We start from the raw sequence: 72089 nt of genomic DNA, 5'->3' as shown, positions 1-72089 counted from the left end.
GGCATTGGCGTCAGCACTTCAGTTGGAATGTGACCCTGTCAGCATGTCAAAGCATGCCTACATGATGCACGCTCACTTTTACAACAGAGCCTAGTTTGAGGTGGCCAGGACAGTGAATCCAAACTGTGGTTCTCACTCCAGCTTGCGATTCTGGGGGGACTGTAAAATAAACCAATGTCATGGTACAATTTAACCTAAATGTCTTGAGATTGGAGATTAGACAGGGATACTTTCCAAAAATGACCAATCAAGGTTTTTCTAACATCTGGCCAGAGTTGAGATCCACATGTGTAAAGATCCTTTCAGACCTGCTGTACATGGTTGAGCAGGTTGTTCACTGCACAAGGACACCTAACTGAAGGGTGTAGTGAGCACTGAAATTCAGCCTAAGAATTGCATGCCCTGATTTGGGGTTAGCACTGGTTCTCAAAAAGAGTTATCTTTGAAATGCAAATCAAAACCACCCTAAGATTCCATCTCACCCCAATTAGAATGGCGATTATCGAGAATACAAGCAACAACAGGTGTTGGCGAGGATGTGGGGAGAAAGGTACACTCATACGTTGCTGGTGGGGCTGCAAATTAGTGCAGCCACTCTGGAAAGCAGTGTGGAGATTCCTCAGAAAACTTGGAATGGAACCACCATTTGACCCAGCTATCCCACTCCTTGGCCTATACCCAAAGGACTTGAAATCAGAATACTACAGAGATACAGCCACATCAATGTTCATAGCTGCTCAATTCACCATAGCCAGATTGTGGAACCAACCTAGATGTCCTTCAATTGATGAATGGATAAAGAAACTGTGATATATATATATATATATATATATATATATATATGTACATATATACATATATGTACATTGTGTGTATATATATGTACATTGTGTATATATATATATATACAATGGAATATTACTCAGCCATAAAGAATGATAAAATTATGGCATTTGCAGGCAAATGGATGAAATTGGAGAATATCATGCTAAGTGAGATAAGCCAATCTCAAAAAACCAAAGGACGAATGATCTTGCTGATAAGTGGATGATGACACATAATGGGGGGTGGGAGGGGTTAGTGTTTGGGTTAGAGTTAGGGTTAAAGAGGGTGGTAAGAATGGAGGAAGGAAGGACTGTATAGAGGGGAAAGAGGGGTGGGAAGGGTGGGGGGAAGGGAAAAAATAACAGAATGAATCAAACAACATTGCCGTATGTAAATTTATGATTACACAAATGGTATGCCTTGACTCCATGTACAAACAGAGAAACAACATGTATCCCATTTGTTTACAATTAAAAAAAAAAAAGAGTTATCTTTTGTCTGATTTCTACAAAACAGGACCTGGGTCATATTCTTGGATATGCATTGCTGCATAGCAACATATTTTGTTTTCAGCTTATTTTTATGTTTTCATTAAAATTTACATTTAGCATCTATTACGTGCTAGGCACTTGGCACGCACTGAGCATGCAACTATAGAATAATTGCTGCTCCTGTCTTGTTGGATCCCCTGCCTCTTGGGGAAGACAAATGATTGCACAGGAGCTATACAACAATCTGTGAAGTGCTCCAATCAGGGGGAGTGGAGGAATTTGGTGTGGAGGCCTGGTAGGGTCACCCAGACCCAGGGCTCAGAAGACCTCATGGTAGAAGTGATATAAAAGGTGAGACTGGAGCACCCATTGGCAAGGTACAAGGAGGAGGTGGCATTCAAGGTGAATGACAGAATGCAGAGATCTGGAATCAAGCTAGATCATGGGTTATTGGGGAACTGACGTGGCTCCGCCTGTCTGTCTGGAGCATGAAGGTAGAGGGGGCAGAGAATGAGGCAGGTTCTGCCCGTCTCCCAATGTGAGGGTTGGCCCCTTGCAAGTTTGGTACTGTGCTCCACTCCCCAGTCCCACCCCTGCTTCTGTATGACCGTCGTCTCCCTCCATCCCCTCTTCTGTCCAGATATTCTCCTTTACCAGAGCAGAAAACACCTAGGCCACTTGCACCTGACTTCCTGGCAGATAGAATTCTGAGCACTGGAAAGAAACAGAAAACTTGGAAGCAGACAAAGGGACCAACAAGAATGGGGACACAGATGCCACCACTTCTCTTGGGGCCACTGGGCACAGCCTCATGATTGGCATGGCTTCCCCCCTGCTCAATACCCTCCTTTCTTGATGTGCCTGGTTCTGATTCCATATTCAGAATCACCCGCTCCAACCCTGGGCTAGTGGGGGCCGTGAGCCCCGGGATCCCGGAGCCTGGGAGATGAGCACATGAGCAGGCTTCACGCCAGTCCCTCTATTCCTTATTATGCTGGGAGTTTTCCACTATGAAAGGAGAAAACAAAATCAAGCTTAAGAGCCTTTACTAGTTCTCATCTTTCATTTTGCTTATCATTGCTTCCATGATATTCTGGGCCTTTTTAAAAAAATGTCTGGTTTGATTTGACTCAGGTTCTATTTTTCACTTCAGAATAGCATGCGCTTTGGTTGGATTCATTGGGTATTTTAATGAACTAAATTTCCTGATCCATTAGAATTTGGATTAGACCGATCAGAATTCGTTTCATCCCCCTAAAGTCTAGGAGTGTGCTGTACAATACGCCCATCCCTTCCTTTCCAATCTGCTCCCTCACTCTTCTGATCACGGGCTTTCCTCCCTCCTGCTGGGGCCATGGCAATTCCCAGCATCCAGTCGGGCCAAAGCTCTATTTGTGCATCTCCTGTAAAACCCAGGAATGTTTCTTCACTCCGAGTTGGGAGACTTGCAACAGGAATGGGGGGAAATGGATACCCAGTTTTTGAGCAACTTGGGCTCCTGAGCCTGGAAGCCTCCACCATCCTATTTCTACACGTCAGCCTGAAGAACTACAGAGCCCCTGAGTCTCTACCTACCCCAGCCTGAGACTTCACACTTGCAAACTGGAGTGGAATTGTACACAGCCTCCAAGCCAAGAGGCCATTCAGAGTTTCATGACCTCTACTCAAAGTCACTTCCTAGAGGAGTTTATATGTTTGCCAAGAACCATGACCTAGTCAGGGCAGCCACAGTGCCTCATACATATGTCTACCATCCCTGGGTCACTTTGTGTTCTATGTGCTTATTTATACATGTTCCTTCCCATAAATGGAGCTCCCTGAGAAGAGGGCAAGAAACCTTCCCCTAGCCGAGTACCTGGTGTTCTGTTTGATCCAAGGCAGGTGATCCACATGTGCTTGTTAAATGAATGAATGGCCTGATTTTGAAACTTGCACCTATTCCCTCTAAAGTAGAAGAATTTTATTTGGAAATATTGTATTTAAAAATAAAGAATAAGTGCATTCCATATCCAAGCCCTTCAGTCAGGAACAAAGTTACATTATGGTCCTTTCTTGTCCACCTCTGCTACCCACACATGAGCCAGGACCTGCCTACCGGAGGCTGAGCCTATCGAGAACAGCATTTCTGCCCCAACTTCCACTGTCTCCCGATGGGTCCTTTAAGGAAAAGCAGAAAAAGAGAAAAATCAAACTGTTTGTTTGTGCATTTGACAAGATTGAACAAGCAGCTTACTGGTGATATATTCCTATTATTTCAACCAGTTTCAATAGTTCTGTATGGCCATAACAAAAGTCTTTATGGCTAACAAAAGTCTTTATGGCTTTTATCTTTTTGAAAAGGCTCGCTAATATTCCTTCTTTGATGTGGTCTCCAAGAGGCACAAGGGTGGAAAGAGGCTTCTCTTCAACAAGACAATGGGTAGGGTGCTTGCTTCACCCTTTGTGTGGGTTCTGTCCCTGGGAAACTCGGAGAATGGGTGAATGCTTTGCAGTCCATTAAAGAGGAGGACTCCTAAACAGCACAACTGTGCCCAACAGGGGCACAAAGACCAGAGTCATCAGGCTCTGTCCTCTATGCTCCTGAGAAGTTGCTAGATTACACAGGCAACCAGCTATAAACTTGCTTCCACTGGTATAAACCTCACAGATACGACAGAACTGAACATGTGCTGACACCAAATGTGCACATTGTGATTCTTATCTGATCTCCTTAAGCCAAATCCTAAAACAAGAATTTCATAGCTTTTCCCTTTCTTTGAAACCTTACATTTGCTTAATGGGCCTGGAATAGGGAGGGGTCTCCACGAGCGGGAGCTGAGGTCCCTTCTCCCAGCTGTCCTCCCCTGTGAGGTGTTTGGAGCTCACTGACCTCCAGAATGGTAGAATGAACCTCTCCGACACAGCTTTGCCACTCCCTGGCTGCTTGTTGGAGTTCATTTCACAGCTAAGAAAACAGGTTAGGAGAGGATAAGACTACTCCCTCCCCAAGGAGCTTGCTGACAAAAAGTCCGTTTTCCTGGGCCGCATGCATGCAGGAGGTGCCAGGCAAACGGAAGGTACCCCATCCTCTGCTGTCCTTCCTGAGGAGCCAATCTTCTGGAATTCATAGACGTGTCTTTCCTAGGTCTCCGTACTACCCTGGCTGCCCATCATGGCCTCTGGTCTCTCAGTACCTTCCCTCACCACTCAGAAAATGTTGTTGATAGACTGACTGACTGATGGCATCATTCCACCCAGGGTGAGCGTCCTCACTGCCTTTATTTATCACTTAATGTCAAGTGGTGCCATCAGCATGATATCGGTTTCCTGAAATGCACCCCAGGACTAATGAAAAGGTTAAAGAATTCAAAAATTACTGGAGAGTATTAGCAATAATTGGTATCCTATCACCAGTAACAGTGTTTGAGTAATATCTTATGGATGTAGAAATTTTGGAGCTAAGCATGTCAGTCCTACCCTGATTTTTAATCTAAACATCCCCAATACTTATGACATCATGTATATGCATGTTAAGGAATTTCCAACTGTGGTATCTTCTAGTACTTTAACCTCAGGAGACAAAGGTTAAGCATAAGAACCACATTTTATGCTGTTTCACAAATGGAAAGAAAAAAACAACAAAACACTCCCTTTTTCATGTAAAGATCTCCCCTCTTTTCAGCAAATTGTCAACAGTCCTTGGGATCAAAATGAACCCATTCCCCTCCCAAGCTACCTTCCTCATGATTCTTGCCTTATGTGATTTGCAAGAAGATGGGGGAAAGTATATTTAAATTCTATCAGGTCCTGGTACAACTTTTTCCTTGGTAAACATTAAATAAGCACACACCCAGAGACAGATACACGCACACACAGCAAGAATAGAGCAAATTCAGTTTTAAGGACTTATGAAAGGGTTCTGAACTGTAAAGCAGCCCATCCGTTTGTCAGTTGCCATTGTCTGCCATCCTTTTAAAATTTCCATCACCATTTCTTTCACAAACACTCCCCCACTGCTGTCAGATCAGTTGTCGTTGCCTTGCACTTTTGTTCTTTTGTTAATTTTGGATAAAGTCCTAGAGTGTAGCAATATTATAGAACTCATTTCTGCTTAGGTCTCAAGTTTCCATAGCTCCTCTATTACCAAGTGGCAGTGCACCCTATAGGCACAATAAATAAATAATACAACACTGAAGCTATAACAAATCACGAAATACATTATTAAAAAATTAAGAAATAAATATCCCCCCTTACTTAAATAGAGATTGATTTTATAATGTGGAATGCTGAGGAGAGCTGCCCCGAGATATATTAAGGCCTGGGGACAGGCAGAATACACTGGAATGGGCGTTTTGCTCTCTGAGCTGGAGGGAAACAGTCCTCGGAGTGAATGGATGTATTTGTGAAGTGGAAGCTGCTATTCTGTGTTTGTTCACAAGCCAGGTATGATGCACTGCCTGCTTCCTGGTGTGAGGGGAGAAAGACCTTCAGGACACATCTGTCTTTCCTAAGCACAAACTGTTAGTCTGGATGAAGGTGATGAAGACAGATGCTTTCCTGGAACTAAAGTTGGAGAAGCACTGTTTCTTTCCTTTAACTTTAAATCACAATTCTGGCTTCCAAAAAAATGTTCTCAGACCAGGATTTTGCCAAGCATCCTCTAGGGTGTTTCATTTAATGAGAGGAGATGGCGCAGATCCTTGCACAAGGTGTATATGTCCAGAGGGAAAATTAAATAAGATCCCTTCTCTAGAGGTTAGAAGATTTTCTATGGAAAAGACAAAGCCCAAAGGGTCCGTAGGCTCTCAGGTCAGTGTTTGTCTGCTACCTTGAGGTTTGTATGGGGACCCATTGCCTGACGAGGACCAGCACTGACGCAGCTGCTGGGGTCCACGCTTACTCTGTTCTGGAATAGTGTGGCACTTCTCTATCCCGTCTAATGTTTTGGGACTGAACAAATCTTGCTGATTTCCCTGTCCTCTGCAAAGACTTCCAACACCTAGTGTAAGGGAAAAAGACAATGGCTAACAAATGACTCCAACTATTCTTCATTTTGAAGTTATACAATGTTATGGTTTGGGATGTGAGGTGTCCCCCAAAAGCTCACGTGTGAGACAATGCAGGAAGGTTCAAAGGAGAAATAATTGGATTGTAAGAGTCTTAACTCAATCAGTGAATTAATCCCTGATGGGATTAATTGAAGTGGCGGTGTGTTTGGAGGAGGTGGGAATTGGAGCATGGCTGTGGGGTACATTTTTTGTATTTGGAGAGTGGAAACAGTCTCTCTCTTTCTCTCTGCTTCCTGATGATGGAGCTGCTTCCCTCTGCCATGATGTCCTAATTCACCTCGAGCCCCAAGGAATGGAGCCAGCCTTCTACGGACTAAGACCTCTGAAACCATGAACCCTCAAATAAACCATTCCTCCTCTATAATTGCGCTGCTCAAATCATTTAATCCCAGCAGTGAAAAAGCTGACTAAAACATACAAGAAGTTTCTTCTGGTGGCACATAGAAAGAACCACTTCATTTCCTTATCACATTGCTCTCTGTGAAGGATGCTGTGGTGCACTCAGGCATCTTCTCAGAGCAGAGTGTGAAACATCGCAGAGTTCCTGCCAGCTGAGTGGTTCTAGAAAGATTATTGGAAATGATTTGCTTAACAGTGAGTTGATCCATTGGGAATAAAACAGTAATGGAGCCCCCTTAATTCCAAAGACTCTTGAGGTAGCATTTGCCAAGTGCTTGACCTGTTTTTATAGACAGGGTACTTTGTCCATCTTCCTCAAGGACATAAGGAAAAACAGACAAAGAACACAGTTACGATTGAACACTTGCTTTTATTATCTTTTATGAAGGCATTTTCTGACCTACATTTGAAATCCTCTATCACACAGATATCCGGGAACCTCAGATCCCAGAGACTCAGTCATCTTCAACACATGACTTCTGAGGTAACCCTGGACATTAACTCCTAGCTGGTAAATGGTGAAGAGAAGAGTAGGAGACTGCAGGGGAGAGTTTTTTCTGTGCCATGCCCAATACAGAGTGGGCAGTGGAATGTGCCTTGTTCCACTGGCCTGAACTAGTTACATGATCTTAACCTATATGGGAACAGGGGTGGGAAATGTACCAACAAGCTGGCTATGACAATGCAACAGAAGAAAGTCAGAAGGTTGGTGGGGAACATGTTGGCTGGCATCCATGCTTAAAACTCAATATGGAAAAGCTTAAACTATTCCACACCCCATGAGAAATATGACATTCTTAACAAAGGTTCCAGTTAATTCCTAGGGATTTAAATTCTCAAGATGACCTGGCCTTTGGACTCCCGCTTCTGTACCTGTTCTCTACACTCTGAAATGAGTCAGTGCAAACGGGAAAGGCAGCTCCTTCCTGGTTTTGAATGACTTTATACATACACCCACACCCATATCCACACCACTCCACTCTCAGAGTGCCTGTGATTTGGGTAGATCCCACAGAAGCTTTATAGGTCCTGGGGTTTCTGGGTCACATAGCAATGTGCATAGCAAACATTTTCCCTTCTGTTATTAGTCCTGCCCCCTGAGACTTTCTCATAGTTTTTGACACTTCTAAGAAATGACCCTCCAACCCCTAACAGTTTGTCAAGGTGTTTCTCTGAGAGGGACTGAGAAGAGAACACTTTTACCTGATTGCATCAGATGATCAGGGAATGTGGCACCTCATTCACTTCTTCAACGACAATGTCAGGTGCTGTGCTATCCAAGGGTGAACCAGAGCAACAGGGTCGCTGCCTTTATGGAGCTAACACCTGAGCAGCGAGATGGTTAAAAACAAGTGAACTGTCTTATATGATGATCACAATTTCTGATTAAGTGTTATAATGGAGACAAAGGGCAGAGATAAAAAAAAATATTAGACTATGGCATCTATTCTACGTAGATTACCCAGGAAATCTTGCCCAGAGGAGAGAAATGACATTTAAACTAAGATTTGTAAAATGCGAGGGAGCTAACCATCTGGGGCAAGCATTTCAGGCACGAGGAAGAACAGAGACCCTCAGAGAAGGATGGAGCTTGTCCTCTTCATAAAACTGAGAAAAAGTAGGTCCAGGACGGTGGCTGAGACCCACTCTCTCCTGGCCAAAGCCTTTCTCCTACCTCATTAAATTGTGGCTGAGAAGGGGATGCCCAGCCAGGGGCTACATTTCCCAGATCACCTAGATAAGAGACAGCATGTGACTTAGGGTGACTAACGGCTAACCTGTGACTCAGGCCAGGCATCCTCAGGCAATCCTCCACTGTTTCTCATCCTCCATCTGCTACCTGGATGTGACCTTGAAGTCATTTCTCGGGAACAGTAGAATCTCTGTCAGTTCAGGTTCCTAAATTACTGCATGGAGCTGCCCGCCAGTATCTGATGGAGCATGTTCATTACCTACCACTGTGACACAAACTTAGTGGCTAAAAACAACACACATTTATTATCTCACAGTTTCTGAGAGTTGGGAATTGGACACGTCACAGCTCAATCCCTGCTTAGGGATTTCTGAACAAGAATCAGCCTGCGCTGTGGCCTCATCTAAAGTCTTGACTGTCTAAGAGTCTGATTCCAATCCCACTCCTGTGACTGTTGGCAGGACTCAGTTTCTCAAGGGTTGTTAGATGTGGGGCCTCTGTGTCTTCCTAGGGTTGGCCAGAAGCTGCTTTGTCCCTTGCCATGTGCGTCCTTCCAGCTTCCTCCATCAGAGCAAGACTGCCTGACGAGCACGGAGAGAGTGCTAGCAAGGCGGAAGTCACGGTTTTCTGTAATGTGATCCTGGAAATGACATCCCATCACTCCTACCATATTCTGTTTGCTTGAAGCAAGTCACTTAATCCAGTCCACATTCAAGGGGCAGGGTTGATACCAGGAGGCAGGGACTTTGGAGAGCCATGTCAGAGGCTGCCCACCAGTGTGAGCAGTATATACACCCCTCCTTGTACGAAACCACTGGCATTTCAGGTTTGTTGACCACAGCAGTTGACACATCACCAAGCGGCAGAAGGTCCTGGTAAAGTGAGGTCAGAGCAGGCCAGGCCAAGCAGTGGCCTGAGAAGGAGCTGGCACTTATTCTAAGTGCAGTAGAAGGTCATTAAAGAATTTAAGGATGAGAGAGAGAAGGAATCTAGGCTTCATTTTATGAACATTCTTGCTACTACCCATAAATTCATCAGAATGAAACAAAAGTAGAAACAGAGAGACCCGTCAGAAGGCCATTGTCATCTGATACAGTATTGGGGAATAAAGAAAGCAGGACTGGGATGCTTACTTTTCTGTATTGATGTGGCTGGGCCATGGTGCCCTGTTACATGATCACACATTATTACGGATGTTTCTGTGAGGGTGTTCTTGGATGAGATCAATATTCATATTAATGGATTCTGAGTAAAACAAATTGCCTTTCGTAATGTGGGTGGGCCTCATCCAATCAGTTGAAAGCCTGAATAGAACAAAGGACTGAATTGTGCAGCAGATGGGCTTAAACTTTAACTGCAATACAGGCTTGGCCCTGGGTCTTGAGCCTGCTGACCCATCCTGTAGATTTTGGACTTGCTTTCCTCTATAATCATGAGCAATTCTGTAAAATCTCTCTTCTCTTCTCTCTCTCTCTCTCTCTCTCTCTCTCTCTCTCTCTCTCTCTCTCTCTCGCTCTCTCTCTCTCTCTCTTTCTCCCCCCAACCCTCCACACACACAGAAAAAAATACATCCTATTGGTTCTGTGTCTCCAGGGAACCCTGACCAACTCCCAAGAGGTTGCAATAGCAGCAACTGTGGCAGAAAATCCTGCCGTTAATACCTGTTCGGAATTCCTGGAACTACACAAGATACTCTGTACACGTCGGCCCATCCAGTCATCCAACTCGTCGAGATTTTTACATGCATTTTACAAATGAGGAACTCAAGATGCAGAGAGTTAAGTAAATTACTCAAGGTCACATAATGAGTAAGAGTTGTAAATCCATGAGCAATATGTCAGGACTCCATTTTTTCAAATGATTGAAAGGAAAAAAAAAAAAAAAAAAAAAGGAAAAGATGAAGAAGAATAGAAACAATGACCCAAAAAAATAAAAAAAAGTTTAGTGCTTCAAATCTGAAATTCCATTTTACTGATGGTCACAGCACATTCATTAAATCCAGTACATTTTCCTTGTGTATTAAAATAACATTTGCAATCTGTGAAAGGCCTTTCTTTTTTGCTAACGCATGACAATTATATCTTTACACTGCAACTGCAAATCTGGTTTTTAGTTTCCCTATTTGTTTCCATACGCATACTTTTCCAGCCAATTGTTAACAGATTAACAACTTTGGGTGAAATCCATCAGTCTGCTCTGGTTTGCCTCAGTGGTTGGGAAAGTCTGTTGACAAGGACAGAGCACAGAGGAGCTGGCTCTAGCTTGAGCAGGCCAAATGGAGCATCCATTCCCTTGATAAGCATTTACTATGCCCCTGCTACATTCCAGACTCCATGCTGTGCACTCCGGACTCTGCCTCATCAGCAGCTAGGAGTCTTCCAGAATATAAAGAAGATCTCATCAGAAAATGAACACATTTAAATAGCAAAACAGTCTTGGAAATATATTCTAAGTCTTGGAAATGTATTCTATATTTTTTTCTTTCCATCTACCTATCTCTCTATCTAGCTTTTGATCCATCTATCCATTTCTTTTAGCAGTTTCTAAGTAATGATCTCTCGTGGCAGTATTTTGAAATAATCAACAAAATAGCAACATCTAAAACCCATTCTTTAGAAACTGCTGTAGACTACAGCTACTGAACAAGCAACTCCAGAGCTGCAGTCGTTCAAAAAGTGAAAGTTATTAATTGTCAGGACTTTTAACCCTCTGCTCCTATCTGCACTCCAGCTTCTGGGGAATGAGAACTCAGCAAAACATTCACACTTAGTTTTTTCTCAAGTGGGAGGGATGGATGGAAAGAGTCCAAGTGTATAAACACACCAGACTCTTATTCTTGTATTTAAATGGATTTTAAAAAATCAGGATGTATGGAAAGAAGAAAAACACAAAGACATTACACAAAATACAAAGTTACAGTCTTCCTTGACGTTGTTAGAGCTCTTTTGTAACAGATGAGTTATGGTCCTCACGTACAAGATGGCACAAAAGAGTTAAGCAACAAAACCTAAGAAGACAGCAAGCAGATCCAGCAGCAGAAGCCAAGTGATCATGGAATATGCAGACGAGACTTAGCCTGGATTACAGATACAATCACAGAGGACAGAACTGCTGCAGAATCTGGAAGGGAGAAAAACAACTTTGCTTTCTGTCAATACAAATTCCTTATCCGGCTCCATGGCTGGAGTTCTGTAGGCGGAAGTGGAATTTTGGAGGAAGCATTTGCCCAAGGCTTGGGCAGAGTACATTTGTCACGGGAAGCAGCACACAGAGAGCTGCACCTCCAACTTTTCAGTGTTGCAAAGAATTACTCAGTCACCCCAGGAACAAGAAAAGCTCAAAGAGATATGCAGATGATGGAGTCTGTCAGCATGGTTCAGAAGAGACCTGCTTATTCTGAGTCCGAATTTATAGAATTACAGACAGAAAGACTTAAACGATCTAAGATGGTACATCCTCTTTCATACAGGAACTGGCCTTTCTGGTGGGAACCAGCACAATCCATGTCAGAGGTAAGCAACATAGGTGAGTAGGCAGCAGTGGACTCAGGGCAATGGAGAACCAGGGCAAGGCCTGACTTCATCTGTGGCAAGAGCATCAGAGGGCAGGAGGAAGTGGCCAGCAACAGGAAAGTTGTTTTTGTTTAGATCATGCAGGAGAGGTCATCAGGCTGATGGTACGGGGAGGAAATATTCCAAGTGAAATTTGAAAGCAGAGAAATAAGAAACAGGGTGGTTCATTCACCAGCCACTAGGGAAGAAGGAGGATAATAATACATTGACTGAATACTTTTATATTTGTTCATTATCTCACATAGCTGGTAAGCCTGTGAAATCACCACAATTACTTCCAATTTACAAATGAGAAAACCAAGGCAGAGAAGCCAAGTAACTTGCTAAAGGTAGTATAGTTAGTCACTGAGGAATTCCAACCCAGCTTCACACTCGACTGCATATTTTTTGAGTTTACTATCACAATGTTTATGTTTAAATAATAATATATTTAATAAACTCTTCCTTAATACGATGACCTCCTCAGGTTACTGGCAACCATCCTAGATTTCTCTCTCTCTCTCTCTCTCTCTCTCTCTCCTCTCTTTCTCTCTGTCTCTCTCTCTCCTCTCTTTCTCTCTGTCTCTCTCTCTCTTCTCTCTCCTCTCTCTCTCTGTCTCTCTCTTCTCTCTCTCTCTCTCTCTCTGCACTCCTCCAACCTCTTGGAAGCGTTCCCTCAACCCAATTGTGCTTCCTTACCTTCCCCTGGACCTAACCTCAACCTCTTGCAAGCTACCTCTGCCCTTCACTCCACCAAAGCTGCGCTTGCCCAGTCAGTAAAGGCTCACGTTCCATTCACTCTATGGAGCAGTTCTTGGTACTTACCTTGCTTGGCTCTTAGCAACTTTAAATGCCACCGACTTCCTGGAACAGTTTCTTGCTCGTACTTCTGCAGGTTAGCAGCCTCCCCGTCTCCCTTCCATGGGTCTCATGGTTCTTCCTCTTTCCCCTGCACACTCTTCCTCCTCTTCTTTCCTCTTGGATTTGGAAGTCTTTCAGGGCTCTGTCCACAAATCCCTGAAAGATCTTATGGACAGCCGAGTTTTAGAAACCGCACGCTTGGCTGATTCCTAGGGAAGACCTCTGCTTTTTGGTTGTTTTAGCTTTGGTATTCTCCCCCAGCACCAGCCACTCTTCTTCTGGTAATTGCATCTGAGTCTCTTCTGAGAAACCTCCTTATTCTCAGCATAAATGGTTGGATAGGACTGACTTCTGGGGGTTGGTGAGGGTGGTCTCATGATCTGAGCCTTGATGCCACTCTCCACAATCCAGGAATTGCTTTGGGAATGGACAGGAGACCAACTGGTCCAAGGCTTTTGCTCCCATTGTGAAAGAGACCGAAGCACCCTTTGATATGGAACTGAACCTGAAAAAGCATTGCTTGGCGCTTCTGCAGCCACTTCACTACCATGAGGATGGAGAATCGTTTGAGAATGGATTGAAGAGGGAAGAATGGAGAAACCAGAGGAGAGAAATGGATGCCCACGGCTCATCTGAGTCTCTGTATCTAGGCCGGCCTGTATCCCTGTACACCCGAATCTGGTGGCCACTAGCCACATGTGGTTACTGAGTACTTCAAATATTTTAAAATACTTTATATGGGATATATATTAAACAAGGTTTAATATATTTTGATACATTGGGTTAAGTAAACTCTACTACTAAAAGCAACTTCACTTGATTTTTTACTTATTTAATGTGTCTACCAGAAAATTTTACATTACATATGTAGTTCACATTGTATTTCTATGGGACTATGTTGCTGTGGGCTTTCCCATTACATAACTGAAAATTATCTTCTTTTCCCAAGCCTGCAACTGTAAACATAAACAACTGTTTGCAACCATAAACTTCTTCATAATAAAATAATGTCTCTTATTCCAGTTCTTTCTCCTAGATGCCAGTACCAAATACTAGGGACCTTAAAGGAAAGACATTTAAAACTAGTGAGGTATTCTTTAAAAGTTGCAAACAATTTTCTATCTTTACGGTATACACACCAATTCATCTTTGGGAAAAACTCCCTTTGTTTCTGGAAAATAATTGGAAAAGGTTCTTTTTTGACCCAAAAGTAAAGCAAATGTTCAGGCATCAGTTCTGAAGGAGACTGTCCCTAAATAACCTAGATGTAAATGATTCACACTGACATACTATGTATTTGTTTATCAGTGCAAATCCTATATTTTTCAGCAGGAGTGTGCCCTTGAAAAGATTTTTTTAGATAAATTTGGTTTTTTAAAAATGTAATTGACTCTGTATATTATTCTTTGCTTGTGGGATGTACGTGTGTATATATGTATCTTCACACATACACGTGGGTTCCATCTTAAAATTAGTCATGAGAGATCAGGAGCATAAATCAGATGTGAGAAGATGGATGTAGAGGTGTGTCTACACCTTAATCTGGGGGTTTGGATTGAAAAGGAACCAGATGGGAAAAGCCAAAATATACCCTGGGCTGCAAACCCACATGCAGCATTATTTCAGGTGGTATCATCTAGACCTTAGAAAATCTGGTGTCAAATTTTGTGATTGCCCTGTCTGAGCTCTTCAGGTCAGACCACACACTATGGGCAAGAGAATTTGCCCCTGGAGAACACAGCTGTGAAGCTGAGGGAGAGAAGTTCTCATCTGTTGCATGACAGCATCTCATTCGTCCTCTCAAATAGGAGGTACTGGGAATCAATGCTGATGAGCACTGGCCACCGTAAGTGGAAAGGATCATAGCCAGAAAGAAGCATTATCAAAGGGCAAGACTGAGAAACAAGAGTATAGTGACATCTAAGTTTTCCTGTTTTCCTTTACAGTACTATGATTCCCTTCTAGCAACCCCAACCTCTCTAGAAAATTTTGTTAGATAGCACTGTCTGGTTTTATGTGTGCTCTGTAAGATGAAGGGAAATATATGTGTCCATTTTGGAAAGAATCAGAATAAAATGGAGAAGAAGTTCAGAGAAGTCAAACATGAGCTGGCAAGAGTTCACTTACCTGCTGGATCTGAGAAAGCCATCTGGAGGAAGGATGGCTGGTGGGGGTGACAAGTGGCCTCCAGGAAAGTTTAGTGTAACACATGAGCCTGACTGAGGAATTCCCAGAAATTACTTGGCAGGGAGATCATAGTAGAAAAATTAAACTCCAATGGCTTGTTAAGTGAAGGCTCAGACTTTATTAGCTATTTACTTATTCATCTATTTTTTTCAGTGCTAGGGATTGAACCCAGGGCCATACACATGATAGGCAAGCATTCTACCACTAAGCTGCAGCCCCAGACCTATTAGATATGCATTAAGTATGTTAATCCATGAGTAATGAAGACAGTACTCACAGGACAGTCCTGAACTCCTCAATATTTCTTAGGACCTCCCTATGCAAAAATAGGACCATGTTCTTAGGACTACTAAATGGTTCACGAAGGGAAGTGAAGCACCCAGGCATAATTTTTCAGGCTCTCCTCCCCTATTGTAGCAATCAAAAAGGCAACTATTCCAGAGGTGGTAGCTACAAGACCAAAGAGCTGCCAATCATTAAGTACATATGTATGAAAAGTAAACTTTTGTGTCCATTAAGCCAGTGAGTTTTGTTTTTGTTTTTTGTTTTTTCTTAATGCAGCATTAACCTAGTCTATGCTATGAAAGTACCTTGTAATATGATTAGCATGGAGTCAGGTGCCTTCTGAGGTGCATCACAAGAGGACTGGATTCAGGAGGCTGTTTTCAGAGCTCCTATGCCTGCTTACCTATGGCTGGGTAGGCAATGCGGGGGCGGGCACTACAAGGAGATAAGGAGGAAGTGGGAAGCCAGAGTGTTTTTCCCCCTCTTAGCATCTTGGAAGGACTTTTCAGCAAAAAGTAAATCTTTGAAGTGTTAGAAGAAAATAACAAACAATCTGGAATTCTATATTCAGTGAAAATATCCTTGAAAAATGAAGGTCAAATAAATACCTATTCAGATCAACAAACATATAGAATTTATCATCAGACTCATGCTCAAAGAAATACCAGTGTGCTTTCTTTATGATCCCAGATGGAAGCACAGAAATAGAGGAAGTAATAAAGAACAGAGAGGTTAAAAATCCAGGTGAGCCAGATGAACACCAACTGAACAATAATGAAATGCTAACGTGTGTGTAAGTTAACATTTTATAAAGTCCTTACATCATCTGATTTGTTGAAAAAGTAGTAATTTACATGAGACTCTAGGAAGTCAAGGATGTATATTGTGATCTCCAGGTAACCATAAAAGAATAGCAAAAAATATATAATTAACAAGCTATTAGAGAAGGGGATGGAATAAAAGCTACTTGAGTCAACCAAAATGTGGCAAGAAAGGAGAATAAAAGGAGCAAAGAACATATAGGACAAAAAAGTAATATGTTAAATTAAATCCTGATATATCATTAAGTTAAATGAAATGTGGGTGGATTAAACACTCCTATTAAAAAATAAATGTTACCAGACTTCAGAAAAAAACTAAATCCAATTACATGCTGCTTATCTGAGACTCACCAAAATTATAAAAATATAGATAGGTTGAAAGGAAAAGAACTGGAAAAGATAGATTGTGGAAACAATAACCAAAAAGGAAAAAGGAGGTTGGAATAGCTAAACTAATACATGAGAAAAATAGGCATAAAACAAAAAGTTGCAACGACCGTCTTCTATTGAGTTCTTATCACTTCAGAATTGCTAACTTTAATTCAGTCTTAACTGCAGCACAAAATGGTTCTTTTAGAATGCAAGTTGGAACACCAGTTTGATTTTAGCATTTCCCCATATGAATCTCTCCAGTGGTTTTCTATCATTCCTACAAAATAGCTCAATCCTCACCTTCATGAAATCCTCCCCTTTCTCACCAGCTTACCCCTTGCAACTTCTTACCACTTTCCTCATGCTTCAGCCGTAGCAAAGTCTTTCAGCTCCTGAAATAGACCAGACACTATCTCTGGGTTCCTCTGGACTTCAGACCTAACACCCACTCCCTCCACCCTGGACCCCAACTCTTCTTCAGTCAGTCTCACTCTTCACTTGTCCTTCCAGTTTCAGCATGACCTCAACAGATCTCCTTAGCTCTCCAGCAAGCCCAATAAAAGCTGAGACTTTGAAAGTCCTTCCATATTAGGGTCTGACTTTTCTCTTCCTTTGGAATTTTGAGACCAAAAATGAGAAGACATCTATGCTGACCCTGGTAAAGGTTGAGAGACCATGTAGAGCCAAGACAAACTATCCCGCTAAGGTCCCTCAAAACCAACTGGCCAATCATGAGAAACACAAGTAAGGTTATCCCAGCCCATCCAGCCCACCCAAGCTGGCCCCAACTAAGAGAGCCATTTCTGATATCCTACTTATCCCAGCTGTTTGTCTGCTTTTTCACTGCTGTGACCAAAAGCCCTAGCAAGAACAATTTCAAGGAGGAAAAGTTTATTTGAGGGCTCACAATTTCAGAGGTCTCAATCCATAAATGGCCAACTCTATTTCTCTGGGCCTTAAATGATACAGAATATCATGGCAGAAGAGTATGGCAGATAAAAGCAGCTTAGGAAATGGAACCAGGAAGCAGAGAGAAAAAGAGCTCACAAAATATAAACCCCAAAGACATGCCCCTAATGACCCACCTCCTCCAGCCATGCCCTACCTGCCTATAGTTTCCACTCAGTAAATCTCTGTTCGTGGATTAATGTACCGATTAGGTTAAGGTTCTCATAACCCAATCATTTCACCTCTAAACTGTCTTGCATTGTCTCATGTATGAGTTTTTTGGGGGACACCTCATATCTAAACCATAACACCAGCCAACCCACAAAATTGTGTGGGAAATTAAGTGGATTTTTTTATAAGCTACTGAATTTTGGATGGTAGTTTCTACTACAAAAGAGAACTGATAAAATGTTCAGTCATTATGTGAAATCTTATATAGATGTCATGACAATTTTCTGAAAGACCTTGTCATTATAACTGAAGTTTGAACTCAAAGGTCTTATATTGGAGCACGTATACAAAAAAGAAACTGAAATCTGTATTTGGGGACCCCTCCTACATTGACTCTCCCTTTACTAATCATTTCATACTTTATAATGTTGAGATGGTGTTCTAGGGAGTATTGACTTGTCCTCCTTGATACCTGTAACTGCCAGTTCTGGGCTTTCACTGCTTCATCAAGTATGCAAGCCGACTATCTCAACTATGCAGTTGTTCTCTTTCTAACATTGCCACTTCATCTTTCTTAACTTATTCTCTTGCTTATTTGAACTCTGAATGTCCGCAATAAAGATAGCCATAGAAAGAATAAGATGTCTGCTCTTGACTTTTTTACATGTCTTTATCTGAATCAAACTGGAGGTGGGATCATGTTTAAACTATGGTTACAAGTGCAGGATAGGCATCGGAAGCTGGAATCAGAAAGACTGAGTTGGCAATGGACAGAACTGAGACTCCCTCTCTGGTACCATGAGCAAATTCCAAATGTTTCTGAGCCTCAGTCTCTTTTTGGAAAGGGGTATGATAACACATGGTTCACAGAGCTGTTCTGAGCATGCCGTGTTAATGTTAATGCATTTCATATAGGCAAGTTATTATTACAAATGAGCAACCCTTAAAATCCTCAGATGGTTTTCTGTCCCAATCAGAATTAAGTTGGCTTGAAGCACAAAGGGAATGTGGCATCCTCCCCACCTTCAGTATTTGTAACTCCATGCCATCCTCTTGGCTTCCTAAAGAGGCTCATTTAGATGCATTTACACCAGCACAACAAAAGACTCGCTTCTTAGAGGCCCAAGTGTAGCTAGGAAACCCACAGCCATCAATCAACTTAGCTTGTAATAGGTCACTTGCTTCGTTTCCATCAACACATAGGCAAATAAACAACATATTTAAAATAGAGAACCACAGAACCAATTTATGAAACCAATATAATCATCTTTTTTTCCTATTACAGACAAGAACAGACTGGGTTTATGAGCTATAAGTGACCACAGGAATTCTGTTTTAGCATTTGATAGTACCAATGATGGAAAAGGCATCTCTTTTTATGGATATCTCTTTTCCCTTTTCCAGGATGACAGTGACAATAAATACATTCAATACGCTGGTGGAGAAAACTGATGCGGGGCTGTCAGCTTTTCAACTGTGTCTGTATATATATCTTCTGTTTTCAGGATAGCAAGTTCAGCTCCTATTTCAAGGACCTTTCTGTGTTGACAGTACTTCGTTACCTGAACTACAAGGCACCTTTGCCCTGAGTGAGTGGATCTGTTCATTTGTCTATTACTGTAATTTCCCAACAATCAGCAAATTCCAGCTCTCTCTCTAATGATGACTGTTTTTTATTTGCCAGGCAGGCAGGCAGTATTTATCAATTTCTTTGCTGCTTGCTTTTAAGTGATCACTGATCTATAATTCCTCTTCAGTTTATCACTCAGGTCTACTTTATAAGATGACTATTTATGAGGCAATATACATGTTGGCTGGCCTTGGACAGTTACAGCAACAGCTCATTTCAAGTGCCCCATTGTTATAAATACATTTCCCTCTCAACTCATTGCAAAGTGGAAATAAATAGAACAATGAATTTTTATATATAGGTTTTCAGTTCTGTGAGCTTGCTTTATCTGGGCCTTCACCTCCCCTTCAGCCTACACGTAAACTCTCAACTCATGACATCAGTGAAACAGTTACTAGTTCTTTCTAAGATTCTCAACTTTAGGGTGAAAAGCATTCAGAGAGTAAGACTCAAAAATGGATGAAATGCCTACTGGGTATATACTCAAATACAATGATTAAATTTCAGGGCATCAAAAATAAACATTTATAAGATTTTTCAAATACTCTGTCTTTTTCCCCCCAAATATAATTTGCATTTCTAAGTTTCTTTTGTGTATGTGTGCATGGTTTTTTGTATGTCCTTTTTAACATCTTGACATTTGAATCTCATGAGAGTCTATTAGATGCTTCTTAACAAATTATTCTAAATCTCATTAATTTCTTGTCTTCAAGGTGCTTCTTTTAATGAAAGAGCATTGAATTGTAAATCCTTTTCAAGGTATTTGTTAGGAGATACTGCTTTGTGACCTTTATGGCCATTATTTTAGCAGAACCATTATAAAAATAAACTTAGTTCTTAGAGTGTTTAAACAAAAAGAATGTACTCAGGATAACTTTCCATCTAAAATGATGCAAAAAAAAAAAAAATACTCTAAGGATAGAGAAGAGCCATTTTGTTTAGAAAGCCAATCTTTTTAATTCTGCTTTTTTTTTTTTTTTTCCCAGAGTAGACTAAACAAATAAGTCACCACAGGCACTGTGCATTTTTTCTATTCCTTTCTCTTGGGATGAAATATGAAATAATCTACAAAGTAATTTGATCCAGCAATTAAAAACAAGGACATGAATTACACTAACAACTGTCACATAGAAAGAATTAATTCCCTCATAACGCCGCTTGATGTTACAGACCCTGTGTGATTACGAACAGATTGTAATTGGAAAAGAGCCAAACCAATTCAGGTATCTCCGAAACACAGGGGTAAGCCTCAACTTGCAAACGGAGAACAGTTTTTTACTACCCACAGGAGTATCTTTTTGCAATTGGCGCTCAGATGTTTACCTAGCGATTACTCAAGGCACCCAGCGATGCGGCCGTCCAAGGTACTGCACGTGGCAAGGCCGCTGAGCTGAAAGTCAGCGCACCATTTATGGAAAGCAGACCTTCTGGAGGCTGTTTCTAGAAATGCTGTCCCCCTGAGTATGGGTCAAAGACTGCTTCTGTTCAGTTGCCTAGTTTCTCATTCTAAGTAACCGACAATTGCTACCTGGTATGTCATTGGGCAAAGTAGGTTAAGGACACAAAGTGCCTGCCGTTTATTGGCAGAAATTTAGTTTTCCCAGTGGCCCTTTTCTGATGTTTCATCATTTCTGGTTTAAAGTAAGGTAGTGAAGCTCTTTATTGAAGAAAACGGCGGTGTCCTGGTACGGTGGAAAGGGCTCAATTTAAGGGATGAAATGATCCAGATTGTCCTCCCAAACCCATTTATAAAAGTAGTGCATAGTAATTGTTTTAGAAAGCAAAAACCATAACCAAAAACAAAGAAGAAAACAAAAATCCTCCACAAGTAATCTACCCAGGACACAACCATTAACATTTTGGTGTATTTTTTCCCCTAGCCTCTTTTGCATTTTTTGAGGTTGGGATCATTCTTATACAATTTTGTATCCTGTTTTGCTTTATTCTGTTTGCTTAAAATTTGTCAGATGTATTTTACATGTCATTGAAAAATCCACTGACATATAATTTATAACAGCTGCAAAATAGTCTATCTTTTGAGTGTTCCAGAATTTATTTAAACAAGCTCCTGATGTTTTCATTTTTAACCATACTATTTGTACATAAATCTTTGTCTACATTTTTGCCTTTTCCTTTGGGTAATTTTCTAAATGGGGAACCAGTGGGTGTAAAGATATGAGCATTTTTTCATGTTTCTTCCTCTTTTTAAAGATAATTTTATTACCTCCTCTGATTGCAATATAGACTTATTACAAAAACAAATGAACCCCTCTGACATTTAAAGAAGAAAACTAAATCACTACTTTTCCCTGAACACACATACTACTCCCTCTTTCCTTCCTTCTTTTCCTCCATCATTCCTTCTTTTCCTTCTTTCTAAGAAAAACAATGGGAATCATATTTTTTAAGGGCTGTTTTGTAATTTTGGTTCTTGACCTAGTTATGTACTATAGGTGCAATGAATATAACATTTTTAAGGCTTTTGATGTATGTCAGATTGGCATCCAGACAACTACACCAATGCCCACCCTCACCAACATGGGTGAAGTGACATCTCATTCTCTAATACCGTCTTTGATCATAATCTTTGCTGTTTAATGGTAATGTGAGCTTTAATTTCCATTTACTTGAATCTTTGTGAAGTTAAATTCTTTTTTTTTTTTTAAACTTCAGACACTTAGGCCCCCGTTTTGTAATTTGCCTGCTAACTTGTTGCCTTTACCTGTTAACTTGTTACCATCTTGTTTGTACATTGGTTTGTATGAGTTCTTTTTTATTTATTTATTTTACAGACTGCATTTTGATTGATTGTACATAAATAGGGTACATCATTTTGTTTCTATGGTTGTGCGCGATGTAGATTCATACCAATTTTGTAATCATACATGTACATAGGGTAATGATATCTGTCTTATTCTGTATGCACTCTTTATGTAATAAGTAGTTTGGGCTTTTCCCATCATTGCAACAAATGTTTTTCATGTTTTTGTATCTTAGTTGTATTTATTTTTAAAAATTCAATTAAAATATAATTCAATTTTTTTCTGTCCCTATATTATTTTCCCCTTATTTTCAAAAATGAGTCATCCTTTCCCACATAGAAAGCAGGTAAATTATTCATGTTTTACCTTCTCTTTATGATTTTCATTTTAATTACTTCTATTTTAACCTACTTGGGATAGATTGTGGAGCATAGCAGAAGATTAGGGGTTATACTAATCTTCAACTGTTCAATCTTGCCTGTTAAATTAGTATAACTCTTTTATCACATATAAAGTTCTTATACAAACACAGGTCTGCTTCTAAATTGTGCCTTTCCTTCTAAACTGTAAGCTTCATGCAGGCAGCTGAACTTATCACCTCTCTGCTCAGATTAAAGAAACCTAGAGGAGCAAAGGAAATTGGAACTGAAAGCCCAATACACACTAAACCTATAAAATTTGTTCTCCTATTCATAAACTGCTGCAGGTATGAATAAAATATTGTAAACCATGTCTGAAAGACAAGAAGGATAGAGAGAAATGTGAAGCCCATGATGTACAATTGTGAAAGAAAGAAAGAGGTCTATCTGAAATGTGATTAAATTCTAGGTACATAGTATTTTTCTAGTGAATAATCATGGCCCTTTAATTTTATGTTAAGTACTTCATCATAGGGTTTTAATTCTCTTTTTAAAAGAAAATGCAAATGTTGCAGCCACCGACCATGCAAACAGTGGAGAGAATTAGATTTCAGGTAAATTTCTCCGGAAAGAGAGGCTGCTTGATTCACTGGGATTTCCTGAGAACAAGCGCAAAAGCACTATTTTCTTACAAGTTTTCATTTTTCAAATCATGAAGCCGTAAAGCAATCTTAGATTTTAATTCTCTGAGTCTCTCTTCCTTTTAATGAAATATTAAAGAGGTTACAATACCTATGGTTGAACCTTTAGAGACAGGTCAGAGGACTGAGAAGAAATAAACAGCTTCATTTCCAAAGTACTTCAGAGATAAAGGCAACCAACTGTGTATGAGGAGTGAGGTAAGAATTTATCCCAGGACAAATACAATCACAAGTCACTAGGTTTGCTGATAGAGGTTATATCTTGCCAGAGAATATGTGAAAAGAGAAAATACAAAGTGTTCAAGCCTGGGTTACAGTATTATGTGCGGTTAGCACATTCTGCTAACTCACAATTCACTCTAGCTTATTATCATGGAGTTAGATTTCATCTGAAATCACAACCAGCCACAATAAGACAGTACCACTAATACCTCATTCTGATGTTATTAAAAACTCTAATTCATAGTTTGGATAACCTAGCCATGCCCTGTGCAGCAGTGTCAATGCAGAGAGGAAAAAACTTGGACCCAAATTTCCTGCATCATGAAAATTCAAAACAAGAGCGATATTGCTGCCAATCTAATTGGCAAAGCCACTCTGATTCAAAGACCAGATTTCCTGATTAAAAATTTGCAATCAGATCAGGTTTCAGAGGATGCAGAGCTACGGGGCACAAGCATTATTAAGCATTTCAGAGTTCCAGTGTAGCCACTCCAGGTTTTTCGCTGCGGCTGCCGCAGTCATGGCAGCCTTTAAAGGGTTTGAAGCAAGGAGTCTAAGTTGCTTATTATTGGTACATATTTGCTGTCATTGAATGGCACAAAGCTCCTAAAAATATGTATCTGAATGACACTGCAGGTACCTTACTGTGTTGACTCTCTCTCCAAATTTAGTCCATTAATAAGTGTATTTACAATACGGATAAAAAAGATAATCTAACTTTAGACACATCAGGTAGTACCCATTTGAAAATCATTCCGGATAAAAAGGTTTTTAAAATCTGAACTCTTAAGCAGCAATGACAAAAAAAAAAAAAAAAAAAAAAAAAAAAAAAAAAAAAACCAAATAATTCTTTATATGCTGCAAAACATAAAGTTTGTTTTGCAAAGAGCAGATTCTTCTTTTGTATCCACAACTGCTTCAACTAAGTTTTCCTTAAGTGCCAGACTTAAAGGAGACCTGCTAGTGAAGGAGGCATGTCAGTGTCAGTATATGTTTGCAGAAGTGAAAAGTCTTCCCGCTAACTTAAATCTCCTTTGTTCCTTCCAGGTAAGTCCATTCATCAATTCTCTGGGGCTACTCTGTGTCCAGAGTGCTGCTGCAGTGCTCCTGGAGATGAGAATATGGTCTGGCTTTATCTTCAGAGCATCTTTAAAATATAGATTACAGAAGAGAGCTGACTACAAAGTGCTGCGATGTGGTATTTAGAGAGAGCACCATGCTCTGCAGACAGAAGCCTGCCACTACATTAATTCATCTCGCACCATTTTCTGTTCTCATTATAATTTTATCTCAGGAATTAATACATTCTGCCATCTTCTATTCTGGTTACAATCTAGAGAAATCCGTGAGGCTGAATACATTTTGTACCACTTTGTTCTGCTTATAATGTTAAGATGTTTTCAAGAATGGATTAGTTCAATGCCACTTTCCCTACTTTATCTCAAGAACCGAAGCTTAAACAGAAAACTTCATCTGGCATCGGTGTGAATGTGTTTCTAGTACAAAGATTGTTTAAAGAAAAGAGACTAGGAAAATAGTTTTATTTGTCTTTGTTTTTAAAGATTCTTTGACCTCCCATAAATTTTAAGGAGATCATGCAAAGGGCATATGTGAATAGTGTTAGCTGGGTGACAAAGGCCTTCAGAAAGAAAGAGAAGTTCTCACTGTGAGCCATTCTTTCTCCCAAGTGAAACAAGTAGAAATCCCTTCATCACAATTACATTAAAAAAAAAAAAAGGAATGACTGTTGAAAATACACATAAATCCTAACAAAGATTCAAATTTAACTAAAAGATGTAAAAATACCCTCTCACTACTACAATTACCCAAGTGGCTAAGCCATTTCAAAGACTGTGGAATAACCACAATCATTTGGTCACCAAAATAAAACTAGTAAAAGTCACTTTTTTTTCACATGGCATTGAGGGAGGGTGGAACTCAAAATAATAACAAACTATACAATTTGAGGTAATATATTTTTGCTTTGTTAAATTATGTGACCAGTTCTTATTTAGACAGAAAATCCAATTAGTGATGACCACAGGCTGAAAATGATGCTGTGTTTCAGATACAAGATGAAACTAATGATTTGCTGAAAGGTATGCATGCTGAATACCATCTTAACCTATTTATATCCTTTACCTGCTGCTTATCTTCCTCTCAAATGCTCTAGACCCTTCCACAGTCTCTCATCTATTTCCCTCTATTGTTCAACAACACACATTTGTGACATGAGTTGACTATGTGACATGACATAGTCAATATCTGCAAAACAAACTAAAGGTCATTGGGATCAATATTTCCAATTGAATTAGAAGATTCAGCCATAGAAACATTGCCCCTTACCTCCACCTATCCAGCCAGTTCCTTCTCACCTTCCCCCAGTGCCTAGTACAGATTTTGATTTCATTTTAAATCTCTCTTCTCTCCAGTTTCTAATTCTCTGCAGAAGACTATAACTTCTCTTTGCAGAAAAAATTTTCAAATGTCATCATAGGACTTTTCCTCTTCTACCCTCCCCAAATGCGTCTGGATCTAGACCTATCTTTTCTTCCCTCCCACCAACCAGGCATCAGGGTGGGTGTTCCTTCTTGCTCTGGGGGTCCTCAGTCCATTTGGTCCCTTGATCACCACCTCCATCATTCCTTCAGTTTCTGACTCTTTTTCCTGTATATTCAACCCCTCCTTCTTCTAACAGGGAGAAGTATAAACAGAGTCTCAGGCCTCTCAATTCCTTAAAACGGGATTAAAATGGGATTTTTAATCCCAATATCACTCCGATTACCTCCCTATTTCTTATTTCCCTTCACAGCCCAATTTTCTTGTCTCCCTCTGTTCTCTAACTTTGCAGTGTGGTTTCTGCCCCACAATGCCATGGAAACTGCTTCATGACCCCAGAGTCACTAATGGCCTCAGTATTGACATATCTAATGGACATTTCCATCCTTATCTTACTTCTCTGCTGTATTGACTCAGGCCATTGCTTCCTGTTTGAAACTCTTTTGCTTCAGGGACATTTTAAAATTATTTGCCTTCCTTATGAGTGCTCCTCATTCATTTCCTTCATTCATTCTTTTGCTCTCTCCTAAAATGCTGTTGAGCCCAGGGCTCCACTGTTGGCCATCTGATCTTCCTTTCTATGTTCTTTATGAATGAACATGCCCCAAATTGCAACTATTATCTTTATAAATTTCTGATCCAATTCTTCCCCCAAGCCTTTCTTGTTGAGCCCCTGACTCACTCCTTCCCCTGTACCTGTTTGAGTTTCTTGATGTAATGGTTAATGTTACATGTTCACTTGATTGGGTTAAGGAATCCTCAGATAGCAGATAAAACATAATTTCTGAGTGTATCTGTGAAGGTGTGTCTGGAAGACATTAGACTGACTAAAGAATACCTATCCTCACCAAGTCACCAAGTGGGTGGGCATTGTCCAATCCACTGAGGGCCTGGATATAACAGAAGGGTGGGGAAAGGGAAGCTACTCTCTCTCTCTCTCTCCTTGACCTGGGATATTCATCTTCTCCTAGTCTTAGACATCAAAGCTTCTGGTTCTTGGACTTTACAACCCTAGTACTTATACCAGAGACCTCCACCCCAATTCCTAGGGTCTCAGACTCACACTGAATTGCACCACCAGTTTTCCTGGTTCTCCAGCTTACAGATGGCAGATCATGGGACTTCTCAGCCTTCATAATCACATGAGCCAATTCTCATAAGAAATTTCTTATCTACACATTCATAGATAGATAATACTTATGTAGATACATACATATATAGAGAGGAGTAATATCTCTTATCTATATGTAGATATTTCTGATCCACATATATTTTTATGGAACTAGAGAAAATTGAATATATATATATTATATATACACACAGGTATGTGTATATGTATGTGTATAAATATATAAATACACATGTGTATTTACACACACACATATATATACATACCCATGTATATTTATATATATTTGATTTGCTTTCTCTGACTGATACATTTGGGATCAGCGTGACTTCTCTCATTAACATTGCTACACCTTTCATAAGTTTTAGCAGATTTAACCCTGGCTAGATGTGTCAAGGGGAAGATATAAGAGTGTATGACACTTGTAGACAGCTCTCCAAGTGGTAATTCAGTTTTCATAACTGGCCAATTTTAAAACAAACAAAAACACCCAAATGACCCATATCGTTGCTGCTTTTTCTCAAGTCCTTGTTTCACAATTTTTTGGAACTTACCCAACTGGTCAGACTGTCATACATATAACCTAACAATGAAGGAGATCACTGAACGTGTTATGATATCATAAAATTCTATCTGCCCCACCCGCCTACCTGACTACTTTCAATTTCCAAGTCTCTGGTTCTTGAATTGTGAACATGACTAGAATTTCCCATTGGTTGGGGTTCATCTGGTAACACTGGAATATGAATATGAGACACAATCAGGCAATTGTTCCAAAGATCAGGAAATGGTTAGCATAGCAGCAACCTTTCTTAAGAATTTTCCAGTAAGACTAGTTTTGCTTAGGAGAGCAAAGAATTAAACATCTTAAAATCAACTCTCAAGACACTTAACATGCATTTTATAATCTCAGGAAAGATTTCAACCAGTTACAAGTATATAATTTTAAAATTCAGCTTATTCAGCAGTACAAATATGGAGAAGGTAATTGCATATCACCAATTTAGAAACATCAATAGGAAAAGAAGTTGTCCATGAGCCCTTATGGAGTTTCACAGGATAAGGTTAAAGAGTAGGAAACATCTTTTATAAATATGTGAAGAAAAGAGACTAGGGTTATTTTGATCCCTATTTATATTTAATTGCCTCTTTTTATTCTAAAACTACACCATTGTTGCTATTTGCAGCTTAAATACAATCTATAATAAACTAGGAAATGAACAAACCACGCCTCTAAAATGTCTAGTGAAAGCCAATTTTAAAAGCTCTCCAATGGATGCTCTCCCAAAGAGCCAGCATTGACTTCTTATTGCCTATAAGCAATTGTTAAGATAAATCTACCATCTAAAAAAACTTAGATTCAGTGGTGTCCTCCCAAAGAGACACTTGGTTCTCCTTGGAAGTAGAGTATCTGATTTGCACTTTTGTATGGTCTGAAGACAGAAGGGATTTTAATCAAATACAATTTGAATGACACCTGCTACTAAAACATTATTCTGTGTGAAAAGCAAGACTTTGTGACCGAACACATAAATAGACATTTTCATGACTTCCTTTTGTTTTCTAAAACTAAGTTTTTCATCAGCCTGAGAGAAGAACTGTGCTTAGCTGCTCAGGGACTACTTTTAGCAGTATAGGCGAAGCACTTCACTCTCCCATCACATTCAATCCTTGTCCCAGGTTGCACTAATGACAATTAACTCTAATGATAATGGCAGCCAGTTTGATGAAGACTCTGGGCTTTTAGGGATGGAACTGAAACCACTGCACAATCATTTCCCCAAAGACCATGGACCTTCAGGGGGTAATGACTTTGTGTCATTATATCCTGAGCCAAACTTCAGCTGATAGACTACAGGTTAACAGTTCTATTTCCCCTTACCCAGAAGACCAGGCTAGTAGTTCCTATTTAGGTTGCGATAGCCTCCAGTAAGTTTCTTACCAAATTTCTTACTGCTTGGAGCTCAGAAGACTTTCAGGAATAACCACACTTTTTTTAGGAAAAGAAGTTTTAGAAAGGGCAATTCAAAAAAAAACAAAACAAAAAAAAAAAAACAGGAAGGGTGCATTAGAGCAAGGCTATAGATAGCATGACACTTTTTTATATATTTAAATGAGAAGAAAAATGTACATATATCTCAGATCCAGCAAACAGAAAACTTTTTACTTTTTCCTACTATATTACAGCTCATGTCAGTAGGTGGAAAGATTCTGAAATTTTCATTTTGCATTTCAACAATATTAATATTATAAAGCAGAGGCATAAACATATTGTTTATTTAAAACCAAGCATTCAGTTATAATTCAGAGATTACTATACAGAGTTGGTGAGTGGATCTCTGGGACAATGGAATCCAGATTTTTTTTTTTTTATTATTATTCCCATAAGACTCATTTCCAAACCCCATGGGGGTTTATCAAGCTAAGCTTCAAGTCTCCTGATCCTTTCAGACTCCAATTAACTTGGCAGTTCTATTGGTTTTAATTCAGGCCTGTGTTGCTCATCTCCAGCAAGAAGAAAAACCAACACAGGAAAGGTTAAGCAAAGTGGTGGTTAGGAATTTTTTTTTTTTTTTTTTTTTTTTTTTAATGGTCCTCAAGAGAGAGAACAAACATTCTAAGCTACTTCGACGTTTACAAACAGAATCTCTGATAACCTCCTAGTGCCCCAGCTAAGAGGTGACAACAAAGGTAGGCGCCCACCCAACAACTTTGACAGCAGCAGGGACTGTGCTTGGCCGGCCTGCTAGAGGCAAACAGATCTTTATAGCACCCAGCCGGGACTGGGGATCACTTGATTGCCCACCCCCCTTCTTTCTGCCTTACATTCACATCTCTCATTTCATTCCTATCAAGCCAACTCTGAAGCGTTGAAAGAGGATTGGCTGTAGCTCCCGTCAGCCACCTGGCAGCCCTCAACCACCACCAGCTTTACTTAAACTTCTGGCTGGCTTTAAAAGGGAAAGCCAAGGGAAAATGAGAGAAAAAAATTAAAAGAGCATCCAGACAGTAGGGAGGCGGCTCTGAAGTTTTTGTATAGGAGATACCAATTGTGCATCAGCAGGCCACATAATAGTCTGGAAGGGCACCTAGCCTCGAGTCGGTCATGAGTTAAAGAGTTTGAATAGGGTGACTGCAGCTGGTTAGAGACTTCAGCAAGGCTTAGACTAAACATTGTGGCCTGTGTGCCTTCTTTGGTGTTTATTACATTCCACTCGTGGAACTCTCCATGACATTTTAAGAATGTTTTCTATGCATACAAGTTTATACTATATCATTTCCATGTATGCAAATTCTCACATAATGGCAATGATCATATTAGTTAATATTTATGTTTAGTATTTAATCATATAAGTTAGCATTTATGTTTACATTAATATTAGTTAACACTTAGTTAACGTTAGTGTTTAGCATAGCCATTTTCTCAGCCTTGTACCAAGCATTCTGCTTGTCTCACCTCAGTTTATCTTTACAACAACCCCATAAGGAAAGGTCCCCTTACAATGCTTATTTGTGAAATACTACACAATCCCCTCAATTAATTGATGAGAACACTGAGGATGACTTACTTAAATGTCACAGGAGTAACAAATGATAGTAGGGTTGGAATTCAAACCCAGGTATTTTCTACTCCTAAAATCATTTTCTTAATCTTTATCCAACACTGTTCTGAGAGTAAATCTCCAGATGTAATTTTTCTGAGGCTCAGATACCTCAGTCAGTTTGATGAGGGAATTAGATGACACTATCTCCCAGTTCTGAGATGGTTTGCTAAATAAAGACCTGCTAACTCTGCAGGAAAAAGGAGTGCTCTTGGGCCCTTCTCCATCAGCTCACTGGAAACCCTGACATCTATACTTTGATACATGGGACAGGAAGACTACCTTGGTCTTGATTATGTGAGTTCAAGATCTACAACACATTTCAACCTTTTGGTCAGAATTCTGGATATGTTTATGAAAAGTATGTTCATGATTTCCTCCTAATGTGGTGAATCTTAGAATGTTTGCCCCTGAATCTTTTAAAAAAAGAATCTCTCCCTGGATTCCAGGTACCGACTACAAATCTTTTCTTTGCATCCTCTTAAAGCAAACTCCTTATAAAAGTAGTCAATACAGTCCTTCTTCAAGATCTTCAGGGGAATTAGTTCCAGGATTCTCATGGATCCCAAAATCCATGGGTGCTCAAAGCCCTTATATAAAAAGGCATAATATTTCCAAATAACCTATAAGTGTCCTCCTGTATACTTAAAATTATCGCCAGATCGCTTATAATACCTAATGTAATATAAATGCTATATAGATGTTATATAGTTTTGTTTAGAAAATAATGTCAAGGAAAAAAAGTCTATACATGTTCAGTACACATGTATTTTTTTCTGAGTATTTTCAATCTGCAATGGGTCGAAATCCATAGATGCATTACCTGCAGATACAAAGAGTCAACTGTACTTGCTGCTACTACTGCTTCATCTCTTATTTTTTTCTCAGCCTGCTGCAACTGGGTTTTTGCCCTGTCAGTACACAGAAACCTCTTATCAGGATGATCTGCAACTTCTATGACATTCTTTCTCTGGCCACATATGAAGAAACCCTGCAGTACCATGCCACAGAAGAATGATTAAAACAAGGGTATTTACAGATGAAAATTTATGAATAATTTTCACCAAAATGTAACCTAAGTGCAAAAAGGAAATATACATCATTAGACAGATACACATTATTTTTCAAAAAATATCTTATTACCATAAGAGTTTCCTTTTCTTTTTACACTGGTATTTATTGTGCTCAAGAAAATTGTTAAGTACACAGTTTAGATTTTATTTGAACAAATGTTTCCTCCTATTTCATGATTGCTACATATCATCCTAACATAAACTAAGAGTACATTAAATTTGTTGATGATGCTTAAACTAAATTCCACTATTTTCTAGCCATAGGAACTCATCTGAGTTGCCTTTCTTAGGCTTAGGTAAGAAAACAAAGTAGAGGCTTAATTAAATCCTATTTTCACATGACTGGTGTTGGTACCTGGGACCTGCAGCCAAGATTCAAACTTCAAAGCCACAGTCATTGTGTAGTACTATGCTCCCTTGATATATTTCAAAAGATTGAGTAAATTTGACACAACAGGATGTGTCTTTTACAAGTCTGTACATGATAAAGCAATACTCCAAAAGAGGGGTTCTGAATCTCTTCTCTGTAACCCACCTGTTCCCAGTATGTGACTTGGCTACTTAGAAAGCGGTTCCAAGTCATTTTGTAGATATGTGAACTACAGTGATTGGGTTTAAAAATGTTTTACCACTTTAAAATTGGATCATATTTAAAGTTACATCAATGATAACACCATTTGTATTCATTTGCAACCTAATACACTTTCTTGAGTAGCAAATAATGTAGGAGAGGGAGTTAAATCTCATCTAAAGCTTGAACTTGGCCTGACATGCAGGCAGTTGTAAGGATGCTTCAGCCTGTCATCTGGATTCTTCCATGGGAATGGGAAGGTCCACATGTGAATGTCACTATCATGTACAGCAAAGAAGTGGCTTCTTCATGGCCAAGAGTCACTTTCTGAGATGTTCTCATATTGCCTGGCTTTCCTCTTTATCAAACACACAAAGTATTGGCAGAGAATTCTTTAGAACTAGAAAACTTGAAGTCAGATTTTCTTAGATGCTTTTGGTTGGAGGACCAGTAGAAGGCATAGCTCTTCAACCAAATCCCTTTCCATCTGGTCATGAACTAGATGTACCAGCTACTGGCAAAACAGACAGCACCAGGGAGACAAAAATGCTCCCTTTGGTCTGGACAGATTTTTCTATTTCTTTAAAACATGGTGTCACAGTGAAAGTGGGGTTGACTTATGTATCCTTGACCAAAATTTTGTTTTCAGGTCTAAAATTAGAAGTAAGGAAGTTGGGGTGAACACTACCCTCCCCCATCTCCCTGCAGGCCATGATAGCAGGTGTGCCTATTTTCAGAGGTAAGTGAAATATTTGCCAAATCATTTGGCACATTTCAACTCAAAATGTGCCAAATTACCTGTCAAAGCTAAACAGCCTTTTTAAAAGAAAGATAAATGTCCTTCCAAGCACATTTGCATGGATCCACAGTGCCATCCAGTGGCTCATTATGTCGGTCACAAATGTGCTAGGCTCCAGTTGTCTCCCAGGGTTTGGGTCACCTTTGAATCACCTTTTCCATGGCATTGGTTTCTTTGCTACCCAGAAGCTTTGGAACTTGGTAAAGTGCGATTCATGCATTTGAAATGAGCTAGGTTGGAGGAGGGTTGGTGTCAAAGCTTGGATGTCATGTCTATAGTGTCCTAGTGGGAGTGCTAGTTGTCTAGAGGGTTTTCCACCTAGCAAACATCCATGTACTTCCTTCCATTGAATCAAAGCCAAGAACAACTTACTAAAGATCCCAGAACTTTGTGGTTAGTTTCCAAGTTCCCCCACCTTCAGGAGGACCAGGCAAGCCTGAGTATGGCAGGTTACTTTGCTTTCCTTCCATTTAATAAATGGTCCTCATTTTAAAGATCTCTATTAATTTCTAATGACTTTTTAATGGACTGAATTCCTCTTTTAAAAATATACAAGGAATTCCAGGCCATATAATCTGATGAAAGTGGGCAAAGAGGAAGGAAGGTAGGAAATGAAGGAAGAGGACAAGATAAGGACAGAGAAGACAGACTCGATTCTCTTCTGTTTGGACAACTGAAGGGTCAAACTGGCACTACCTCTTCTAAAGCCAGTTTCTATAAACTGTGGAGCAAAGGGGGCTTTTGAAAGAAAAATGGATCACAGCACAACAGCAGGAGCTATGTATCACAAGGAGTTTCTTCAGGTAGCAGTTGTTCAACGCTTGTGAGCTGGACCAAGCCAAACATCTGAGAACTGCTTTACATAGCCTCCAGTTCGGTTCTGAAGTGGTTAGAGTTCCCACTAGGGATTGTTCCAAGAGAGAAACAAGATTCTGAACAGGAATTTCAGATTGCAATTCAACAAACGCGCTGAATCTCTTCCTGTTATCTTTCCCAGTGTAGCTTGACAAAGACCTGTAACATGGTTCAGCTTCAAAACTGCTAAACCTATGGGATTAGATCTAGACATTTCAATTTGTTATTTCTTTGTCTTTTTGACAAGATCCCATAGAGCAAACATCAATCACTCTGAATAGCGATCTGTTTCCTTCCCAAATAAGTTAACTCCATCTGGATCTAATCTTGACCAAGCTGGGTGGACCATACTGGCTGGGGCTATACCCTCCATTTTCCATTTACTACTTAATCTTAGTTGACTTCAACCTTGTGTAAAATAATCAGAAGTGAATGAAATTCATGGATCATCAACCAGGATGATATCCCCCATTTTACAGATATGGAAACTGTGGCCCATTTCCCAGTCTGCATTTTCTAACTGAGTACAAATCTTCAACCTCTAGTGAGAAGACATACTAGGAAAAGGACCACTATCATATTTTGCACAATAAAGAAATATCCCCAAACTTGGTATCACCAAATAACATGATCTAAGAGTTTGGTGAAAAGATTAGAAGAATAGGTGATTACATTTGCTTCCCCTCTAGCTGTATTCCAGGAGGGGATGTGGAATCAGCATTGGAATGTGAGATGACACACCCATTTATCTTCTGAAACCCGAAAATCTGAGTTGTCTGACTCTAGTGTCACTCACACAAAAAGGCTGACTCATTTGGACTTTGAAGCCTTGTTAGTGGAGAAATTGTGGTTTTCTAGATTGTTCCATTTGAGATGGAGAAAGACTTAAAAAACAAGTTCAATAAACACAGTGTATGATCAAAGACAGGAGGATGATACTCCATGGGTGCCTATCTAGGGAATAGAACCACAATTAAGAAGGGGCATGGGAAAGAATTATTTAAAGAAGCCATGATTAGGCTACTGAATGTCAAAGATGTCTTGCTAGGCAGACTACAAATGATTCCCATTGAAAGAAGACTCCTAGAGCACCCATCGTAGACCCAATGACAGAGAACTATAGATGAGGAATGTTTGCTCAGCTGAGATTTGAGGGAGGGAACTTAAAGTGAAATCTGTACCGTGTAGACATTTTTAAAGTCTCTAGCCACATCTAGTTAAGATTCAAGATTCCTTGGTAATAACTGACAAATACCCACTCCAACCAATTCAAGTTAAAAAAAAAAAATGAACCCCCAAAGATGGATCATTTATTGACAGACCTCACCCAGCAATAATAGATATTCAAGGGCTTGAAGCAAAGCCCCGCTGGACCTCACAGGGCTGGAAACCTGAAACTTCAGAGCTGGTAACTGAGATCCTAAGATCCCTGTTTCCCCCTCCTTCCCTATTAATTTAGACTTCTTGGCACGAACTTTTCATCCTTGGGGAGGCTTGCCTTCTAGTGTTCCACTCTTTTTCCCTTCTCACCCCCATTCCAATTATACATCTCCCTGCAATCGGCCATTGTTCCATTTTTCTCTTTACAAATGAACTTCCTTGACTTTCTCTTTATCTCAGTTCCCCTATAACTTTGTCAGGGATTAACTTTGACTCAGTGATTATAGAATCATTCAGCTTTGGTTCAGCTTTAAACTGTACCAACTAGACACTTGCTATTAACCATTCAGCCATTGGCTGACCTTGGTTAGACGTCATCCCTGATTCAGCTTGTAGGATGCAAACATGAGAATCCAGGATGATCTCTTGGTCTTGTCATTGATGGGCACAGATATTAATGGGGTCATTGATGGACAAAATTCCTAGAAAAATGAACCAATGTTGAGGTGGACACCCCAAATTATATCTATTAGATTATGTATTTTGTTTAATACAAATTATTGTATAAGTGTTATGTTTCTGACCATGCTAAGCTACTAAATCTCCTTTATTATCTTGGATTTCAAGATGATGGGGTCAATTTCTGCCAAAGATTCTATAATTTTCATAACACTATTCAGTTCCTCCTTATTGGTTAGAATTTCAAAATTAAATAGAAACCTCTACATTGCTTTCTCCAACTTCTAAACTATGACATTATCAAGAGAAGACAAGTCAACAATTTACCAGATGTTCTACTTTGAGAGAATGTCACTTCCAGCATATGCCTAACTAGAGAAATAAGGTATTTCAACAATCTTATTTCTGGGTCAAACTTTTGGAAATATCATTCATAGTCTATTCAAGTCTATGCCTAGTTTTGAGACTGTGGCAGTGGTATACAACAGTTACAATAGTACTTTGGTTTTTTTTTCCTTTTATCCTGTGTCAAAAGTTCTTTTCTGGTCTTATTCCTAGACATACATCTTTATACCATTCTCAACAGGGCTACTGAGTGGAACCACCCATATAAATGCCATTTTTAACATTTAATCATTTAGGAATAAGTAACAGATACGATATGATAAGACGTCAACAGCAATGATTTTCTGTTTGCATTGAGATTGCCTATTTTACGAAGTCTTGCCTCTTGCTATTATGTACCATGTAAAATCCTTTCCCATGCTTTCCTGCTTCACAAAGTTTACAGCAAACCTTGGGGATGGTTAAAACTGCCTCATGACACTTGAATGGTACTGATTAAAAATAAAAAAGTATGGATCAAAAATGGTGATATTCAATTTTGTGTTCAGATGTGTGCAGAAGACAACATGTTCAGCCTTTGGATGCTCTGGGGAACTCCATGAGCATCAATATTGTGGGCCTCACAGCGGGTAAATGAAGGACAGACTGGATCATTCTGAAGTCACACTAAAGCACATTGGGTGAGCAGGATCACAGACAGCTGACATCAAGTTTTACAGTTTTAAGAGTTTCTGATTGGAACCTCACACATAGAGGTCCTCAGATACCCACCATGACAACCAACTTGTCACATAATGATACAGCTGTTACACATCTGTCTGGTTACAGACAGAATAAGGTTCTTCATCAAATTTGTCAAAATGGGAAAATCATCTGCTGATGATGATAGCAAAACCTTCTTCCTTCACAAGGGGGACAGCATCGCAGAAGGTTACTCATACATAACCTGGGTAAGTTGAAGGTCTTGGAGCCAAATGTTTTCTCCTTCTGACACGATTGCTCTTCAACAGTAAAACTCTAGAATCTTGAGTTGAGAGGCTTCTCCTTTGAGATATCTGCATCAAAAGATCTGCCTTTACTCCATAGACTGAAGTTCGTTTTGCCTATAATTGTATCAGCCACAACCTTTTTCAGTTATAAATGACTCATGGTCCTTAAATAACTGCTATTATACCCATAATAGACCAGTGATATTGAGCACCTCTCCCTGTTTTGATTCAGCATATGATGATACTGAAAGGCTTGAGAAATGTTACTTGTTCAAAGACTTGAGGAGTTACATGACTTTTTCAATCATATGCCTTATTTGTATACAAAGTGACTAGGACCTTTAAGGTATTCTGACTCCTGCCCAACATTCTCCTCCACAGCATTCCATTTTCTTTTCTCTGACATTGGACAAATATCCTCTAATGGTTATTTTCTTGGCTAAAAGTGGCCACCCTAGCTCCTACCTTCCCATTTTCATATGAGTCATAAAAGTAAGATATGAAATGTCTGCTGACTTTCCATTGGTTAAAATTTAGCCACATAACTCACAAAAATGTAGGCTTTTTTAAAAAAGTGAACATCCAGGTATTCTGCTAAAATTCAGGGAGTGTCTATTACCAAAAGAATTTGAGGAGATACTTGAAGGTCTACAAAACAACCAAAGAGAATATTAAACAGAGAGGACCCCATCATGAGTCTTGGTTGTTGTCATACAATTTTTGCAGCAATTTTGTTTGAAAGGTTGCTTTCTAAATGACTCCTAGAAAATGTCATGAAGCTATTGCTTTTCTGGACCACCCAATATCCAAAGAATTTTAGAATAGGATATTTGACCCCCATTATATAACATTGTGGAACTTACAAAATTATGTCCAAACATTTTATAAACTTTTGAGCAAAGTGCCATGCATAATCCAGTTTTAATGGAAAATGATCTGGCACACATTAAAATGGGAAGAGTGGGGCATGGGAAGAAGCAATGCCCAGCAGAAGCCCACTGTAGAACACAATAAAGAAACTTAGTTCTCTAATGCTTTTCCAGACTTCTGATCTGATGGTTCCCAAAGATTTGAATTTGGAGCCCTCAGTCTTCGCTCTCAGTGTGAAATAAGGATGTCTCCCGGGGCCTTCAATATTCTTCCATGGGGAGGGTGGTTTCAAAAGAGAAATCCAAGAGGTCAGAAGAGAAAACCAGTAAGTAATGAAGGATAAAGAAAGGTACAACTAAGAAAATGACTTCTTTCGTGGAAGAACTCAGCACAAGAAGGGGAAACGCATAGCTGGTGGTGGTGGTGATGGCGGCAATTCTTTCCTGGGCGGCTCTCACCTCTCTTTGTGGTTTTGGTTCTCTCAGTTGCACCTGTACTCACTTTCCCTCTCGTTGTGATTTCTATCTTTTCAGTGGATTTCAGGTCATCTAAATTTGCCTCTCTATGGCTATCAGTGGACCTTTTGTGTGGGTGTATTAAACAAGGCTGTGTGTGTGTGTGTGTGTGTGTGTGTTAAATAGGAAGTCCCACAGCATCTCCAGAGGCAATGCTGGACCCCTTCAATTAGAGTCGACAATACTGTGTTTCTCTTTGGGGAGTTTCTCTGGCAGCCCTGTGACAAAGCAAAGGGGGCTGTGGGTGGCATGAACTCCTTCCTTTGGCTTACCCACAAGAGCCCTGCTTCCCATTTCACAAGGCATTGCCTTTTCCACTCAGCAGAATAAAGCGACAGCCCCCAGGGCAATCGTGTAATTACACACAGCTCTGCTCTTACAAGGCACTATGCAGATTGAGCTCATTTATCAACTCTTCACTTATCTGGGATGATTATTTTAAATACAGTAAAATTTGCTATCTTAAAAAAAAATAGTGGGTTGTTCCTCCTCTGTGGGTTTGGTCTGAAAAAGGTTATATCTGAGCGAATAGCACAGCATCCACGCAGAAATGAGTGCTGTTCACCAGCCCTGTCATTCCCATTCTGCAGCAGAGAGATCCTTGGTTTACTAGTGTGTTCTCGTAGATGGACACCCCAGCTCATAATTTCAGTGCTGGAATCCTTTGGTGTGTTCTCCTTCCTTCTGTTTCAAACACAGTGGAAAGCCACTGGTCCATCTCTAGGAATAATGTTGCCAGCAACAACATATCCCCATGGGACTGTGGAGGTGGTGATTTCCAGATCACACAGATGCCTGATTCCTAGTCCCTCCACAGCTCAACCTGTTCCCTGTTCCAGGGCTCAGGCCCAACCATGGCTGCTTTCAGTATTGGTTCCAATGAGGCCTTCTTTTACAAAACTGAAAGTGAGGTGGAGTCTCCAATGGTCCCTTCAATGGGTGTCCGATGTGCTCTGGACTCCTGGTCCCTCATCTTCTACTCCTACCTACCACAGTAGTACAGCATCAGGAACAGGCCTCCAGCTTGGGACCTGCCCCTTAGTTTTATCAGTCCCTCATCCTAGTCCCTGGTGCCCCTATAGGATGATGTAATTATTGAATCCCCCTTTGGCAAGGAATCAGGATGCCCTGTCTTCCTCCTATAACTCTTCCAAGACTGCAGTCTTGTCACTTAAATACTTGTCCCCAGGATAACAGTCTACATTCTTAGCTAATGAAACTCAACTGCCACAAGAAGAGAAAAAACAGTCACTATTTGTTGAATACATATCCATGTCCTGTAGTAGGCTGGGATCAGTTCAATTAGTGGCAGGGGGTCCCACACACACTGGCTCTAATTTTCACTCTAACTCCCTTAAAAATAATAGTGATATTACAGTCAAGTGATATCATAATATATATTTAATTTAGTCTAACTCAAGTATGTATGCTTCTCCTAAAATTAATATACACAAAATGATATTTCTCATATATGTTTTATATACTCTACATATTTAACATAAATATTTTATTTATGCTCTATATTATACATTTATAAACATATATTGTGATACAATAAAGACTCTAGGGCCAGGGTTAGTTACCTCTGAATAGTACCTGAGCTATGGGGCAGCTTCTCTCGACTATTGACTGAGCCATGTCAGAATGCCACCTGGACACCAGATGAATGGTCCCCAAATCCTTGCTCAGATCCTTCCTTACCAAATCCATACCACCAGGAATGAGAGATGCATGAATCACCAGAGGCTGTCAGCTGGGTTGTACCATCCAGGGTCTTATTTGTCATGCTGAGTGCAGTAACACATGTTTAGATGAGTTCTTTTGGACACCACTTGTTTCTGCAGGCCCTGGGAAGAGTGAAATGTTCAGCAATTTACAGCTCACCATAAAGAGGCTTATCTGAGTGCTTTACTAGGGAGATGGAGAATGTGAATGACCACCATTTTCTCACCTCTTTCTGGATTCTCATCTCATGAACATACAGCTAATTTCCAGGAGCTGGAACAAATCATCTCACTATTCTGAGCCTCAGTTTCCTTATCTGTGTGATGAGATAGTTAAGCCAGATGTTGTGTCTTGTTCCTTCCAACTCTAACATTTTGTAGTTACTTCCACACAAAACCACCATTTCTTCAGCCATGTGTCTGTCTCCTGTTGCTGCCCTAAGACCAGGCCCCAAATTTTCTTCTGAGTCTCTGAGCACAGCTGAATGGGAAGTCTTCTGGTTCGGGCTTGATGTTTCTTCCACATCACAGCCTGAGACTTTATCTGATACACTTCAATGAATCAATCAGGGGTTTCCTCACTCCAGGGGGATTGAAAGTTATGGAGGTGACAGTGGAGATTTCCTCTTTCCTGTCAACAGCAATGCATGTGGTTTCTTCCCCTCAGCCTCCTTTAAAATATCATTTATTTTATATCTTTTGGTACAAAGTTGAAAGAGAGAGAGAAAGAAAGAGAGGGATGGGGAGGGAAAAGGAGAGGAAAGAAAGAGGGAAAGCAAGCTCCAGGGAAAGAGGCAGGGAGTGGGGGAACCAGAGGGCAAGGCAAGGAAGGAAGCAGATCCTTGAAAGATTACATCCAATCAGTTTGTTTTTTGCTTTTGGGTGTAAGGCAAATTCACAAATGGGAAAATTGTGATCAATGGGCACAACTTTTTGTCTTTAAAAAAAATCAGGTAATTTAAGACCAGATGACTGCCAAACAAAGAGCTCCAGCAGCCAGTCTTTCTCTCCCTATAACTCCCATCCAGGTGACTTGGAGGAATCTGAAGACAAAACTGGATTGAACCATTTACTTGCTCCTCTGCATCCAAGCTGCTCTAGGGTTAGCCATTTTCTGACTCCTCTGAACTAATGCATCTCATCAAACTGGATACGCTGCTCTGCGCAGCTTTCACAGACCATCTCCCGGGACTTCCTAAAAGCAGATTACCCTCCTGCTCCTTCTGAATTTGCATCCAGATGAAATCCTGTTCAAGGAAACAGCAAAGACAGCTGTAAAAGGGAAAAGCAGAAGAGTTTTCACAAGAAGGCAACCAACTCCTAGAAGAGCAGAGGAAAAGAAGAGGGAGTTGAACTCTGCTTCGGTTGATGTCAACTAACTTTTCAGGACTCAAGAAGGCCAAATGACCACCTTCTCAGAACATCCAGTTCAGGTATCATCTCCCCCATGGGGGTCTCTCTGAATTCCTACCTTCTTCCCCATCCTCACGGTTGGAAACACACTTTCTCTCCTCTAGTAGAGCCCTTACTACTTTCTACTCTGGCTTATCCTATGGAAAAACCCTCTTCTAGACTGTAAGTTCCTTTAGGGCAAGGATCACTGGAAAATGTGATATAACTTCTCACTGAATGTAAGTTTATAGCTATACAATGAAAGACATAGACACAGACAATCTTGCATGGTGCCTGGAACACAGGATGAACTTGATAACTACTTGGCAAAATAAAGACTGGAAGACTAAATGGTAAATACACTGAATGTGCTTCTGAACCCCTTACTGTTCTCTTATCACGTGAGCTTTTGTTTTGCTTGAAGAGAGAATTCACCAAAAAGAAAAAAAAAAAAAAAAGAAAGAAAGAAAGAAAGAAAGAAAATTATAAAGAAGGCCTAGAATAAGGGATGTATGACTTCTCCACTGACTTCCAGACCAGACCTGGTGGTGGCTTCAGAAAGCTCTTTCCCCTTTGCTCACCTCTTGCATTTGAGGAATGCAAATTCAATAATCAGAGGAAAAGATGCACTCACCTCCCTCCTCTGCATGCTCTGCTCAGCAATTACCCTCTTGCAAGTATCTCTCCACTGGCAGATTAGAAGTTCAAAAAGCTTTGCCTCGTTGCTGACCTGCATAGAATTATGGCAGCTGATAAGACAAGGCAGCTAGGGGGTCTGCAGCTGGAGGCTGGTTGGGGATGGGCTAGGAGCCGATCCTGCTTCCCCAGCATCCCTCGGCACACAATCTGGCCGATTATTGACAATGCTGAGTGATGTGGATGGCATTTATTAGTTTTCAATAGCTGCTATAAAATGAACATCACGCCATCTGCAAAATTAGGATTCAGAAGCAGCCCTGGATATTAAAATATTTGTGACTGCTTCTGCTATTATATAAGATTTTACATTTTATAGGCTCCCTGGGGGACTAGAGGCATAAATTAAGATACATATTTAGAAGCAGTAAATAAACTTAGGAAAGCAGCAGTACAATTAATGAAAGGACAGAAAATTGCATTGGGGAGGAAAGAGTTTTTCTACAGAGAGAGTCATCAGTGAAATGGGGTTTAAATATTCTCCTGCCAGTATCATTAAGACATTAATAGAAAAAATAATATACTGGAATTCATAAGAAGAATATTTTAGAAAAGTGAATAAACAACTCTATGTATAAAAGAGATATTCAGTGAGTAATAGACTTCCTCTCCCTCACCATCCCACTGGACTGTGGAACTCGTCTAATTATTCAAAAGCATCCAGCAGTACTATCTCCAACAGAGTAAATGGCTGATCAAAGGAATTCCACAAAAAGCATTCCAAGGCCTTATTCTAATGCCACTCAGTTTTCTAGCATAATTACCATATTGTGTCACTTTCTCTTAACCCCACATTCCTAATGAAGATACAATCACAGCGTGATTCAAAGATGCAATAGCAAATCAGGGTCAATCACTATTAGTTCAAACTCCCTAGGCAGGTTAGTTTGTTTCACAGATCCCTCCTGTGCTGGACCACCATCCATTAGGATGGGTGGTGCTCACTATGATGTTGGTCTGGCTCTGGCAGGATTTCAAGGAAATGGTGGTTCTTGTATTTGTCTAGGAAATTCCCTCTTGTATCCCTTCTTCCACCTGCCCTTAGAGATAACATGAAGGAAAGCTTATCTTTTGTGTTCTCTAGTAATGCCACATTGGGTTGGTCCATGTTCATTTATGGTACCTGTGATCATGTCTGATGCCTCAGAACAAATGGGTGTTCAGATATCATCCTGCAACCATCTGTCTGGGTACCCCACCACCAGGAGGCTAGCTAGCCCTCACTACCAAGACTGGGATACCCACTGGCAGGGCAAAAGGAGCTCTGGTTACACAGCACTAGTAATTTCTTACTGCAATCACACAGGATAAGGCCACTGCCCACGCCCTCATTCCCTCTCCTGGATCTGTTCTTTCTTTCCAACCGCACCCCCACATCAATCAAGCCTCAGCATCAGGATGATGGCCTCTCTCGATTTGCCTTTGAAAGGCTGCTTGTACTAGTGGTGGTCAGAGCCTTAGGAAACCATTCCCTGAAGTATCCCTGATCTGCAACATAATCCAGAGATAGAAAGGGCTCTGGCTTGCTGCTTTATATTAGAGCAAAAATAATCATGGTAATAGCTTGCATTCTCCTTGATACTTTTCATTCAATAATGTCAAGCAATTTGTATGCAAGTAATTAAGAAAACACTCCTTTGTGGTAACTTACTAATTTAGCTCCCATTTTAAAGAGAGACACAAAGAGGCTTAATGATTCTCCCCAGGGGACATCAGAGTAGGTAGCAGAAGCATTGGGTATGCAATGATTTGTGGCATAAGATCTCTCATGTTCGGCTCTAATCCCCAATATTGGGCTCACAAAATTGCTTCGGAGCAGGAGTTGGTGTCAAGTCTCTTGGGCGGTGTTGCTCTGTTCTATTCAAGAGCTGCTGGTGTTGCCGCAGAGGCAGCTGCATTTCTAAGCGATGGTGAATATTTTTGTACTCTTTTCGTCACATGATGTACATCATTCCCCACCCTGGCGTTTCCAATCACAGAGAGCAGCAGAACCACGGAATGAAGTGGAGCACTGTAATTCGCCACCCCCTCATTGATTTAGGTGGAGGGAGAGAGGAGATGGGGAGGGGAATGGGTAAGGTGGAATGTTCTTTCAAGTCTCCCAACAACACCACAATTCGATGTTTCTTGCACCTCACAGCTGCTCGTTCAAACTCCCTCTTCCCATGCCTCCTGCCTCTGCCAGCCTCTTCAACAGGCCCAGACTGCTTCCATCCTCAGAGAGCCAGGTGCAGTTCAAGCAGGATATGTGACCTGGGTGACCAGAGCACAGGGCCCCCATCTCCACCTACTTGCACTCTCATCCCCTTCCTGCTCATGGACTCCAGTTGTCAGAAGTTTTGGATGAGCAGGAAATGACATTTGGTATTACAGATAGCATTACTTGTTGGTGGTGGGCATTATTTGAAATTATCCTTTTCAAGTTGGAATGCTGTGTATTTTAATGCTGTCATTGCTGGAAGATGTGCCATTAAATTTCTATCTCATCCATATGAAATTTAAGCTGACAAAGGGGAAAAGACAATTACTACATTGCTTTTAAATGCATTTTTCACTCTGAGGCAGAGCAAGAACTTGGAGAATATTGGGTGGAGGTGTAAAATCTCTTAGTGAAGTAGACAGAACTTGGAGAGGGAAGATGGAATTTATTGTTGCTATTAAAATAGTTGTTGGTCCTATTGAAGGTAACTATGAGTTGTGTTCTTAAATAACTTTAATAATTATAGCGGTAATTAGCACAGGTAGGCATGCATGGAAGTATAAACATGCAAGTAGATAAATATACTGGCAACTACATCAATAAAGCACTCTGCAAACATAAACTGCTATATAAATGTTAATTAATTACATAAGTAGGCATACAGGATGAAATGGTTATTCATATTACTGCAAAAATAAACCGTACTCACAAACAGGCAGTGCACACATTTGAAAGCCAGTCTTCTCCCCACGTCTCATCTCAGCCTCCTGCGGTCCTAAGCAAGGGGTCAGGAATGTCAAGGCTCTAGCCCTTTTCTAGCCAATCCAACAACCATGAACCACATGTACCTGTTGAGCACTTCAGATGTCGCTAGTCACAAATGAAATGTGCAGAGTATTAAAAAAAAGAAAAAGAAAAAATGGGGAAGGTTGGGGAGATAGCTCAGTTGGTAGAGTGCTTGCCTTGCAAACACAAGGCTCTGGGTTCAATCCCCAGCACTGCAAAAAAAAGAAAAAGAAAGAAAAAGAAAAGAATGCACTAGATTTTGAAGGCTTAGCTTGAATATCTCATTAATGATTTTATATTGATTATAAATGGAAATGAAAATATTTTTAATATCTTGCATTAAAGTTTTAAAATAGATTCTAAGTGTTTCTTTTTACTTTTTTGCTATGGGCAATAGGAAATTTTAAATTCTATCGTGGCTTGGAGTACATTTTTATTGGACAATCCTTCTGTGGACTATTGAACCTGAGTTTGTGGGAGCAATAGAAGAAATCAGGAACAAGGAGTAGTACTGGGGATCCCAGGCCACATTCTGCTTTGGTGACATCCCTGCCCATGAGCTATAGCTGAGAATAAACCAAGGCTGCTTCTCCAAGCCGTGAACAGAACGGTCCAGTAATCCTGCTCAGCCTGGGAGGGACAACATTTGGCATCAGACACAGTAAAACAAAGGGGCCTGAGGCGTCCTGGGATATTTGGGCTGCTTATCTGTAAAGTTGGAAGAAAGCAAAGCACAGGTTTATCAAGCCCCCCTTCTGGTAGGCACCTGTCTGGCTGCCAGGCATGCCAGCTAATTATTTGTGAGGGGAGAAGAGGGTGGGGACAAATAGATAAGAGGGAGACTGGCCTGGGAGTAGGAGTTGGGAATATGTGCTCAATGTAGCTTCTGCAGCAGCTGGCCCCAGACTTTGCCACACAAGGGGTTTTCAGGACACCTATTTGTCCTGAATGAAAAGGACTTATAAGAATTCATTCATGTATCACCCTGGTACAGCATTTAATTGTCGTATATGTATCAATAATTATGATATGACCGAGCTGTGGTGCCAACTATAACCATAACTCAGGTTACAGTTTAGTCCTGTTTGGGTGGTGGGTTCTTTAAACAATTTGTATTCTTATTTACATGTAATTTGCATAAACTCAACTACTAAGTTCAGAAGGCTGTAACTCCAATAAGGCATAGTTAAACTGAATTAAACCAACAGTATAACCCCCTACAACTGTGTGCAAATATATATATATATACATATATATATATATTGCAAGATGAATGCAATTTGAGAATATAAGATTATTAAACCATTGAATTTATTTCAACTCAGAAACTGAATACCCAACCTGTATGAAACTGGCAATATGCACACTCCTTTTGCCATCACAACTCCTATGAGTCCCAGGCACAGGAGAGCTTTTTTTAATGGTGCCAACTTTCTCAGAGATGTTTATCTTCCAGAGCCCTTAATGCTCATCCAGTCCAGCCTCTCCCTGATCCTGACTGACCAATGAGGCATCAAAGGCCCAGAGAGGAAACCAAGTTGCTCAAAATGATACAGCCATTCAGGACTGGCCCAAGATTAGAAAATGTCCCCTGTCCAGGTCCTCTTCTACTAGTAGAGATGCAAGTGCTGGAGTAGGAAGTGCTGGCTCCCCATCTATAGAGCTAGCCCTCTAAATGTCCCCGTAGAGCTAGTAAACTATGAAATGTGACCCATCTCTTCCCTTGACAAGCATAACTTCCTCACAATGCAGCAGGCAAGCTTCTTTGCTGGAAATCTTGGCTTTCTCTGGGTACCCAGAATGTGATGCATAAGGGACGCGCAAGCTCCAGAGGGGCACGTGCCATTGAACCTGCAAGTAACAGAAGAGAGTCAGAGATGACTCCTCCTATTCAAGGTCCAGCAGGACCTCAGGGCCAGTATTTTCTTTTTAATTTTTTTTAGTTAGCTTTTAATTTTTTACAGACTGCATTTTGATGCATTGTACACAAATGGGGTACATCATTTCATTTCTATGGCTGTGCGTGATGTAGATTCATACCATTCATGTAATCATGCATGTACATAGGGTATAATGATGTCTGTCTCATTCCACCATTTTTCATACCCCCCTCCCTCTCATTTTCAGGGCCAGTATTTAAGGGACTTCTCCTCCTACTCTGATTCCTGGTCCTGGGCATTTTTTCTGTATTACAACACTCCCTTCTGCATGATGCAATGTACCTATAACCCTATTTTACTCCAAGTAATGATTATCACCCCTGACAGGGGAAGGATGTCTTGGGTATAGGAAATAGCAAAATAAGTTGAAGTTCCAATTTCCTTGTTGTGCTCAGGTCTCATGCTGCCCTACATCTTCTCCACAATAACACACATTCTGAAACAAACAGAGACACACACGCACCGAGACACACATATGCGCACACACATGCACACACATAGCTAGACAACCCTAAGGATGGTCAAGAATCCCATACAAGACACAATGGTCACGCCCTTTCCTGTCATTTGTTGTGAATCACCAGAACTCCACTGATTTGCATGTTGTTTTCATAAATTTGCATAGTGCATTGAAAAGGTCCCTCTCTCCAGCATCTCTGGGGTGGAAATGTGGCCAGTTCTCGCTGTGCTGCAAGGCAATCAAAGGAAGGCTTTATTTCCACAAACATTTATTACAATGAAGCTTTTGAATGCTACAGAACATAGAAGGAAGGATTTTCTTTTAATTAAAGTACCAGTGTGAGCAACTATGCTAAAGCCATCCCTTTCTTACTGTGGTCATTGGGCAACTCAGAATTATGAGGGAAGTGCAGAATGTCCTTCTCTGGGAGGCACATTCTTAAATGACCCATCAGGGATGGCCTCAAGAAATCCTCTCAGCCACTTCTGTCCTCTGAGCCTCTGAAAGCCTGCCTCCTCGTGGCTTTCACACCAGAGTTCCCAAGGGGATGCTGCCAGTGACGCTGGGGACCCCTGTCCATCTGGCTTGGCTCAGGACTCCCTGCTCCACAGTCTGTTTCGGTTTCACTTTTGGAATAATGGCCACACTGTACATGACCACCTGATTTTAATCACTCAAAGGAATTTTTTAAAAGGGTTTATTTGGCCTCGTATATGAATGTGCTATTACAAGTCTTGTTGAGAATTGAATCACATGAGCACAGCCCTCATGGACTCTTACATAATGGCCTTGCCTGTGTGCAGTTCTTCCTTCCCTCCAGCTTCATAAGCCATCCACTTACTTGGGTGTGTTCTTTTGCCCTTCAACACTGAGTTATTCACAGAATGAAAAGTCAGGAGAAAGGGGTGAGGAATGGGCCCTGTTCCTCATTGGTTCTCCAGCCACTGCATAAGAAATGACCAAAAGGGAAAGGGGAGAACATGAAAGGTTACCCATAGAAAAGAGGAAAGAACCTAACAGAGAACAGAAACCTAAGGAGAACAATCATTTTGCTCCAGCCAGGACTCTGGAAGCCAAGGTGGCATGAGGGCTGTGGACTGCAACTCCTTCCCTGTGAAGGAATGGGAAACCTACAGGCCTGGGACTAAGTTGACTTGGGGAACTTGTGGCTATGTAGTCTTGGTCAGCTTGTTTAGTCTTCAAAATTAGGATAGCAATACCATAACATCTCACTCACTCCACAGACTAATAAGGAGGATGAAATCATTTGCTGCATTATTTTTTAGAAAAATCCTTGTGGGACATGTACATGTCTGCTTCCTTCATGCCTCTCATGAAATAACCTGGAAAGGAGTTGAACTGCAGTATATTTTTTGTTCCTTTCTGTTCTTTTTTAATCAGTTCACAGACATTTCTGGGCATTCCACTATATTGTCAACCTGCATTATGTAAATTACAACGTACAAATGCACCCACTGCCCTGCCTGTTCCAGGCCTTCCGAGTCCCAACAACCCTCCACCCTGGGCTGCTAAGTTCCCATCAAATTTCTGAGGCCATTGCGATGAGCCAGCATAAGTCATTCATTTGAATTCTGAATCTTTGTGAATCACAAGAAAATCTATGCAGAGTAACGTATCCCATCATATGACATCATAATTCTAAAGACAATGATTCAGGTGCTTTTTTAGGTCTCTGACCATCTCACCCATGTGGCCAAATCCAAGGGACACTTCTCTGTTCTCATTTAATTTGGTCGCTCAACCAATTTACCACTTTCTCTTTCCAAGATCATTTTCTTTTTTTGGTTTTTCTCACATGATTCTCTGTTTTCTTCACTTCAATGACTTTTGTCTCTTTTTCTTTTGTTGCCTCTACCTCCCCTTTCAGTTTCACAGGTTAATATTCCTCAGAGTTCACTGCTGTCCACCCTTCCTTTTTCCATTCCTCTTTCTTTTCTTCTTTCCTGCTCCTCCCTTCCTTCTTTGCTCTCTCTTCTTCCTTCCTTCACCATCTATATGCTCTTTTTGGCTGATCTCATCCCAATGTCTAACTCCATGGATATGCTAATGAGTGCCAAATTTACAACCACAGACCATCAGAGATCCTTATTTACATGTCCAACTAGCTTCACTTGGATATCTCAAATATTTCTCTGATTTAACATATTTAAAAATTATCAGAACCTTGATTTCTGGTCCCCAGACTTGCCTTTCCACCTTCACATATCTTCCCTATAGAACCACCCAGCATCCGGAGCCAAAACCATGGGGTCATTCTTGCTTCTTCACTTTCCTGCCAAACCTACCAGCAAGTCTATCAAGTTAACCTGAAAAATACATCATAAATCTGTTTATCTCCACCACCACCCTGCCAGTCCACACCACCATCATCCCTCACCTGAGTCTACTTTATACCTCCCAACTGGCGTCTCTCTTTCCATTTTTGCTCCCAATTCAATTCATTCTCCACGTAGTAATAAAGTAAATTGTAACATATCAGATCAATATCAAACATAAATCAGATCATGTCATCCCCCCGCTTAAAACTCTTTAATCACTTTCTGTAAGCTCATGTGCAAGAATTTTCAGAGGTGAAATGATTACAAGAGATGTGAGCTAATTGGTGAATTAATCCATTGACATTGATTGATTGGGCAGTAACTGTAGGCAGGTGGAGTATAGCTAGAGAAGGTGGGTCACTGGGGTGTGCCTTTTGGCTTTATATTTTGTTCCTGGTGAGTAGAGCCCCCCACCTCTCTCCTTCATTGTTGTCATGTCCTAAGTTGCCTTCCTTCTCCATACCTTCAGCCATGATGTTCTGCCTCACCTTGGGCTCAGAGTGATGGAAGGAACCTCTGAAACCATGAGCCAAAACAAACTTTTCCTCTTCTATGGTGTTCTTGTCAGATTTCTGGGTAACAGTGATGAAAAGCCTGACTAAAACACTTTCTATTTCACATGGAATAAAATCTAGTTTATCTGCCACAGACTCTTAGGCCCTGCAGGAGCTTGTCCCTATCCCTCCACCTCATCTCACGCCAGGCTTTCCCCTTACTTAGTGATTTCCAGTCACACCAGTCCTCTCTTAGTTCTGTAAATGTGTCCAACTCCTTCCTGATTTGGCATCTTTCCTACTTTCTCTCCTTTGCACTTAAGTTAAATGCCATATCCTCAAGAGGACTTCTCCCAACAATCCCATTTTGAAGATGATTTTCCTTACTTACTTTTATTACTTTCTATCATGACTCTTTTGTTGTTCCTTTATTAAACTTGTCTTGATTTCTAATTATTTCTTCCTACCGAAAAAGTTTTTGATGAAACTTGTTTCTTTTTGGACTTCCCTAAAACATGAGCCCCGCAACAATGGACTCTGACTATCTTATTCCTCATAACACATCCTCACTTCTTAGCACTATGGAAATAAATGAAGAAAGAAAGGAGGAATCAGAATCTTTGTAATATTATCAAAAGTTTTCCTAGTCATTTTCCTCGATTTACATTCCCAGTTTGACTTTAAGACTTGGGGATTGTGGAAATAGTTCAGCAGCGGAATGCTTACCTGGCACGGCTCTGGGTTTGATCCCCAGCATTACGAGAAGAAGAAGAAAGAGGAGGATGTGGAGGAGGAGGAGGAGAAGGAAGGGAAGGAGGAAGAGGAGGAGGAGGAGGAGAGGGAGATGACAATGAATCGGGACATACTTGAGATATCTCTTTCTGTAGAAACTTCTACATAATCATCTTTGGTAGATTCAAGTCCCTTTTAGGCCACACTCACATGGAAAAGAAATAGACACCCAGGAAAATGACCGAAGTTGAATATTACATGTGTTATTTGGCTTCTTTATGAAAAAGTGTTCCCAAAGAGATCTAAGTAGAGATAACCATCAACCTAACATTTAATTAGCTTAAATAGAGCAAATATTGTCTAAATCAGGACACTGATGAGGTAAAAAGATACACTGTAAATAATAGTTCAAGGATAATCAACATAAATATTGTCCCAGGAAAACCAAAACAAGATGCTCTAACATTAAAAGAAGTCCTCATTCACTATGTGGTTCAAATCTTCCTAAAATTTGCAATAGAAAGTTAATGTATTGGCTAATCATAAAATGATATTCACATGGTGTGGGCTAATAGCACACTCCATAAACTATTATTCTTTTCTCTAGAATTATGATCTATTTTGTATGACAACAACTCAGTGAGTAAGGGAACACAGAGTTAAATATGTTGGAATCCAGAAAGGTTTTGTAGGGGAGAATTTGATAGACATCTTTGAGGAGATGGAAGAAGATTTGTAGTTTCCTGATGGATGATTTGTTGATAAATCAATAATAAAAATAATAATTGAAGTTTAATGAACCTTTATCAGATGCCATATCAAATGCAAAATGCACTTAACATTTCTAACAAAAAGAATCCTCAGGATACCACCAAGAATATTTAGTATTAGTCTCATTTTGCAGAGAAGGTTTCAAGCTTCAGGGGATTAAACAAATTGCCCAAGATCATAAAACGATGAGCAGTAAAACTGGGTTCACACACAGACAGGCCTTTCTCTGAAGCTACTTAGCTACTGTTTGACTCTTTCTATTCCCACCTTCCTTCTCTGGTTGCAGTTTAGAGGTCTCTCTCCTGTCCACACTGGGCTAAGCTTCTTCCTGCTGGCATGTGCTCAGTCAAACACTAACAGGGCTCTTGGGTTGCTACAGGTGGAGGGCTGCCTGTCTTGTACCTGTTTAGAGGAAACAAACCATACAGTGTTAGGGCTGAAAGAGATCTTCGATGGTCTGCGGTCCTGCCTCCTTGTTTTGCATATGAGAAAATCAGAGAAGTGAATGTACTTACCTAAAATCACAGAGCTACACAGTCAAAAGACAGAACCAGAACCCAGGTCTTCTGATTCCCAGTCCAGTATGCAGTGATATAGAAGTAATATTCAGAGTATGTAAATATTTTATAAACTATTTACTATTAAAATAGTTTTAAAGTAAATAATATATATTTACAGAAACAATGTAAATACAACCTGGGGTACGCTGTCAGGCTTGGAATTAGCTCCAAGGTCCCCAGGTAATGCAGCACATGGACAGGACAGGGCAGCACACGGGGCCCCTGGCAGCCATCCCTAGATTGTATCTGCATATTCCTAGAGTGGCAGAGTTCAGGCTACACAGCTGCAGGGAATTGTTTCCCTCCTGGACCCTCCATTTGCTCATCTGTGAACCATCAGAGGGTGTTCCAGGTCTCCCCAGGATGTTCCTGGCTTCTGCACGTCCACTCTCAGCTGAGACCACTGACTGTTCCTTAGGAAAGACCAGTACATCTCAGGCTGTAAAACAAACAGGGCCATTAGTGGACCTGTGAAGGTCAGATAGGACACACATAACTGGTGCCACTTTAGTCTATCCTGCTGCTGATCCCAGACTCTGATCCTGGACCCCACTGGTGACTGGGCTCCTGCTTTGCTCCTAAGACCAAAGTCCCACCCCAGATCCCTAGTCCAAGAGACAGGCCTCCATCTTTGTCCTCATGACTGGATTGCTCATGATAATCAACTGTTAGGACCAGATTAGGAATTTTTAGAGGCCTTAAATACTTTAAATACCAAGCAGTTTCTTTACCTCTTTCCTTTTTCCTCCCACCAAATTTAAATTAAAAAAAAAAAAAATTTAAATTTTTAAAAAATAAAGTTCTGGAAATGGAAAAAAATATATGCATAGATACTAATGTTAAAATACTTTCTTCCTAACTATTCCCCCTACCTCTCTCTCTCATATGCATGACATATACCCTTGCTTTGCTGAGGCCAAATATGCCCAGCTGTGAATATTTCTCCCATGTCAGGCAGCACAATTTACCCTTCTCAGTAGAGGCTCTGGCGGGACAATGGATTAGAACAGAGTTTCTCTTTCTGGTTCTGGTGTTCTTTGGGGCGACACGTGCCAAATGCTTTTTTTTTTTTTTTTTTTTTTAACAGCATCCTGTTCCTATAGCAGGCAGTTTCCGTTCCACTATCCACCTCAGGTGGCTTCCAAGTGGAGGGTCAGCAGTGGCACAATGGTGCCTTCCCAATAAGGGCTTTCCCAGGTGCTTCAGACATGATTTCTCAATGAGGAATGTGGTCTAGTCACCTCCCCCTGGAAGGCTTACCCCAGAACCCTCTAGAGCTGCGGTGAGTTTGGGGTTACAGTACTTCAGTGAACTCTCCCATCATCCAGTCAACCAGAGCTGCCCCCTCACCAATGAGGTCTGGACTCCAACTGTATGGGAGGGAGTGTTCTTCCTAGAGAGCTGTAGCTCAGCTCTAGGGACAGTGGTTGCTCTGTGTCTACGTTATTCTTCTATTTTTTTGGCATTCTTTTTACCTCTTACCAACTGATCTTATGTTACTCCAATCTCCTGATGATAATTATTTTTTTCTGATAAGCCCAAATTTATCTTTTTATTTGTTCTTTATATATATATGATAGTAGAGTGTATTGTGATATATTATACATAAATGAAGCATAATTTGTTCTAATTAGAATCCCATTCTAATTAGGATAAACGAACATGATGTGGAGTTTCACTGGTGGTGTATTCTTATGTGAACATAGAAAGTGATGTCCAATTCATTCCACTGTCTGTCCTGTTCTCATCCCCACTCCCTTCCCTCCATTCCCCTTGTCTAATCCAGTGAACTTCTATTCTCCCCTTTCCCCTTGTTGTATGTTGATAATTCTTTATATTGAACGTTTTCTATTCAAATTCCATTATGCTTTCAGTCTCCTGATTGGACGCTGATGGATATGAAATTAGCTTCAGAAGTAATCCCAACAGATGGGCCTGGAAAGATAGGATTTGGTCATTTGGTCATATTCTTGGACTTGGAGGCAGCACTGAGCTCCTTGCCAAGGGAAATGGAGGGCTAGTGAACCAGGACAAGCGGCATTACGATGTTAGTTATCACCTGTAGTTGATCATGGATGGAGCTCCAACTGAAGCAAGTGCCTTGGGAGCCCAGGTGGCTGCTGCATTTGATCATTATGACAATAATGGTGGCTACAAGGGTCATGTCATGGAATGGATTTTTGTAGGCTTGAGCACTTTCAGAAGGAAAACAGTAAGCCTGGATTCTTCAACACCCAGTTCAAGTCACAACGTGAGACCCAGAAAACCTTCTCGACATTCCTGCCAGTGCCTCCGTGAGGACATGACCAGAACCCCCACAGGTCTTGGCAGCTTCATCTTTCAGGGGCCACCATATCTCCACCTTCCTCAGGTGATTATTGCTTTTCCTGGTATCTCTGAAGTACGGTCAAGGTTTAGCTCATGTTCAGGATTAGCTAACACACGGATTAACCATGTGAAAAATTGACACTTAGTAGATTAACAAAAATGAGAGTCTTAATATAATACCACAAAATCGTCTACATTTTAGAAGGGACCAAGTGAAGATGCAGGGCTACTCCCACCCCAGTCAGTTGTAGGCATCTTATCTGTAAAACCCCATGTTTTCATCCTGCATAGGGAGGGAAGTACACGATACAACCAGCAAAATCTTGTGATGTCTGGTCAATTATAAACTTATGTCTGTGCACAATTCTTTTCTCTTGACGTTGGGGCAGCGAGAAGGTTTTTAACTTTGCCTGATCTTTTGATCTTTTATTTATTTCATCTAGGATTAAAGAGAAAGAGGGCAGTTTTGTTGCAAAAATCCAGCACCTGGAGCTTTTAATTTAGTGCAGAAATATTGAGGAAGCAACCTAGCAGAGACTGGGAAGGTAGATGAAGAATGGGGAAGGAAAGCCACTGAAGAGCTGACATTAAGAAGGTGGGTAATTTAACTTCAGAGCTGTGCGGCTTGACTGTGATGCATGTGCCCTGGGTATGTGACACTGAGGAATGACAACTTGGTGAGGTTGCCTGACAGAGAGATGCTGAATGATTGCAGCAGTGTGGGCTAGAGGCAGCTAGCACAAACATGGCCATGCGGGGCTGCACTTTATCACCTAGACCATCTGCTGGTCGGTTTAGAAAGCAGAGGACCATTTGCTAAGTGACAACCTGATGTCACGTTATTCTAATGTTCAACAAAAGAAGAGCTCTGCCAAGCAGCAGACAATAACAACAGACTATTTTGTCGCTTTTCATCAAGCAATTTGTGTGATGTTTTCAGTCCCTTAAGTATTATTCTTGCATTATGTTTATACTTTGATAGCATCTGTAGAACAGGAAATGTGTCCCTAAATATTGGATGTCATTTTAAGTAAATTGTTGTTCATTAAACCCATTGTAGACACTGTTTTGCCTAGATTTGTTTTAGCAGCTGTCGGGGATTCTCCATAACTCCTTCCACCTCTCCTGTTCTCAAACCCCTCGTGAACATTACCACAAACACCTGACAGTTGATGTGTGCATCTCATGATGGTGCCCCTGGCTTGGGCTTCAACCTGGAGCTCCAGATATGTGGTCTGCACTTCTGAAAGCAGAAGCCAAGTGCTTAGAAATGCCACAGGCTCCATACATGCCTTTATCTCAGCCTTTGAAAAGGATATGCTTACCCTGCTGTAAAGAATGAATATTGCTTCAAGAGAGGCTGGCTCTTCCTCAGTGTTCTGATTGATACCTCTGCTGATCACACACATTTACACACACTGACACACACATCACAATTCCTTATGCAGGATGCTTCGCTTGATCTCCTCCACAATTTACCATTGTCTTTGTTGCTAAGACACCTACACATATCTTATAATACCAGATTTATAAGTGATTTGAGGATGAACTGTTGTATTTAACCAAATGTGCAAGCTTGCCTTCTCAGTAACAATTGCTAATGTTCCTTGAACTCTTTCTACTGGCCAAGCACCATGCTAAGTTACTGTGGAAGAACATGTCAAAAACTGCAGGGAATTCCTATAAGGAGAATACCATTCATGTTTTCACTTTATAAATGGAAAAAGTATGGAGTAGAGGGATGACTTAGCCCATTTTCTATTGCTCTAATAGAATGCCACAGACTGGATGTATAAAGAAAAGAAATTTATCTTTCATAGTTCTGGAGATTTTAAGTCTAAGATCAAAGGGCCACATCTGGTGAGGGCCTTTCTGTAGCATCATAGCATGGAAAAGGACTTATATGGTGAGAGAACATGAGCAGGTGGATAAGGAGCGTGAGAACATAATGGAGAGACATCTCACTTTTATAACAAAGGCAGTTCTCCTGCAACCTCTCTGCTCTGTCCATGGCTCATTTCATGAGTGTAAAGCTTCTTAAAGGACATACCACTCAATACCATCACAGTGGCAATTAAATTTCAGCATGAGCTTTGGAGGGGAATTCAAAGCATAACAGAGGATTTATTAAGATGGCCACTGTTGTTTAGCTAGCAAATGGCTGGGCTGAAATTTAAATTGAGGAATCTGAGTCCGGTGCCTACATACTCATAGCTACTAAGATGCCCTCCCATATAGCTCTGCAATATCCTAGGATAGCCAAGCTTCACCAGGTTTTCAATTTCATTTATAAAACTTACAATATTGAGTGACGAGTTATAAAACTGGTAAAAAGATGAATTCTACTAATCTCACATAGTCCACGTCATAGCTTTAGAAGAAGCAGGAATATGGGAAGATATGACCACAATATGTCCTATAAATGTGGTCAGCTGAGTAACTTGTCTATTTTGGCTATTATCTTCCCTCTTCTTCTATTTATGTCAGGAGAAGCCTCTTAGCTTAACACAACACAGATCAGAATAAATACAAAAATCTTCCAAGTAAGCCCTACATGTGGGTCTGATCTAGGACCAAGATCTGGTCAGGTGTGGTGGCACATACAATCCCAGTGACTGGAGAGGCTGAGACAGGAGAAGCTCAAGTTCAAGGCCTGCCTGAGCAACTTAGTGAGACCCTGCTTCAAAATAAAAAATAAAATGGGCTGGGGATATAACTCAGGGGCAGAGTGTCCCTGGTTTCAATATCTAGTACTACGAAGAAAAAAAATTGACAAGATATGGTCATATTGGGTTGCATGCAAAAAAATTCTCAGGAGTAGATTTATCATAAAAGTGGTTGCTTAGTGTTTTATTCTCAGTGCTAGAAATTTAACCAGGTGGGGGACAGACCCTCAACAAAACCATTATTTATTGCAAGAGCCAGCCAACTTTTATGTAAAGGGTCCTTTATAAATACTTTAGACTTTGTGGTCTGTGTGGCCATAACTACTTGACTTTGCCATGTGGAGTAAAATAGCCATAGACAATGTGTAAACGAAAGGGCATTATGATACTGGATTTTGGATATCGCATAATTTTCAGGTATTCTAGATTATTACTCTTCTTTTGATCTTTTTTCCAATTACTTAAAAGTATAAAAATCATTCCTAACACAGTGGCCATAAAAAACCATCTCAAGCTACCAGAACACCATTAACCGATTGGCATAGAGGAGACCAATCCCTGTACAAAGTCTACTTCCGCTCTCCCAAGGGCTATATAACCCACCCTGGGGCACAATGTTTGGCACATGATACATGCTGGAGGAGGGGTAGTTCATGGATATCCTTCTTCTGTGCCATAGAGAGCGTCTTGTTACAGAGAAAACATCCTGGGCTGGGGTGAGCAAGAAAAGGTTCGTGGTAGGAAGAAATGCTCTTGCCCCCTGCAATCGTTGGAGTAAATATCCATGACAGTGTGACTCTCAGGGTTGTCACCTGCCAGACTGTTTGCATGAATCATAGATGATATTAATGAGCATCTTTGCAAAAGCTTCCCATGCAATTTGCCAAGAAATAATCCTCACCCTGACGACAGCAATTAGCAATAAATATTCCCTTTCATTCCTTTTTTAAAATTGGGGGTTGAAACTGATATGTGTTTTACAGTTTAGTTACCTTGTGCTAAAAACCAGGTAGATGTGGATGATCTCCATTTTCCACTTACTGCTTCTGAGAATTCCCACCACAGTTGTCTTGTAGTGAAGGGGGAGCTTCCTGTCCTCTACTAGCAAGTGGCAGAGAGAGAAGATTCACATGTGTTAGAAGCCGGCAACTCTGCTGGTGCCTTCCCCCAATCCATGCTCTTAGGGCATGGAACAACTGACTTTGAACTGCCAGGACTGACTGGCATTGCCTGAGAGTTTTCCTGGCAGCCTGACCTATGGAGCTGGAAATGTGGGAAGTCAATGCCCCCCAGCAACACTTGCCTGAATAGCGGGGTTGATCTATAAACACCCAACTTCCTCAGCCTCCGTGAGATAACCCTGAGGCAAAAATCCTACATGGCTCCCACGTTAAGTTCCCATTGCCCTGGGCAGTACCTGGGTGCCTCCCCTCCCACCTCTCTTCCCCACTCCCCTGTGGTGCTGCCTTTTCCCCAATAACTTACTCGTACTCAAATCCCTGGATTAGGATCTGTTTCCGGGGGTCCCAATCTAAAACTCTAACCCTAAAACCAGTCTGCTTGATCAAATGTGACCAAGGGTGGTGGTTTCCTCAGCTCACTTTGTGGCATTCCGACATGCCAGGGGAAGGAGGAACAAGTTCCAAAGGTTCAGAAAACTTGTCCTGTGTTTTCCAGGGAGAACTGTATGTTCTTCAGAAAACCACAAAGCCACACACAAGCCGACTTCACTTCCGGCTCCCCTCCACTTGAAAGCCTCCACCCCAGCCACTCTGTTTTGCTATTCCTAAAACACACCTGGTCCAGTCCTCTCCTGCACCATTGCTCTTTTGGTTGGCCTGACTGGAATGCTTTTCCCCAGATATCAAATGGCTTCCTTCCTCATCTCTTTATAAAGGGATCTGTTCCAATGTCACTCTTATATTGAGGCCTTTCTGTGTAAATTACCACCTGTGTAAATTACCACCATCCCACCTACCCAGACACTCCCCACGCCCCTCATTTTCCTCCATACGACTTATCACTGTTCGGCATGGCCTACCAAGGCCTGGTCTCGAGGAAAATTGCTGGTCAGTGAGAATAACTCATACTGTTATGTTACAATTGACTCTCCCCTCCAATTTTCAATAATCATACTTTATTTTTGCTTCAGAATTTTGTTTAACTCAATAGATTTATATACAGAGAAATTATCTTTAAGTTAGTCTAGTAGATTTTATAGTAAAGTTTAGTCTCTAGTAGAACTATTAATTTTTATAACCTGTGTGAGAGGCCCAGCCACTAATTAATGTATAGCCTTGAGCAAGTTCCTGATTCTCAATTTCTGCATCTGTGAAATGGGAACACTAATGCCCTGATTGCAGAATTTCATAAAGGTTAAATGAGATAAGTAGTGAAGGTTAAATGAGATAAGTTGGGTGAGTATACTTAGTAAGTGGGTACATGGTGGGCACTCACTCAATGATGGCTATTCTTTAATTGTTCATAGACATTTTTTTAAGATGGCATCAGCCCTTGTAGCCCTACTCTCTCTTAGAGATTATCATGGGACTCAGCAAAGAGCTCAAAAGTCTTGACAAGGACCCTCAGACATTCTTTTACCCTCTGGAAGATTATCTGCCTCAGGGGACCATTAGTTTATTTTCTCCACTCTTCCAGCCAGGCCCTGCCCTGCTTCTCTGAACATGGACTTTTAGTTCAGCTGCAAATCTTGATGCAAACTCTAATAGATTCTTTCTGTACATTTCATATGCACTGTTCATTCAACATCGCTGTGTATCGTTTTACTGTCCACTTACTTAACTTAGATACATTGGCGAGCACTAGCAACAACAGACTTAATCAAAAGGGCTTGGTAACTGAACTTGAGGTACAAAGATGAGAGTGTATCTATTACAGTTCTTTGTAAACCACAGAAACTGACCAAAAAAATACAGAAAGAAAAAACACGGATAGTGAAAGAATGTGAATTGCTCAGAGAACCAGAGGTGACATTAAAATAACCATATCCTGTCACGGGAACTGAGAGTCAGTTTCTTCAGGACTGTCAGCAGGATGGCCTCACTCCTTTTAGTAATTGAATGACTGCACGTGAGACTCTGATTCTGGATTTCCAGCCAGAATAACTAAAACAATGACCATGGTATTAGTCAAAGTTGAATTCTCAAAAAATAAATAAATAAATAGATGCTATTTGAAGGGTCACTTTCCTTCCTGAGCCGGAAATTTCTGCAATTTCCTATCCTATAATGCTAAGAGTTAACAAGTTGAAGTTTCATTATTTGGTATTTCCTGTCTCTCACTTAACCTAGTTGTTTTAGGTTGGATTCTCCCAGAATCATACTCTGAGATGGACCTGATTTGTTAGGGTCATGATCCAGGAAGCAACAGGAAAGAAGTAAAGTGAGAAAGGGAAGGGACAAAAGTCGAGCTCTCATTTCAGCTGCAGCTCTTGGTGAGCATTCTAGTACAGCTGCTTCTCTGGATGCTCCATATGTATTAGTTCATGGGCAGATTAACAGGGAATCAGCTCCCCTAGGGGCCTCTGGGAAATGGGAGAGAATCCACCTCAGAGGTGTCCCACCTCAGGATGAAGAAACTGGGGTGCTTATTCACCAACTTTCCTCTGTCAATGGTGAGGGTTGATTTTAGGGCTGTCAACTTCTGGCCTGCTCCACATGGCCAGAACATGCTCCCAACCCACAAATGTTGTATGGCAGAGTAACAGGAACTACAGGAAAAAATGCCACATAAGAATGCAGGGGATGCCAAGGCATTTTGAGCAGGACATCAGTAGCACCCACTATTCCTGGTGTCTCCCACAGTTTGTACTTTTCACAACACTTTTCACAACCTTGTAGCCACCAAAATGTTCTGTCAGAGGAGCCCCACCAAGGGAACACCAGTGTGATGCTCACAAGCTATACTGCAGAGCTAAGAAAGAGTATATACCTGGGATTGCTCCCCCAACTATTTCTGGTCAACTTCAAGGTCTTTCATTTGCTCACTTTCTGTGGCTTCTTGTTTGTTTCACCCCCAGGTACAGTACTTCCTTTCCAAATAGCATTTTTGCACCACTGTCTGCAGATAGCCCCAGTTCTCCCCTCTGCAGCAACCCGCAGGTAGATGAGGTGGGAAAGGGTTACAGTTTAAGTTAGAAGCAGGCAAACAATGCTGGAAATTCCAGCTGAGGCTGTGGCTCCTGCTCAGTAGAAAACTCAGCTATCAGGAGAAATGATGCTCATTTTAGTGAGCCAATGGTGGCAAAGGTTTTGCTCTGATTTTGCATTCATGGCCTTTGGAAGGTCCCCAATGGCATCTTGCCTCTGCTGTATGAATCTCACACCAAGACTAAGTATGATGAGGGTAAACTACACAGTATCACGTTGTGTCAGGATGGATCCATGAGCTCACAATTAATCCATTGATTATCTGTCTTGGGGGCCATTAGTTCATCTGCTCCACTCCAGCAGCCAGGTCCTGCCCTGCTTCTCTGAAGAAAGTCACTTGGACTCTCATTTCAGCTGCAGATCTTGATGGGGACTCTAATACAGATATTTCTCTATATATTCCATATGTGTTGGTTTTTATTGAATCACATTGCTTTGTATAGCTTTACTGTTCACCTACTTAACCTAGATACATTGAGAGAATAATAATAACCAAAACACATGGAATATATCCCATCTCCCTTTTCTCACCTAGGTAAGTGATCTTTCATATCTAATTTATACCATCACGTATATGAGAGAAAAATGAAATAGTGTCAATATTTATATCTTCCATTTATTTAATAATCTAACATAAGAATTTAAAAATGGTTGCAGCCATAGCCTGAAATGTAAATGTATTTAGGAGATACTGTATTGTTTTTAAATCCCTTTACAATTTAATAAAACCCTAATTATGGGCTTCAATAGCTTCTCTGAAATATGCATCCCTCCCTAATTCCCTCTATTCCTATATGTCCTGGCCTAGACCATCCACCCCAGGGATACGACTTATGTTCTGTTCCCTACATGTGCTGCCTGCATGTTACCTACATCTTTAAAAAGTTATTCCCTCTAACTTGAGCACCTGACCCCCTTTGATCCCTCAAAGTGGCCTGTCCACATCATCTGCCTTTGGACTCTGGGCAAAAGACACAGACAAGACACTAAATACACACATCAGCTTAGACAGCATGGGTTTAAATCCCAGCTTTGTTCTTTATTAACTGCCTGACCTTAAACCAGTTACTTAAAACACCAGCTCTGTTTTTTCATCTATAAAATGAGACCAAACTACCCACTTCCTAGCATCATTTACTTCTCATCTCCTAATCCCCAGGCACCTTCTAATGCTTTCCCCCTTTGGCATTAATCAAAGATCCTACTTATTTTAGTTGTGAATGTAAATAAAAAATTAGCATCATAAAATATGTGCTCTCCCAGTCATTACTTGAAAGGAGATTTGCATATCTCATGCTAAAGGAATCAATTTCTAAAGTAAATGCTGGTCTTCCTCCTGATTATATATCTTGCTTTTACTTCAGAAATCCTACTAAGTTGGTGGTTTAGGATTGAAAAGTTCTAAAACTTAAAAGGAATCTGTGTGTTGTGTATGTGTGTGTGTGTGTGTGCATTAGTCAATCAACTAAAGAGGAGGAAAGGTTTATTTTGGCTCATAATCTCAGAGGTTTCAGTCCACTGCTACTTGATCTGATTGCTTTGGGGCTGTGGTAGCACAGTACATCATGGTGGGAGCATGTAACGAAGGAGGCCTGTTCACCTCTTGACAGCCAGGAACCAAAGAGAAAGAAAGGAAGAGGCCAGGTTCCCAATATCACCTCAAAGGGTTTGTCCCCAATGACCTAACATCTTTCACTAGGCCCCGCCTCCTAAAGGTTTCACCTCCCCCCATTAGCACCAGGGGGTGGGGACCATGTCTTCAATACATGGATCTTTGAAGAACATTCAAGATTCAAACTATAGCTCTGTCTATATACATACACATACATGCACACATATATATTTCTACTGGACAGAGCTGTCTAAGACCACAAGAGGTTCAATATCTACAAGCAATGCTATAGAAACTTAGGCAGGCCAGGATGCTCACTTGGAAATGATATAGCATTGCAAAGGAGGAAGAGACCTGCTTTTTTCTTGGCAACTCTTGCTTTCTAAGGAACCAACAAGCCAAAGGAAAGGGAACCAGAGTTGTGGGCGCCTGACAGCATGGTAGTGAATGTAGCATCTGATGCTGACCCCAAGTTTGAAGAATAGCTGAGGTCATAGGCCCCTCTGGATTCCTTCTTTTCTCTACGAGAATTAATGCGAGGTTTGGGGTATTCCTTGAGGGCTCCTAAGGTCTTTAGAGCAACTGTCATACCACTTGCTATTCCTTTTCATAATGGCCCAAATTTATAGCCAAATACAATAGCAACCACTATTTACTGAGGCCCAATTAGGTGCCACAGTTGTACAGATCCTCGCATGAAATTGTGGTTCTCATCATTTTCACATCATGGCTCACATAGAAATTGGTAACGTTCTCACAGAACGTATAAACGTATAAATGGACAAGGCTATCTGGCTAGAGGTAATTGGTTCAGAGGCCAAGGCATGCTAAGAGGGATCACTGAGGTTCGAGGGGGCAATATCTCAATTCGCTTTTCTCCCCCTTTACAAGGCACAGGTGTGTCATGGTTCTGAAAGATTATTTTATTTACTCTCTACAATAATACCTAGAGGTAAATATAAGCCATGTTGCTTCCTTCTCAAATTCATATAACTTAGTAAAGGATAATTGAGGATAAGACTAGTGTGTCTGATTCCATGCTACATCATCACTGTCATGAACTGACCTGCTATTACCATTAGCAATGCTAGTTTGTTTGGTCTTAAAGTTGTGGGTAGTGGTCTTGCTGAAATGGGGGAAGACCTAGGTTCTGATGGTCAAGTTGGCACCTAGTTCAGGTATTCAAGAGAGATGTTCCTATGTGTTTTCACTGGTGAATCTGAAAATATCCATCCCATAGTCCTTACAGAAGTCCAAGGAGAAAGGCAGGTTGACCATCCAAAGGTGGCATCAGTCCTAAGGGATTAGAGACCAAGGAAATGGTAGGCAACTTATAAGGCAGCAAGACCAAAGTCAAGGAAGTATCAGAGCCACAGGTGAAACAATCCCCTGAGCCAGTTTTCCTCAAACTTGAATTCATCAGAATGCCCTGGATGGTATGCTAAAACAAAGATTGCAAAATTTCAGACTCAGTAGATCTGAGACAGATCTGAGATGATTTGTGTTTCTAATAAATTCCCAGGAGATGCTGATGCCATTCATCAAGGGTCAGTTACCTTTGCCAAAAGGTAATGCCACTGCTTTTTAGGGAGGGCTACAGTTTTGTCAGGGGCAGGAAAGAAACAAATTAAAGAACAGACATCTGAAATGTGACAATTCTTTGTCTCCAGCTACCTAACACTGAAGTCACTTGAGTTAAGAGCAGAACTTGTTGGAGTGGCTTCATCTGATGTCCATGCCTAAGCAGCACTCACTGTCAGCTGTCACCTGACATCCCCATTTCCCACATCCCAGCACCTTAACAATCTCCTAGCTAATGTGATCTGAGAAAAAAAGTGGATGAGCAAACACTTCAAGCCACTGGTGTGTTTAACCTTTGATGTTTTTGCCAGGGATCTAGTATTCTTCTAGTTGTATGATATTTTAACCTAAAGCATAGAAATGAAATTGTAATTGGCCACAAAAAAGCAGTGCCCCCCTATCTACAATCTCCCCCAGTCACCTGAAAGGAGAATGCCAAATATGAAATCCTTTGTTTTTTTTGTTTCATTTTGTTTTGTTTTTTATTGGGGATTGAACCCAGGGGGCACTTAACCACTGAGCCACATCCTCAGCCCTTTTTTGTATTTTATTTAGAGACAGAGTTTCACTGGGTTGCTTAGGGTCTCGCTAAACTGCTGAGACTGGCCTTGGACTTGTGATTCCCCTGCCTCAGCCTCTGGATCTTTCTATACGAGTTCTGGGATTACTTATGCAATGACATAATTACAATGATGTATGATTCTGAATCTTTTAAGGACCTGTCCCTTAGCCACCATTTCTTTCCTTCTGACACAAATATAGCTTCACATATTAACTGGGCACCAACTGGTGCCTCTTCAAGCTATTTCAATCCCTGTCTGGCTTCTTCATCCCCTATTGGAAAGATGAAACTGGAGAGGCCTGATCTCAGGAATTCTTGGTATTCCTTTCCTCATCTTTTCCTTTTTCTCGGGGATTCCCCTGCAGGTTGCCCTTTGGATGCATAGTCCTTCCTGATAGTCTGCTGGGTAAGACCTACCCTTTCTCTATGCACCAGAAATGTATCTGCCTTTCACTTACGCTTGCAGGAACCTATTTTCTTTCCAACATGGTGACTCCTACACCAACCAAACCTTGATCACAGCTGAATTTGGGGCAGGACCCCAGAGATATAGCAGTTGACTTGGTGTAGGTACTGACACATCAGAATGGACTTGTCAGGGAGGTTCTGCATCCCAGTGGCCCTTTCTTTTCATTTATTTCTGCTTCCTCCTGGAGTTTTTATTTTTTTAACCCAATATTTTTTTTAATCTGTTCTAATTAGTTCTACATGACAGTAGAATGCATTTTGACACTTCATACAAAATGGAGTATAACTTCTCATTCTTCTGGTCGTACATGATGTAGAGTTACACCGGTTTTATAATCATATATGCACATAGGATAATAATGCCCAATTCGTTCTACTATCCTGCCTACTCCCATAGCCCTCCCCTCCCTTCACTTTCCTCTGTCTAATCCAAAGTTCCTCTATTCTTCCCTAGTACCCCCGCCCCTTGTTGTGAATTAGCATCCGCATATCAGAGAAAACATTTGGCCTTTTGTTCTTTGGGATTGGTTTATTTTGCTTAGCATGATATTCTCCTGTTCCATCCATTTGCCAGCAAATGCCATAATTTCATTCTTCTTTATGGTTGAGTAATATTCCTGTAAGATATGGAAAATGACAAACCCCAAAATAGTGTGGCCTGGGAAGAGGGAGTGAGGAAGAAGTCAGCATAATTATAACACTGATCCTTTCCCAGTACACCCTTTCCCAGTGACAGGACAATCCCTGGGAAGGAGATATCCATCAAGCCTAAAATGGCGGTCTCTGGGAGGAAGTCAAAGCATTGATTCTTCCCCCAGATAAATCCTTTCCCAGTGACAATACAATGGGATACTGAAGGCAAAGAGTTAAGGACTGAACACTGACCCCAGACCTTCCATTCTAGTAAAAACAAATTTCAAAATCTCACAAACTTGTTTCCTGAGTGCCCAAACTGACAAGCTCTGTCAATAATCAAGTCACTTCTCAGTGTAACATATATAAGCACAGATTGCTCCTTTGGCCAGTGGCTCATTTTTCATCAGGAAAATGTGTCCACCAGATGCATGACTCCACCACTGAATAAAGGTCTTGCCAATCTGTGAAATTTGTACTCAGCTCCATCATTTTGTGCTAACAATTCCATGGTGTATATATACCACGTTTTCTTTACTCATTCATGTGTTTAAGGGCACATAGGTTAGGTCACAGCGATTGTGAATGAGCTGCCATGAACATTGATGTGGCTGCATCACTGAAGTATGCTGAGTTTAAATCCTTTGGATATAAACAGAGGAGTGGGACAGCTGGGTCAAATGTGGGTTCATTCCAAGTTTTCTGGGGAATCTCCATACCACTTTACACAGTGGTTACACCAATTTGCAGTCCCACCAGCAATGTGTGAGTGTACTTTTTTCCCTACATCCTCACCAACATTTATTGTTGCTTGTGTTCTTGATAATTGCCAATGGCTTTTCTATGTGTTATCCCTTCAGTTGCTGGATCCAGGGGTGGTGAGGAGGAAGGTTGAGGCAGGGATTGGAGAGGGCACATTGGAGGGGGCCTCAGGCAGTTGCTACTGACAAATTAGAATAGAAATGCTTCAGGATGTTTACAATGAATACTGCCATGTGGTGTAACTCTGACTTCTGAGGGTTTGTGCTTCAATAGGAGAGGCCTGGATTCTTATTCTTGATGACTTATCCTAAAATAAAGAATGAAATTTTAGGTACCACAGCATGATAGTAAGGAATGACTTTTGAACTGTACAATTTGAAGATTTGCATATAGTAAAAAATTATATACTTATTGATATACTGTTTTAATTTTATCTTTTGCATTTGGAGTCCCCACTTTGTCAAGTGATCACATACATTTTCTTTTTGATGACAAGGAAATTTATTCCTGCATATGGCATGATGTAAGGATAGAATTTGATTTTTTAAAAAGAATTGATAATCCTCCTAAAATCATTGCTGAAAATCTACTTATATTGGCTTTGGTATACCCTTCTTCTTGTATCAGTCCCACAGTTTGGATAGTTGTGATTTCATTAACAGATATGGTACTAGAGAAGCCAGTTTTCTACTTTTGTATTCTCTCAGTTATTTCTTCAAATACATTTTTGTGTAGTTTCATCAAATTCCCTCTCTTCTGGAAATCTCCACCCTATCAATCTTATGGTTACTTTATTAAATTATAATTTTTACTTTATTCAGTCTTTCCACTTAGAAATATTACAAATTTATGTTTATACTAAAATCTTTGTTTATAGTTTCCAGTAAACTTTAATGTTTTCTTGATGTTGGTCCTATATATTTCTTTTTGGATTACTCATATTTTCCTTTTATTTATATATTTTGGTCACTTTTGTTACCATATAATTGGTACTAATTAATTGGTTTTGGTGGAGGTGGGTGTTAGGATTTTCCAAACTTCATCACCTGCTCCCTTCTCACAGGTAGGTGCCATTGGAAGGTGCCATTAGGTGGTCTCTCCAGCATGCTCTCTGAACCAACTTCTCTCAAACATGGATTCTGACGGGAGTACACAGAGTCTGAAATAGACTAGGGTCCTTACAATTGCATTTCAGTATTGTGTTGAATTTGCTTCTGGTGAACAAAGCTTAAGAAGACAGAAAATAATTGTCTATTTTGACTAAATATAACTTTTTCTTAAATACTCATAATGGGACCTATCCTCTGAAAAGTTCTTTATAACAGGTACAAAAGGGCTCAGGAGGCTTGTTCAATAATGGTTTCTTTTAAATGCCAGTTATTTACTAAAAGGAAGAATAGCTATAAAGGGATTAAAAGATATATTTTCTTTTGAAATCTATGTCTTCTTTAAAGTTCAGGGATAAATGCACAATCACCTGTGCCTTACCCATATCCTTCTAAACAACCAACAAACCTGCTCCAGAAGAAATTCAATTTCTCCCTGAAGGAGGATAAGTTAAGAGAAACTCCCTCAACATCAGATACGAATTGCTCGATAAGCTCTCTGACAGGGGATGAAGAAGCCAGACGGGGATTGAAATAGTTTCAAGAGGCACCAGTTGGTGCCCAGTTAATGTGTTAGCTATACTTGTGTTAGGAGAAAAGAAATGCTGACCTAGGGACAGTGGCCCTTAAAAGATTCAGACTCATACATCATTGTAATTATGTCATTGCATAAGTAATCCCAGAACATTATGGCATTTGCTGGCAAATGGATGGAACAGGAGAATATCATACTAAGCAAAATAAACCAATCCCAAAGAACAAAAGGCCAAATGTTTTCTCTGATATGCGGATGCTAATTCACAACAAGGGGCGGGGGTACTAGGGAAGAATAGAGGAACTTTGGATTAGACAGAGGAAAGTGAAGGGAGGGGAGGGACTATAGGAGTAGGCAGGATAGTAGAACGAATTGGGCATTATTATCCTATGTGCATATATGATTATAAAACCGGTGTAACACTACATCATGTACGACCAGAAGAATGAGAAGTTATACTCCATTTTGTATGAAGTGTCAAAATGCATTCTACTGTCATGTAGAACTAATTAGAACAGATTAAAAAAAATATTGGGTTAAAAAAATAAAAACTCCAGGAGGAAGCAGAAATAAATGAAAAGAAAGGGCCACTGGGATGCAGAACCTCCCTGACAAGTCCATTCTGATGTGTCAGTACCTACACCAAGTCAACTGCTATATCTCTGGGGTCCTGCCCCAAATTCAGCTGTGATCAAGGTTTGGTTGGTGTAGGAGTCACCATGTTGGAAAGAAAATAGGTTCCTGCAAGCGTAAGTGAAAGGCAGATACATTTCTGGTGCATAGAGAAAGGGTAGGTCTTACCCAGCAGACTATCAGGAAGGACTATGCATCCAAAGGGCAACCTGTAGGGGAATCCCCGAGAAAAAGGAAAAGATGAGGAAAGGAATACCGAGAATTCCTGAGATCAGGCCTCTCCAGTTTCATCATTTGACCAATGGCTAACCAGGTAACTGGATCAACTTGTATCTTACCTACAGCAGCACTTCATTCTGGGAAAATTAAGGTGGTACCACATCAGGGGAGCACAGTCTTCCCAAGGGTGCTGAGTGAAACAGAGAAGATGCCAAGTGTGGTGGTAGTGTTAGTCAACCAGCCCTGCCCAGCTTGTTCTGAGAGGAGGGAGGGCAGGTAGCAGGTGATCTGGCACCAGGAATGTTAAGTGTATTCCCTGCCTTGCACAGGGCAGGCCTGCGAAAAGAAAACTGTCCCACCCAAAATGCCACAGCACCCCACTGAGAAACACCTAGTGGGGAGTTCCATGCTGTTTTGCTTTTACAAAGCTTGGCTAAGTGTTGATATTTCTTTTTAGTTGAAGTTGGAGGGGAGCATTTCTTCAATACAAAATAATAGAGTTCGAAAAGTTGGATTTTAAGTCAAATAATTTTTTTTAAACTTTCTTTGGTGTTGAAGAAAAAGATTCTAATAATGACATTTTGTGCCAAGAGTCATTAGACCAAAGTATCTGCCCGAAGCAAAATTTTATGGCCAAGTTATGAACCTGCAAACAGAACCTTAACCATTGTGATAGGAGCTGACTGCAGTAATAAAAAATGAATTTGTTAAATAAAATATGTTTATAATTCACTGGGCTCGGAATCAGGTAGGTGGAAAGAAGCCTCCAGTGAGTCGTTATGATTTTGCAAAATAGTCAAAAGAGCAGTTCACTCTGCAGGCAGGTAGAGGAGTGCACAGCCCGTTGTCATTATTACGGTGTGCGATTTCATTTATTCATGGGGTGCCAGGGATGTGTGGCCCTTTTGAGCGCTAGAGCTGCTAAAGCACAGTGGACAAAAGCAGGAAAATGAAATCTTGGTCTTAAAGAGACTGCAATTGAAATGTGCACGCAAGTCCAGTTTGGCTGATGACAAGAAACGCTGGAAGGACATTAATGCTATGAGCTTTTTGCCGATCCTGGCAGGTTTAAGCAATGATTTCAAAGGAGGGGAGGAAAGAGAGGATATAGATTCATTTGGAAGTTATTCAAGGTTATATGGAAGAAAACAAGACTAGCCAGGAAGGAAGAATCTCCCTGGGGCGTAAAGACAAGTACCAAACAAAGGAAGAAGCGAGGCTTAGTGATGCGGAGCACAGAAATCAGAAGTTCTTTTGCTATAGGAAAAAGAAAATCTTGGTTAGTGTAGAAGAAGAAGCACTAGGTCTAGCTTTCCCCACAGATGAACAGCCCATGCCATCATCAATAAAGAAAATGGGGATCAAACTGGGTGGCAGGGAGACAGAGAAAAACGCACTGAAACTTAGGAAAGCTTGCACTTTCCAAACACCATAGATGTTTCTAGTTTTAGCATGTTTACCACCAAAGCAGGTGTACAAAGACAGAGAAAGAAGGATATGGGCTGACTTGTGTGCCCCCAAATTCACGTTTTAAACCTTAACTCCCAGTACCTCAGAATGTGACTGTATTTGGAGATAGAACCTTTAAAGAGATTAAAGGTTAAGGTGAGAGTGGGCCGGGGTAGGAAAGATGGTGGAATGAGGCAGACATCATTATCCTGTGTACATGTATGATTACACAAATGATGTGAATCTACATCATACCAATCATAGAAATGAAAAGTTGTACCCCGTTTGTGTACAATGAATCCAAATGCAGTCTGCAAAAATAAAAAATAAAAAAAATTTTAATTTTAGAAAAGATGAGAGTGGTCCTGATTCAATCTGACTGGTGTCCCTATAGTAAGAGGAGATTTGGTGGGCTGGGGAGATAGCTCAGCTGGTAGAGTGCTTGCCTCACAAGCACAAGGCCCTGAGTTCGATCCCCAGTACCACAAAAAAAAAAAAAAAAAAGAGGAGATTTGGTGATACAGATACCAGGGATGAACATTCCTGGAGGGAAGAGAGAGGGGTCACCTAGCCAAGTGGAGAGGTCTAGGGAGAAACCAACCCTGCAACACCTTGATCTCAGAATTCCAGCCTCAAGAACTTGAAGATAAATAAATAAATGTCTGTCGTTTAAGCCACCCAGACTGTGGTATTTTGTTACAGCAACCTGAGAAAGAGAGGGAAATTAAAAATACAGGAAAAAAAGAAAGAAAGAAAAAAGAAGGAGGGAGAAAGAAAGAAGTTCCAATTAGTTGTTTAGA

The sequence above is a fragment of the Sciurus vulgaris genome (assembly GCF_902686455.1).
Source record: "Sciurus vulgaris genome assembly, chromosome: 6".
NCBI classification, from domain to species: domain Eukaryota; kingdom Metazoa; phylum Chordata; class Mammalia; order Rodentia; family Sciuridae; genus Sciurus; species Sciurus vulgaris.
Note: the sequence above shows the minus strand (reverse complement) of the source record.